Genomic DNA, 60,948 nt, shown 5'->3' on the forward strand with positions numbered 1-60,948 from the left:
CTTCCCTGGACCCCTGCACAGAGGTCCCGGTGCTGCTTCCTGTTTGTTCAAGGAGGGGTTCTTTCTGCTCCTCCCCTGCCTTTGGGCTCATTCTGTCCTCAGCCTTAACTCTCCTCGCCCATCCTCCACTTCTCTGAACAGGGAAGTGAAAAGCGGGTTCTCTCCCCTCCCCACTTCTGCAGGATATTACCCTCACCCCACCCCCTCCAGGCTGCCTTCTCACATCCCCTGTTCCTCGTGTCTTGCTGATCCCTCCATGTCAGCACCTGGACCCTGAATGAGTCTTCTGCCTTTTTGACTCCTCCATAGACCCAAGCACAGTTCTAGACACATAGGCATAACTACTAGCTAATTGCCAGATAAAAATATAACCATTTATGAAAAAAACAAAAGCAGGTTGAGAAGCGGGACTCCTGGCCTAGCAGGGAAGATCTACAGGGGAAAGGATTTGGTTAGACCTGGAAGAAGGTGGTGGTGCTCTGCTCAGCCGAATCTGACTCTTGTGACCCCATGGACTGTAGCCCATCAGGCTCCTCTGTCCATGGGATTTCCCAGCAAAAATACTGGAGCTGGTTGCCATTTCCTTCACCAGGCGATCTTCCTGACCCAGGGATCAAACCTGCGTCTCTTGTGTCTCCTGCATTGACAGGCATGTTCTTTACCACCAGGCCATCTGGGAAGGAGTCCAGACCAAACAGAAAAGCAGAGGGAGAGGGCATTGCAGGCTGCTATGATAGCATAACCAAAGATGTGGAAGCTGTGGTATGCAGGCAGGTCAGAATTCCAGACCTGGATAGGAGGTTGTCTCACAAGGGTTGTTTTCTGTTGTTGTTGTTTTAAGTTTCATTGGAATATAATTGCTTTACAATGTTGTGTTACTTTCTACTGTACAGCAAATGAATCAGCTATACACACACACACACACACACATATATATCCTTTCTTTTTTGGATTTCCTTCCCCTTGAGGTCCCCACAGAGCCCTGAGTAGAGTCCTCTGAGCTATGCAGTCAGTTCTCGTTAGTTATCTGTTATATGCATAGTATCAATAGTGTATATATGTCGATCCCAGTCTCCCAGTTCAGCCTGCCTCCCTTTCCCCGCTTGTCCATACATTTGTTCTCTACATCTCTGTCTCCACCTATACCATTTTTTTAGATTCCAAGTGTTTATATGACATTTGTTTTTCTCTTTCTGACTTACTTCACTTGGTATGACAGTCTCTAGGTCCATCCACATCTGCAAATGGCCCAATTTTGTTCCTTTTTATGACTGAGTAACACTCCATTGTACACCACATTTTCTTTATCCGCTCCTCTGTTGAGAGGCAAAAGTGCTCCCGTATTCTGGCGATTGTACCTAGTGCTGCAGTGACCACGGGTGCGTGTGTCTTTTTGAGTTATGGTTTTCTCTAGGTACATGCCCAGTGGTGGGGTTGCTGGGTCGTGTGGTGGTTCTGTTGTCAGTTTTTAAGGAACTTCCATACTGTTCTCCACAGTGGCTGTATCAATTTGCATTCCCACCAGCAGTACAAGAGGTTTCCCCTTTCTCCACACCCTCTCCAGCATTCATTGTCTAAGAAGGGTTTGCAGATTTCAGTTTGTGACCTATTCGTGGATGATTTAAAAGTATGTTTTTGGCTACAAATAGCATTTTAAATGGAGCAGGCAATGGCACCCCACTCCAGTACTCTTGCCTGGAAAATCCCATGGACGGAGGAGCCTGGTGGGCTGCAGTCCACGGGGTCGCTAAGAGTCAGACACGACTGAGCGACTTCACTTTCACTTTTCACTTTCATGCATTGGAGAAGGAAATGGCAACCCACTCCAGTGTTCTTGCCTGGAGAATCCCAGGGACGGGGGAGCCTGGTGGGCTGCTGTCTATGGGGTTGCACAGAGTCGGATACGACTGAAGCGACTTAGCAGCAGCAGCACTGCATTTTAAAAGTAAAACAGAGTAGATTCAAAGAGAATAAAGGAGATTATTACTGTTACATGAAATTGATATTGTAATTTTATATACACCATGTAAATATTATTATTTTTTGGATAGTTGGTTATTTAAATAATTAAATTACTATTTAAGTACAGTTTTTCTCTTTTACTAATGCTTGCTACAAAAGCTAATGGAAAACTTGGAATATCTCAAAGACAAATATCAAGTATCAAATTATCCAGTAAATGAAGTAATGATGTTTTGACCAGCAAACTCAATCGTGGGAAGGAAATATTAGGGATGGTGGTCACTTGGATCTGTGTATCACAAATTCAGAGAGGAGCACACTCTGCACATTCAACAACCTCACCTGATCTTGGCTTAGCCTCAGCTCCACGCAGCTCATAATTCACATGCTCTTCACCAGAGCAGGGCTCCTGGAAACAAAAGTCCTGAAGAGATGTCTGCCTCTGATTAGATCAGTTTAAGATGATCTTGAATCATTCACTTTATTTCCCTTGGAAAGACCCACAGAACTAAAGCATACTGGGGAGCGGGAGGAAGCTCAGCTGGGTCAATATGGTATTGTGTCCTGAATGCTAATCTTTGTTTGTTTTTAATTAATTTTCATCGCCCGTTGTTGTTGCTCAGCTGCCAAGTTGTGTCTGACTCTGCAACCCCATGGGCTGCAACATGGCAGGCTTCTCTGTCCTTCACTATCTCCTGGAGTTTGCTCACATTCATGTCCATTGAGTGGATGATGCCATCCAACCATTTCACCCTCCACCGCCCTCTTCTCTTTTTGCCTTCAATCTTTCCCAGCACCAGGGTCTTTTCAAAGGAGTCAGCTATTCACATCAGGTGGCCAAAGTATTGGAGCTTCAGCTTCAGCATCAGTCCTTCCAATGAATATTCAGGGTTGGTTTCTTTTAGGATTCACTGGTTTGATCTCCTTGCTGTCTAAGGGACTCTTAAGAGTCTTTTCCAGTACCACAATTTGAAAGCATCAATTCTTCAGCACTCAGCCTTCTTAATGGTCCAACTCTCACATCAGTACATGACTACTGGGAAAAACCACAGCTTTGAGTTTACAGCTCTTTGTCGGCAAAGTGATGTCTTTGCTTTTTAATATGCTGTCTAGGTTTGTCATAGTTTTCCTTCCAAGGATCAAGCATCTTTTAATTTCAAGGCTGCAGTCACTGTCTGCAGTGATTTTGGAGCCCGAGAAAATTAAATCTGCTTCCATTTTTTCCCCTTCTATTTGCCATGAAGTGAAGGGACCATATGCCATAATCTTAAGTTTTCTAAATGTTGAGTTTTAAGCCAGCTTTTTTACTCCCCTCTTTCACCCTTATCAAGAGGCTCTTTAGTTCCTCTTCACTTTCTGCCATTAGAATGGTATCATCTGCATATCTGAAGTTGTTGACATTTCTCCCAGCAATTTTGATTCCAGCTTGTGATTCATCCAACCTGGCATTTCACATGATGTCCTCTGCATAGAAGTTAAATAAGCAGGATGACAATGTACGGTCTTGTAGTACTTCTTTCCCAGTTTTGAACCAGTTGGTTATTTCATGTAAGGTTCTAACTGTTGCTTCTTGACCGGCATACAGGTTTGTCAGGAGGCAGGTAAGGGGGTCTGGTATTCCCATCTCTAAGAATTTTTCACAGTTTCCTATGATCCACACAGTCAAAGGTTTTAGCTTTGTCAATGAAGCAGAAGTAGATGTTTTCTGGAATTCTCTTGCTTTCTCTATGATCCAACAAATGTTGGCAATTTGATCTCTGGTTCCTCTGCCTTTTCTAAACCCAACTTGTACATCTGGAAGTTCTCAGTTCATGTACTGTTGAAGCCTACCTTGAAGGATTTTGACCATAACATTACTAGCATGTGAAATGAGCACAATTGTTCAGTAGTTTGAACATGCTTTGGCACTGCTCTTCTTTGGGATTGAAATGAAAACTGACCTTTTCCATTCCTGTGGTCATTGCTGAGTTTCCCAAATTTGCTAGCATATTGAGTGCGGCACTTTAACAGCATCATCTTTTAGCACTAAATAGCTCAGTTGGAATTCCATCACTTTCACTAGCTTTGTTTGTAGTAATAATTCCTAAGGCCCACTTGCCTTCACACTCCAGGGTGTCTGGCTATAGGTGAGTGACCACACTATTATGGTTATCCCAGTCATTAAGACCTCTTTTGTATAGTTCTGTGTATCCTTGCCACCTCTTCTTAATCTCTTCTGCTTCTATTAAATCCTTAATATTTCTGTCCTTTATCGTGCCCGTCCTTACATAAAATGTTCCCTTGATGCCCTCAATTTTCTTGAAGAGATCTCTAGTCTATCCCATTCTGTTGTTTTCCTCTACTTCTTTACATTGTTCACTTAAGAAGACTTTTATTTTTAAAATCTCTTCTTACTATTCTCTGGAACTCTGCTTTAGTTCTTTATATCTTTCTGTTTCTCCCTTGTTTTTGTCTTCTCTCCACCCTTTTTTAGATTTCTTTTCCCATATAGGTCATTACAGAGCATTGAGTAGAGTTCCCTGTGCTAAACAGTATGTCCTTATTAGCCATCTATTTTATATATAGCAGTGTGTATACGTTGATTCCAATCTCCCAATGTATCCTTCCATCCTGTCCCCACCTCCCATAAGCATAAGTTTCTTTTTTACATCTGTGACTCTATTTCCGTTCTGTAAATAGATTCATTTATAACCCTTTTTTTAGATCCCACATACAAATGATATCATATGACATTTGTTTTTCTCTGTCTTACTTCACTCAGTATGAGAGTCTTTAGGAGCATCCATGTTGCTGCAAATGACATTATTTCATTCTTTTTTATGGCTGAGTGAAAATGTTATAAGTGTACTGGGTCATAATGTAAACTGAATTTTTCATGGATTACAGTAAAAAAAAAAAAGTTAGCTAAAGAGCAGCCTGCTCATTTCACAGATGAGGGAACTGAGACTGCAACCCCAGGGACCAGACGCAAATCTCCCAACTCTCGGTGCTCCTTCTCCACAAACCACCCCACACCTGCGCTAAAGCAGCGGGTGGAACTCAGCTCTTAAACACTATGGCTCTCATTCTTTTCACCAGCCTGGGGACACTCCTTACTTATTCATTCAACACATACTTGAGGACTGGGCATTCATGCCAGGTACTGGGATAATGTGAAGTTTATAATAAGAATGTAGGATTTACTACCCAACGCTGGTTTCTCTTGAGTTAACTTTTACATTTTCTGTTCTGGTTGGGGAAATTGGAGAACAATGATTCTTGTTAAAACAGTGAGGAAGATTTAGCTCAGGAATATTGTGAGAGGAATGTTGCAGCAGAGGAGAGAGATGGGACTCACCTTCAAATACACTAAGTTCCCTACTTACGAACAAGGTCCATTCTGAGAGTATGTTCGTAAGTCCAATTTGTTCGTAAGTCCAACAGCTAACCCAATTAACACAAGCAGCTATATAGTGCTGTACAGTAATAGGTTTATAATACTTAGCACACAAATAGTGCATACATTAAAAAACACACAAAAATAAGGAAAACATTTTTAATCTTACAATACCTTGAAAGATTGAAGCTGAAAGTCCAATACTTTGGCCACCTGATGTGAAGAGCTGTCCTGATGCTGGGAAAGATTGAAGGCAGGAGGAGAAGGGGACGACAGAGGATGAGATGGTTGGATGGCATCACCGACTCAGTGGACATGAGTTTGAGTAAACTCTGGGAATTGGTGATGGACTGGGAGGCCTGGCATGCTATAGTCCCTGGGGTCGCAAAGAGTTGGACTCCACTGAGCAACTCAACTGAACTGATACTTGATAGGTTCAGTAGCACAGTACCACAGCTGGTATACAGGGACTGGCAGTGAGTGGACAGGGAAGAAAAGTTACTGACTGGATAAGGGAGAGGAGGTAGGAGATGGTAGAGATGAAGGATCGTCAGCAATAGGAGACGGAGGGCAAGCTGCAATTTCACTCATACCTGACGCTGACGGCACCAAATTCTGGTTCCTTGCTGGAAACAGATGCGTGTTTGCATCTTTGAAAGTTCACAGCTTGAAGGTTCATACATAGGGGATTCACTGTACAGCAAAGGCAGCTGGGGATTTAAAGCCAAGGACCAGGGAGGGGGTGCCCATGGATGGAAAATTACTAGGAAAAGTCTTTGAGGGCAGGGGGATTCTTGCTAAACTGATCTAATGGGATTCTTGCCAAAGGCCGGCCAAGGACTAAGACATCACAGTTGGGCGATGAGGAATTTGATTGGATATCAATGATGGGGATGATTTAGCCTGCTTGTTTGCTAGGACTGGGCTGGGCAGGCCTAAGGCAGGCTAGGGGCCAACATCAAGGCCAAGTTGAAAAGGGGACTCAGAGGAGACCATCTACAGTTTTGTGGGAGAGAGAGTCTTAGTGACAGCATCTGTATCTGCCTTATTTCTCTTGTGTTTGCACTTGTTCCTGATATGTATATATGGCTTTCCATTTTTTGCATACAGTTGATAGGTGGTATGAGCACAAGGGGAGGGCTTCCCTGGTGGCTCAGACAGTAAATCATCTGCCTACAATGCAGGAGTCCCGTGTTCCATCCTTGTGCCAGGAAGATCCCCTGAAGAAGGGCATGGCAACCCTCTCTGGTATTTTTGCCTGGAGAATTCCATAGACAGAGGAGTCTGGTGGGCTACAGTCCGTGGGGTTGCAAAGAGTCAGACACAACTGAGCGACTAACACACACACACACACATTAGTGTGAGCGAAAACTGAAGTTCGGGGAAATTCAGTAACTTGATCAAGGTCACACAGCTGTTCAGTGGCAGAATCAGGAACAGGTCCATCTGCTTCCAAGTCCAGAAGGAGTGGACTGCTTAGCCACCCTGATGCCCCTTGCTTCTCACTGCCAGAACCCAGCTGGAAAATGAAAATCCAGTCGTCTGCTACTGAAGATGCCAGCCACACACAGGTCCTGGTTGGGAGCCCAGATGTCATTTGCCTTTGTTTGCACTGCTGTCTGAGCCCAGTGGTAAGAGACGAACAGAGACTATTATTAAACTCTTTCTGGTTCCTGAGCCTGGCCGGCTCACATCTGCCCTCAGGCCCTGTCGACACTTATTTATAGAGCCGATTGTTTCTGCTAGAGCTGGGCTGAGAGCCGGTGGAAATACCCGTGTGCTTCACCTGGGCACTGGAGCTCAAAGTCTGGCCCCAAACTCAGGTTCTATTGACTGACTCTCTAATTCATCTCTTCAGCCACCCTCTATCTCTGTCCCCAAGGGCCCCCAGAGGCACACTGAGCCCCTAACACCTCTGGCCTGGATCTGTGGCGGGTGAGAGAAGAACACAAAAAAGCTAGCAAAACGGACTTCCCTGGTGGTCTGTGCTCTCAGTGCGGGGGCTGAGGTTCGATCCCTGATTGGGGAACTAGATCCCACATGCCACGCAGCTAAAGATCCTACATGCTGCAGCTCAGACCCAGCGCAGCCAAATAAATAAACAAACATAAATATTAAAAAAAAAGAAAGAAAAGTCTCCCTGGCTCCCTGCAGTGGGACCAGAAGGGGGCATTTTTGTCTTCTCCCTTATATATATTTTAAATTCCCAAAATGTCTGTGATGATCATTATTACTCTTTTAGGGAGGACTTTGGGGGAGTTGACTGTCTCGAGCAGCCCCTGGCAGTCTATGGCTCACCATTACCGCGCTCTCCTCCCAGGTAACTGATTGATTGACATATTGAATTTCTTTTATCCCCTTTCCTCCCACGCCTCCTTCTGCGCCAGCCCCCACCCCCCACCCCACCCATGACTACAGGTAACCTCTCTTATGTACTTCTTTATTTATATTCATTTATGGCTGTGCTGGGTCTTCGTTGCTGTGCTTAGGCTTTCTCTAGCTGCGGTGAGCAGGGGCTACTCTTGTGAGGGGAGAGTTTCCCCTTGCGGCGGCTTCTCCTGTTGTGGAGCATGGGTTCTAGAGTGCACAGGTCAATAGTTGTGGTGCTGACACATTGCCCATTGGCACGTGGAATATTCCAGAACCAGGGATGCAACCCATGTCCCCTGAATTGGCAGGCGATTCTCAACCACTGGACCTGGGAAGTCCTCTAGGGTACCTCTTTGGTCACCAAGTACCCTTGACTTTAAATGTATCCTTATAAATATGTTGTTGTGTGTGTAGGTGTTTTTTAATTTACAAAAATAGTAGGCATGCCACACATCTTATTCGGCTTCTCTCTTTTTTAAACTTTCACATAGGTGAACCTTGTCTGTGACGTCTGTTCACTTTCATAATCAGAAAAAAAAAAATGCCCAATAAATAGCCATGGTGGGGTCTGATGGATTTCAGGGATAACTGTGACTGGATGTGGAGTCACATGCCCCCTTCTTTTGAAATACAAATCCCTCGGAAAAGGGAAGAATAGTTACCCTCGGCGAGGGGATGTGCGTGTATTCATCTATGAGAAGTTACCAGCTATCCTCACTGGGACGGGCCAGAGAAGGAGAGGCTGGGACAACACGGAAATGCCAGAATCAGAAGGGTCCTCGGGCAGAAGTTGTCAACTGGAGGCGCACAGGATAGATCCTGCCAAAGACATGTTGTTTGTTTAAACATGTTTGATTAAAAAAAAAAAAAAAATGTAACAATTCCAGATTTGAGGGATCTCTCGAAAAATCCTACAGTTTGGCCACCCAGCTGAACTCACTCCTTCAGGGAACAATCAGCAGGACTTCCATGGTGGTCCAGGGGTTAAGAGTCCGCTTGGCAATCCAGGGGACACAGGTTCGATTCCTAGTCCAGGAACCAAGGTCCCACCTGCCTCGGGACATCTAAGCCCATGAGCCACAACTACTGAAACCTGCGTGCCTAGAGCCTGTGCTCTACAACAAGAGAGGCCGCTGCAGTGGGGAGCCCGGGCCCCGTCCAAGAGAGAAGCCCTCGCTCACCGCAACTAGAGAAAGGCAGTATACAGCAAGAAGACCCAGCGCAGCCAAAAGACAAAATCGCCAGAAAAACCCAGCAGAGCCGAGAGCTATAGCCTCCTTTCCGCATGGCAAGGGCCCTCAGCTGGCCACAGGCCTCCACTCTCTGACCTTACACCCAGTTCTCTGCCTGCCCCCATTGTGTTTTCACTACTTGCCTTGCATCCCATCAAATTCCTAAAGGGGCCATGACCCCCCCAAAGCTTAAGAACTATATTCCAAAGATGCCGACCAGCACTGCCCCTCTTACACCAGTGAAGCCTCACTAGTGGATCACGACACTTCTTCCTCCTGAGCTTAGATTCAGAATCCTTCTCAACATTATGCTCTAGGCAGCAATTACCAAAATACCGGACTTGGCCCTCAAGGTAAAATCTATTTGCCATTCCTGGAAACCCAATCATCTCATCCTCCGGAGGTGGAGACTTAAGGTCCAGAGACAGGAAGTAACTTCCCCAAGGTCTGCACAGCTTGAGGACAATGTTGCCTAAGGATCCATATTAAGCGCCACCCCACCCCCCCAACCCCTGCACAAAGTCCATCCTAAAGGAGATCAGTCCTGGGTGTTCATTGGAAGGACTGATGCTGAAGCTGAAACTCCAATACTTTGGCCACCTGATGCGAAGAACTGACTCCTTGGAAAAGACCCTGATCCTGGGAAAGATTGAAGGCGGGAGGAGAAGGGGACGACAGAGGATGAGATGGTTGGATGACATCATCGACTCAATGGACATGAGTTTGAACAAGCTTCAGGAGTTGGTGATGGACAGGGAGGCCTGCTGTGCTGCAGTCCATGGGGTCGCAAAGAGTTGGACACGACTGAGCAACTAAACTGACTGACTGACTTCTTCATCCATTCATCTGTCAATGGACATTTAGTTTGCTTCCATATCTTGGCTATTGTAAACAGTGCTGTTATGAACATAGAGGGTGCATGTATCTTTTTTAATTAGAGTTTTGTCTGGATATATGCCCAGGAATGGGATTACTGGATCATACGGTCACTCTAAGTTTTCTGAGGAACCTCCATATTATTTTCCATAGTGGTTGTACCAACTTGCATTCCCACCAAGAGTGTAGGAAGGTTCCCTTTTCCTTATCCTCTCCAGCATTTGTCATTTGTAGACTTTTAAATGATGGCCACTTTGACTGGTGTGAGATGGTACCTCATTGTAGTTTTAATTTGCATTTCCCTAATAATTAATGATGATAAGTACCATTTCATGTGCCTATGGGCTATCTGTACAGTGTGTCTGTACTTTAATAAGCTCTCCTGGAGATGCTGATGAAGATAAATTTTGAGAAACGTTGACTGGAACCAAGTTCCTCATTCCTGGTTGAAGAAACTGAGACCAGAGAAAGTGCTTTGACCAAGCAACATAGATTTGCCCCAAACCAGAATCTAAATCCAGGTGTAGTCCAATTCCAGAGCCTGCATTCAAACCACCCCACTATGTCAGAGAGTTTTACTTATTTTCAGCTTATACATGCTTATTAAGTGAGCTTATTAAGTGTACAAGAATGTCTGTCTCACAGCAGGCTTGCCAACATTGCTATCAAATTTTTGCCCAGTTTAATTAAGTGAGCCACTGTGTCTTAAGCATGCCCTATGCAACCACCTGGGCTTCACAGGTGGCGCTAGTGGTAAAGAATCTGCCTGCCAATGAAGGAAGAGATGCAGGTTTGATCCCTGGGTTGGGAAGATCCCCTGGAGGTCGGCATGGTGACCCACTCCAGTATTCTTGCCTGGAGAATCCCATGGACAGAGGGACATGGCAGGCTACAGTCCATTGGGTCACAGAGAGTCGGACTTGACTGAAGCAACTTAGCACTATAAGGGTGCTGATAGTAAAAATTTGTAAAGGTGCATTAATCCTTTTCCATTTAATAAATGAAGATAATTGTATGTCAGGATTTTCACGGAGAAGGCAATGGCACCCCACTCCAGTACTCTTGCCTGGAAAATCCCATGGATGGAGGAGCCTGGTAGGCTGCAGTCCGTGGGGTCGCTAAGAGTCAGACACGACTGAGTGACTTCACTTTCACTTTTCACTTTCATGCATTGGAGAAGGAAATGGCAACCCACTCCAGTGTTCTTGCCTGGAGAATCCCAGGGACGGGGGAGCCTGGTGGGCTGCTGTCTATGGGGTCGCACAGAGTCGGACACGACTGAAGCGACTTAGTAGCAGCAGTAGCAGCAGCAGCAGCAGCAGGATTTTCAAAGCAGAAAGCAGCAATGTTTGGAGATAGCATGTTATCCCACAGGCTTACCAGCGCATCTTGTCTTCATTTCCCAGGTTAACTCAGGTGTCCTGTGTATTGGGAACTGAGCCATCTAAAGGGGGCAGGCGGCCTAGACATTACCAAAGCTGCTTCTCTGATAGGAAGGAAAGACACCACCACCATCTGGTAGGAAAGACACCACCCAGGGAGGGTGCTGCGCTGTGCTAAGTCACCTCAGTCGTGTCCAACCCTTTGCAACTCCATGGACTGTAGCTCACCAGGCTCGTCTGTCTATGGGATTCTCCAGCCAAGAATACTGGAGGGAAGTTTCCTCTTTCAATCAGGCCCCAAACATGGCAGTGCTCTGGACCCGGCTATGGGCACATGCAACCAGTAGATGGCAGCGTCTCACAGAACAAGGGCTGGTGAAGCCGGCTGTTCACTGGGAACAGAAAACCAACTCTTGGAACCTCCCCGGCAGGTGCACTTTGCCCTCCCTGGGGAAAAGAGAATGGACTTCCTGTGTGGGCCCTCTCAGCTCTGCCCACGGTACCCAGAGGACTCGGAGATCCTGGACTGACTGAGCAGGAAGGGCCCTTACCCATGACACTGTTCGGTGCTGCCCAAGGTGTGGCCAAGGACCAACATCCCAAGCATCCCCTGGGACCAAACTCCCCTGGGAGTTTGTCAGGAATTCAGATTCTCAGCCTTCAGCCCAGGATACATAGTCAGAAACTTGGGGTGGGGTGGGCCAGCAGTGTGTTTTAACAAGCCCTTTAGGTGACTCTGAAAATTGTACAAGCACCTATCTTTTTTCATTTAGAATATAGTTGATTAACAATGTTGTGTTAGTTTCAGGTATATAGCAAAGTGATTCCATTACACACATACATATATCTATTCTTTTTCAAATTTTCCCATTTAGGTTATAACAGAGTATTCAGCACAGTAATGAAGAAAAAGAAACAATTTAGAGAAGAGCTCTAAAAATCTGCACAGAAGTCCCCGTGACTATTTTACCAAGTCCTCAGCCAACATGTGTGTTTTAAAACTAGCACTACCATATGATCCAGCAATCCCACTCCTGGGCATATATGCAGAGAAAATCATGGTTCAAAAGGATACACGCACTCCAATGTTCATAGCAGCATTATTTACATAGCCAAGACATGGAAGCCACCCAAATGTCCATTGACAGAAGGATGGATAGAGAAGATGTGGAATATACATACAAGAGAATATTATTCGGCATTAAAAAGAATGAAATAATGCCACTTGCAGCAACATGGACGGACCTGGGGGTTATCACCCCAAGTGAAGAAAGTCCAACAGAGAAGGACAGACACCGTATGATATCACTTACATGTGGAATCTAGAAAAAAATGGCACCTCTCATTTTAGAAGTGGGGAAATGGAGGCCAGGCAAAGGAAGTAACTTGTTACACAGCCAGGTAGCGGCAGAACCCGGATTCCCAGCATTGTTTCCACCTTAGCCTCAAAACTAGCTCCCTTCTTTTCTTCATTCACTATTCATTTCTCATAGACCTGCCTTCAGCATGCCTTTCCAATCTCTGGGCTGCAATGGGGAGCCAGGCTTCGGGGGGGAGGCCAACCTCCCCCTTCTTCTTGATGGGGTCTCCTCAAAGCCAGGGGTCCAGGAGTCAGTGTCGTGACAGCATCTCCTGGATCTTTCCTAGCTCATCCCTGGTGTTCCCCAATTCCTATGCAGACAGAAGTCTGACGTAGGCTGCAAGTGGCCCCCACGCCCCAGCTACATCCTGTCTCTTTTTCCTTCTTTCTTAATACCCCAGTATTTCTTCTCATCCTTACTGACAATTACTTGCTCCTAGGACTGCCCCCACACACACACAAGGGATAAGTTATCAAATGAAAGGCCTTCCAGAGTGGGGTTTGCTCAGAAGGGACCTGGGCTGGATCTAGAGCCATTTCTCAACTTCAGTGCTATTGACATGTTGAGTATGGATGTGAGAGTTGGACTATAAAGAAAGTGCCGAAAAATTGATGCTTTTGAACTGTGGTGTTGGAGAAGACTCTTGAGAGTCCCTTGGACTGCAAGGAGATCCAACCAGTCCATCCTAAAGGAGATCAGTCCTGAGTGTTCATTGGAAGGACTGATGTTGAAGCTGAAACTCCAGTACATTGACCACCTGATGCAAACAACTGACTCATTTGAAAAGACCCTGATGCTGGGCAAGATTGAGGACAGGAGGAGAAGGGGATGACAGAGGATGAGATGGTTGGATGGCATCACCAACTCAATGGACATGAGTTTGGGTAAACTCCGGGAGTTGGTGATGGACAGGGAGGCCTGGCGTGCTACGGTTCATGGGGTCACAAAGAGCTGGACACAACTGAGTGACTGAACTGAACTGAGGTGGATAATCCATGTCCCAAGCATGGTAGGCTGTGTGTGGCATTCTTGGCCTCCACCCACTAGGTGTCAGTAGGATCCCTGCCAAGTGTGACATCTTCAGATATTGCCAGATGTCCCCTCTGGGCAGAGTTGCCAGATAAAAGTATAGAACGGCCAGTCACATTTCAATTTCAGATAAGAAACAATAATTTTTCAGCACGTGCAGGTCTCAAATATCACCATCCTATAATTTTGCTCACTGAATCTATTAACTCCACCTCAGGGCCAAAATCTCCCTTCTTGAGAATTACTGGCCAAATCTAACCCTTCAGGCCTGGATTGTGAGGGGCAGTAGGTGAAAAGATCTAATGAGATCATCAAAGGCCATTACCCCAGAAAGGCAAGAACTGTATCATACTCATCTATGTATCCCTAGGGAGAAGTAGACTCTCATTAAATATTCTATCTGAGATAACAGGTATGAGGGACGTTTGAACTCTATCAGGTTCAGGACTGGGCGTTGAGTACACACTCCCTGCCCTCAGGGAGCCCATGGTCCAGCAGGCATAAACTGAAAATGGTGTTTGATCTGACCCACTTAGCACGTTCAGATTTGACTTTGTGGTCAACATTCTAAAAATGGAAGCCACTACATAAAAGTCACGATTTCTAGTGTCTCTTAAAAGATGTGGTACATCTTCCAAATGCTTGGAACATCTGGCAATTAGATTTGCACTCCCAGGTGGCAAGTCTTGCCTGGAGCTGAGAGATGGGTCCCTGTTTTCCCCACCGTCCCCACCACAGTCCCTCTTGCCCTGTTCCAGCACCCTGCACCCATTTATATCGGTTATCTGCCTGGTGCCTGAAGGCAGTTGGATTTCAAAGCTCGGGTCTGATGGGAAAGAAGTGTTAGCATAGAATGTCCTGTTAGGTGATCTGTGTAAGGCTGGTACTTGATCCCCATTTTACAGATGAAGAAACTAAGGTTTAGGGAGGTTAAGTGAATTGCTTGAGATCATGACAGCAAGGCTGGATTGGAACCCAAATCCCAGGACCCCTGGGCCTATGCCCTGGCCAGAGATCCCCCTGAGAAGCAATTCAACTGCAAGGGCAAGAACACCGTGGCACCGGGAACCCAGAGGGGAAGTGGTGACAGGCACGGAAGACCAGAGCTCCCCACACTCACTCATCTGTGAGAAACCAGATGAGCGAGGAAGCTGGTTTGAGGAGAGCAGCCCCAGGAGCTCTGCCTGGGACACAGGGCCGGACCTGAGACACGCGATCACCAGCACTCAAGGTCCAGCAAGGTCAGGGAGCTCAACCACCAGACAACCGTGAGTAGACTTTGTTGTTGTTTTATTTAGGGCTTCTTCCTCGTTCTAGAAAACCTGTGTTCTCACCGTACCCCTTCCCTCCAGGGTGGTAAGAAGCTGGGCGGACCTGCCTGGGGCCAGGGGACTGATGTTTCTGAGGACTCCTGCAGTTTTTCAGGACTAGCCCCTGGAAGGCTCATGGCCTGTGTGGTCCTCACCCTCTCAGCTAGGACAAGAATCAGCTCTCAGCTCTGTGTCCACCAGGGTCAGGACGCACAGTGGTGCTCGCAGCCTCAGAGAGCCTCGCTGTGTGCCAGGGACCGCTCTAAGGACCTTTCGTGGTTTAATTTTATTTAATCCTCACAGCGGTCTCCCACAGGTGCTGTTGTCATTCCCCACTTTACAGACGGGGCTCAGTGACTCACCCGAAGTCACATGGGCATTCAATGAGAGCGCTGGGCTTGAACTTGGGCATTCTGGCTCCCCGCACACTTCAGCCACTAGGCTCTCCTGCCTTACAAGGTGCAGGCTTAAATAGAAGATCATGGACCAGGGGAAAAAAAAAAACAAAGACTAGGGCCAGAAGAGATCTTGGAAATCATCTGGTGAGTCCTGGCCTCCATTGTACAGATGGGGAAACTGACAGAGAGACCCAGCTTGCCCAGTGGGCATCTCAGGAGTGTAGTGTGGTCTGGTCCACTCTAGACCCAGGAGGCCAGAGATCCACTTCGCTGGAGGGTCCACTCAGCAAACAGTAGGGCTAACAGTGTACCCCGGAGTCAATGCCTGAGTATGAACCCCAGCATTGCCTCTATTAACCCTGCTGCTGCTGCTGCTGCTAGGTCACTTCAGTTGTGTGGCCTCAGACAAATCATGCCACTTCTCCCCCACTCAGCTTCCTTTTCTGAGAAATTCAGACCCGAGACCATCACTCACAGGCTCGTGGGAGGGTTGATGAGATGATGCCAGCACTGCCGTGGGCACGTGTGCTGGGCTCAGGGAGTGGCTGAGGTGAAGATTCTGACCTTCACCGAATCCACCCTGGCCCTGGACTAGAGATGAGGACGAGTGAGGCTGTGGGGCTGCTTTCCCCTAGAATGGGTAGCACGTGGACACCTTCAGGGCATGAAGACCAGGACTGAGGTGGAGGAGGGGCTGCGGAGGAACTGGGAGAGACCCCGGGAGGTGGCACCCCGACAACACTGGCCCCAGGTCTGTAACTACCTTCTGGCTCGCCTAGAGATGGTCCCTGACCTGCCCTGAGCCCAAGCATCCGTTTCTATCAGTGACGCACGTCCTTTACCCTTTGGTGGGTTAAGGTCAGATTAAGGTGGGAAAGGGGCTTCCCTGGTGGCTCAGATGGTAAACAATCTGCCCTCAGTGCAGAAGACCCGGGTTCGACCCTTGGGTCAGGAAGATCCCCTGAGGAAGGGAATGGCAACCCACTCCAGCCTTCTTGCCTAGAAAGTTCCATGGACAGAGGAGTCAGACGTGACTGAGCACAGCACACACACAAGGTGGAAAATGACAGCCCGGTTCAGCTGAGCGAAGCCCTCGGGGCCAGTCTTTTCTCTTCCCTCCTCATCTTGTTGCGTCTCTTCACCTTTCTCCCTGATCTCAGATGTGCATAAAATGTTCTTTTATACATTCTTATTAAAGCACATTCAATAGGACTCCAAGCCCCCATCCTACTGAGCAAGTCAGAGAGTGGATCTCAGTGTGAACTGAGCTATCCCCTCCCCTACTCCTCACTCTTAGGGTCACTTACAGAGCACAGTGAGAGAAGCCACCCGGGCTCCTCCTATGATGAATGCCCCCTTGTCCAAAGGGGTTTGATCCCCTGAAGTCCAGCCCTCCTCCCTTCCGCTGTATGCCTGGAGCCCAGATTCTCTGCCAAGGCTGGAGTGCCCTGTGTCTTGGGTTCACCCTCCAGGGTATGCCACCCGGCAACTTCCCCCAGAGGTCCTGCCATCTCCCCAAGGCACTTGTAGGCCCCCAGCACTCACAGAACTCGTGACCTCGGGTGCTTTCCCTGCGTGGGGCCATCGCCTCTCTCCCTGGCCTTCGATTACAGGTGCAGGCTCCTCTCTCTCCACCCATGGGACACCAGCTTAACCTTCTCACTGAGCTTAGGTATTTTTTTAACAAAGGACAGGAAGAAGGGCTGTCTTCAAACAGCTTCTGCTTTCTGCCCCTGCCCCTGCAAAAAGTCCCTGAGCTGGGAGACACCAAGGGTACTCTTTGAACGGACACAGGCTGCCTTACCTTATAGAGAAGGAAAACCAAGCCTCAAGAGCAATGGGGAGTCACTCAGGCTCACATGGCCAAGGAGAAGAAGAGCCAGGGTCCAGTCCTGCGCTGTGGGCTCCAAAGCTTGTGCTGTCGATCACTGAACCTTGTGGAGGACCCAAGTCTCCCCGATTAGTCAGACGACCTTGGCTGAGTCACATCTCCTTTGCAAACCTCAATCTCTTCAACTCTAAAAATGAAGCTATGGTAGGATTACGTACCCATCTCAAAGGAGTGCTTGTGCGTTTTCTGAAGTCACCTGATGCGAAGAGCCAACTCATTGGAAAAGACCCTGATGCTGGGAAAGATTGAGGGCAGGAGAGGAAGGGGATGACAGAGGATGAGATGGTTGGATGGCATCACCGATTCAACAGACATGAGTCTGAGTAAACTCCAGGAGTTGGTGAAGGACAGGGAAGCCTGGTGTGCTGCAGTCCATAGGGTCACAAAGAGTCAGACAGGACTGAGCGACTGAACAACAGCAACATTTACTGAGCATTCTAGTACAACATGCTGGAGCTCTGCTAGACCTGCAGCCTTACCTTTTTCAATTCTCGCAGCAGCCTGTGGGGGAAATGCTATTGCTACCCACATTTGAGAGGTGAGAAACTGAAATTCACCCAGGCATAAAGCCTTGCCCAAGTTCACACGGCTGGTCACGTGGCAAAGCAAAGCCCTAAACCCAGGTCTATCCGAATCCAGAACTGTGGTACATTGTGGCGAGAATCAGACAGGAGAACAGACGTGGTAAGTGCCTCCTAAGCACTAAGGTGCAAGGCGGGCCCAGGGTCAGCCCTCCTCCAGCAGAAAAGGACAAGACCTTTATTCCGTTTTCCCATCATATTCTGGAGAGGTAGGGTCTGCAGGGTGTCCTGCCCCGCCCCCCCCCCACCGCCCTCAGGCAGCGAAAGCCCCCAAAGGAAAGAAAATGGCAGACCAGGGCAGATAGGTGGGGTGGGTCAGGTGGGGAGGAGCCTCCCCAGCGTCATCACACCCAGCATGGGAGAGAAAACTGTGAGTATTACATTCAAGCGGGTGACCGCATGGGTAGGTCGGGCATCCTGTGGGTTTTCCTGCTTCTCTTCTCCTCCCCCACCTGCTGATGCCCCCAGAGGGGAGGCCCCAGATCCGCTCACCCAGCGAGTCAGAGGCAGCCTCTCCCACCAAAGTCCCCCCGCCTTCCTCTCCTGGGGGGTTGGGGCCACCCCAAAGTTCCTCTTTGAGAATCACAGCTGCGTTCAGTGTTACCTCTGTCAGAACGCAACAAGTCCATCCTTTATGGGTCTCCAGGGATCTGTCTGGATCCTGGGGAATCTGAAGAAGCCAAAAGCAGGGACTGGGGCTCCGTGGACTGTCTCTGAGTCGTTGTATACAACACCCACTGTGCAGGTGAGGCTGCCAAGGCTCAGACGCAGCAGGTAAATGGCAGAGACAAGAGTCAAGCCCAGATCTGTCTTTCCACTGTTTTCCACCAGCTCATCCCAACAAGGAAGAAGCTATTCCAGAAGGTTCACATTATTAGAACATTTCCATTAAAAAAAAAAATTAGTGAATAATTGTTTTGCCATTTAAAAGACATTTTTCTCAGTGTGAGAACTTCTTAAGGTAAATGGAAGAATTGGGAATTCCAGTGGTTAGGACTCAGCACTCTCACTGCCAGGCACCTGGGTTTGATCCCTGGTTGGGGAACTAAGATCCCACAAGCCACATGGCACAGCCAAAAAAAATTTTTTTAATAAAATAAATGGAAGAATCAAAAGCAATAGTTAGTGGTGATCAAATAAATGATACTCTCATGACTTCCAACCAGGCGGTTCATCTTTTGACCACTGGCGTGGCTTTGGCTAATACATGGTTTTACACTGATCTTCATCTTATGTTGTTTAATTCATACCTCTAATGAACCAATGATTAAAGAAAGGAATCAGGGACTTCCCTGGTGGTCCAGTGCTGAAGAATCCACCTTGTAGTGCAGGGGACCTGGGGTTTGATCCCTAGTCGGTAAGCCAGCTTGCCACAGCTAGAGGGTCAGTGCACCTCAACAAAGACCCTGTGTACTGCAACTAAGACCCAATGCAGCCAAATAAATAAGTACATTAAAAACAAACAAACAAACAAACAAAGGACGCAAAGGGAACTCTGAGGCTGAATAAACAAGGAAGTAGAAGAAGGAAGATAATGACCTCACAGATTTGCCTCCAGATTTATCATTTGTATTTATCTGATCAAATTCCTTACATGGCTTACCAGGAAAATTCTGTTACGAAATGTCAAAGATGGTTAAAAAGAAAAAATAACATGTAGTTTTTATTTTCCTGTGTTGCACAGAAAAGTGATCTATACCTGCAAGGCATATGCAGAGAGGTGCTTATACATAGGGACCTGAGAGCTATTTTATCTTACCATACAACAGCATAACATTCTTTTTAAAAGCTACAATTCAGCTTTTTAAGCAATCAGATGCAAGAATGCAAAACCTCAACTCACATAAATGATCCCTCGAGGCTTTTGGGATCTCAGTTCTCGGACTAGGGGTTGAACCGGGGCCCCTGGCAGTAAGAGCGCCAAGTCATAACCACTGGACCACCAAGGAATTCCCCATGTCAGTCTATTTTAATGTCCATTTGGTGCCTCCATAAAACATCATTTTAAAATTTGTTCAGCCAGCATGCATTTTCTTCCGTCATGAATTTAAAGTAAATCAAGCACATGTGTCACTGTAAACCATGGAGAAGTAAACTTTGTTTTTATATATTAGGCGTATAAGTTAAATAAATGTTAAGGAAATTTTGGAAATAAGACACATTACAAATAGTACATTTGACTTAAAACACTTCCTTTTTCATGGACCATAGAAAATTATGACACAGTCCATATAATTCTCACTGGGGTTTGTAAAATTATATATTACTGTGAAATAGTTCCTGAGTCAGAAAAGCTGAAAGATGGTGTAATCCAATCACCTCATTCTGTTTTATTTCTCTCTTTGAAATTTTGGATATGATCCTTAAGTAACCTGGCAGAGAAAATGCACGCAAGAACGATAAACATTAATAGCTAATACTGAACTTCCCTGGTGGTCCAGTGGTTAGGAATCTGCCTGCCAGTGCAGGGGACATGGGTTCGATCCCTGGTCTGAGAAGATGCCACACGCCGCAGGACGACTAAGCCCGTGCACCACAACCACTGAGCCTGCACGCTGGAGCCTGTGCTCCGCAACAAGAGAAGCCACCGCAGCAAGAAGCCTTCCCACCGAAACTAGAGAAAGTCCGAATGCAGCAGTGAAGACCCAGCACAGCCAAAACAAAAGCTACCGTTTACGAGGATTTCTTAAGCGCCAGCCAGGCAACTTGCTACACATTTTGTATGTACACCACCACCCCGTTCAGTCTTCACCAGCATCCCTGGGGGGAGATAATTTCATTATCCCCATCTTACAGATAAGGACACTGAGGCTCAGGATGGTGAGGTAATTTGCCCAGGAGACCACAGATTTCTCAAAAGGCAGAATCAGAACTCACATCTGTGACTCAGGGCTGTCTCTTAAACCTCTACTGAAGTGAAGTGAAGTCGCTCAGTCGTGTCCGACTCTTTGCGACCCCACGGACTGTAGCCCACCAGGCTCCTCCGTCCATGGGATTCTCCAGGCAAGAATACTGGAGTGGGTTGCCATTTCCTTCTCCAGGGGAACCTTCCTGACCCAGGGATCGAACCCAGGTCTCCCGCATTGCAGGCACTGAGCCACTAGGGAAGCTTTTGAGTGGATTCTTACCTGCTTATCACCTCTCTTCACAGAAGCAGGAGATAGAAATCCAGGTTAACGCTCAAGTTACTGAAGGAATCAGTCTTGTTGGATCCGATCCCAGATCCCAGGCCAGAAATGCTAACGTGCTTTCCTCTTCACGGCCACAGAGGCCAGAAGCCAGACAGATTCCCCAAAGCACATGAACACAGGGTATCGTAGAGGGCTATCTTGGAGCGCCCGTAAGGGTTAACTCCCAGATCGCTGGCCTCTCCTCATCTCTCCGTGGCTTTGAGTACCCACACTGAGTTTAATTTATCACCAGCCCCTGTCCAGCCGCCCTGGTGACCCTCTAGCCACTCTGTCACCACTCACAGATCTTGGTGGCCTGAAGTCCTATGGACAACAGAGCCTCTTTGCTGGTGCCAGTTCCCTTAATTATAGGATGGAAGTCGTACCAGTTCCCTCACTGGCTTGTCCTGTAGAATGTATGTGTTAAGTGTAAAGTGTGTAGCTTGGGGTCTGGCCCACAGTATACAGTAAGCACTCACTCAGTGTTACTTTCTATCTTTGTCATGATCACTGGTATGTTTCAAGGGCTGAGCCTCCAGGGCTCTCTGCATCATCACCCCACCACTGCTGCCTCTGATCCAGGACCAGCCTCCCCTCCTGGGCTGCTGCAACCCTAGAAACAATCAGAATCAAGATTAGGGAGGGACCCCACCCTTTGGGATCTGAGCAAGCCAGAAAGAGGCAGAACAGCCTGCAAAGAAACCACAGGGGGATTCAGAATACTTACCACACGTGGTTAACCTTTTCCCACTCTCTGCTGTGCAGAGAAGCCACTGTAAAAAGCCCTCAGCTTATTTTAATGGCCTTTCTGCACCCCGGGGTTACAACACGTTGCTTGTCCTACAGAGAATACTTCACAGGTGGAAGGGGTAACCACCCTCTTCCAGGTGTAATTAACAGTTTTAAAATGCTCCTGAAGAAGGCAATGGCATCCACTCCAGTACTCTTGCCTGGAAAATCCCATGGACGGAGGAGCCTGGTGGGCTGCAGTCCATGGGGTCGCTAAGAGTCAGGCACGACTTAGCGACTTCACTTTCACTTTTCACTTTCATGCATTGGAGGAGGAAATGGCAACTCACTCCAGTGTTCTTGCCTGGGGAGTCCCAGGGACGGGGGAGCCTGGTGGGCTGCCGTCTCTGGGGTCGCAGAGTCGGACACGACTGAAGCGACTTAGCAGCAGCAGCAGCAGCAGCAACAATGCTCCCAAACCCATCCACTCACCTCACCAGGCTTCCCAGTGACTCCTGACCAAGCTTTCACCAGCAGCAAGTACCCTCAAGGGTAAGGGGAGCCATAGACTCTTACCAGGCATTTACACTGTAATGATTGGTGGTGGTGGTTTAGTCTCTAGGTCATGTCTGACTCTTTGCAACCCCATGGACTATAGCCCACCAGGCTCCTCTGTCCGTGGGATTCTCCAGGAAAGAAAACTGGAGTGGGTTGCCATTCCTTTCTCCAGGGGATCTTCCCAACCCAGGGATTGAACCTGGGTTTGATTGAACCTGAGTCTCCTGCAGTGCGAGTGGATTCCTTACCACCTGAGCCACCAGGGAAGCCCTAATGATTGAATTCCTAAAATTTTCTGTAGCGGGTTTTCTTTGAAAGAGAACAATAGAACTTTAGTCCTACTATAAAGATGAGGATAGAGACTTTCCCGGTGGTCCAGTGGTTAAGAATCTGCCTGTCATTGCAGGGGACACGGGTTCAATCCCTGGTCAGGGAAGATTCCACACGCCTTGGGGCAACTAAGCCTGTGCACCACAACTGTTGAGCCTATGCACAACCAGAGAGAGCCCGTGTACTGCGGTGAAGACCCAACGCAGCCAAAGATAAATGAATAAATGAATATGAAGACAAAAAGCACAGAATCAAAGTGATGCCCTGAATCACAGAGGTGCTCCCTGTAGGCCAGAACTAAGACACGTTTCAGACAGCCTGCCAAGGCGCCCTTCTTGAGTCTCCTGGGATCTGCTAAAGCAGGAAACAGGGAAGGCTATGTACTTACAGTATTTGAAGAACCGCCCCCCTCCCCTCCAAGGATGGAGGTCCCCAGGAGAAAGGTACAAGACCCCACTGAGCATGAGGCTGATGGACCTGGACCTGGGTTCCAGGTGGGCTCTGCTCTCTGTATGACCTCAGGAGAGTCACTTCATCTCCGTGTGCTTCTGTCTCCTTGTCTGTGAATGAGAGACAGGAGAATAGAACCACCCTGCCCACCTTATGGTGCGGAGTGACTGAGTTTACACGCAAAGCCCAGTGCTCGGTCCACCGCCGTTAAGGTACAGTCCCTCCACCCTGTGATTCCATTCTGCCAGGTACGTGCCAGGCAGGCAGGTCAGGCTCTGAAAGCTTTTACCCAAGTCTTTTTGCCACAGATCCTTAGCGAGGCACTTTTGAAATGTGAAGCCAGCCATGCCCTTCTTGCTGATATATCGTCCATTTTTTCCCCCTTAAAAGGATCGGTTGTATCGATGCGGGACATTTTTTTTTTTTTTAGCTTTTTCCTTATTTATTTATTTTTGGCTGTGCTGGGTCTTCATTGCTGTGCTCAGCTTCATTTCTCTAGTTGTGGTGTGTGGGCTTCTCTTTGCAGTGGCTTCCTTCGTTGCATGGCGGATCAAGGGCTCTAGGTACACGGGCTCAATAGTAGCAGCTCACAGACTTCATTGCTGACAACTTAAAATGATATTTAATCGACCTGTTACATGTGAAAGAGATAATGTGTTTTTCATGCCAATAATTTTGGGGGGCATATCTACCCCCCCTTGTGGGATCCTCCCACATGTGGAATCTTTCCGGACCAGGGATGGAACCCACGTCCCCTGCATTGGAAGGTGGTTTCTTAGCCACTGGATCCTCAGGGAAGTCCCTGCTCTGAGCATCTTGAAGAAGGGAACCCTCCTTGGGGATTTTCACAAGTGTCAGAGAACTCCTTCAACCAATTCATCTGACAAATGCTCCTTGAGCAGCTTCCACAAGCCGGGGAGTTCTAGGCCCCCAAGACACAGCAGGAAGCAAACTAGACGATGAGCCCCAGCCCTCTTGGAGCTGACTTTTGAGTGCCCTGGCCCTAACGGTGGTGTGAGAGGCTTTGGTTAGAGGAAGCAGTCCAAGGAGGGAAGGTAGAAAAGGACACCAGGGAAGAGACTGTTACCTGGAGTGTGAGAAAGACCTCCGCCCCTCTCCAGACAAGCCGGCCTGGTCTTCATGGACGGGTTCCAGCGCCAAGTGGAACATAGCATCTTGGCTTTGAGTTTTGACTCTGCCACTTACAAGCCGTCTGACCTTGGGCAAATTCCTCCAGCTGAACCTCACTTTCCTGATCTCTGCTGCTGCTGCTGCTAAGTCACTTCAGTCATGTCCGACTCTGTGCGACCCCATAAAGGGCAGCCCACCAGGCTCCCCCGTCCCTGGGATTCTCCAGGCAAGAACACTGGAGTGGGTTGCCATTTCCTTCTCCAGTGCATGAAAGTGAAAAGTGAAAGTGAAGTTGCTAAGTCGTGCCTGACTCTTAGCGACCCCATGGACTGCAGCCCACCAGGCTCCTCTGTCCATGGGATTTTCCAGGCAAGAGTACTGGAGTGGGGTGCCATTGCCTTCTCCTCCTGATCTCTAAGACAGTGAAAATAAGAACCTATCCGCAAGAGGAGTTGGCAGGATAAAGGAGAGAGGGTGTGTAGGTAAAAGGCCTCCACATAGTGCCTGCCACAAAGGAAGCTCCAGGGGACAGCAACAAACCCCCTTTCCTCATACACTTTAACCACAATGATATATCACAACAGACTGAATGCAGAAGCAGAGATGAGAGTCCAGCTGCTAGATAGCAAAGAGATCTGCCCCCCAAAATTATTGGCATTAAAAACATATTATCTCTTTCACACAGAACAGGTTAATTAAATATCATTTTTAAGTTGTCAGCTTTAGTTTCTAACCAGTCACTGTTTGAAAGACCTGTATCAAGGAAAGCCCTTGAGGATCTGGGCAACTTTCAAGATGGTAAAGGGGTGTTGAGCCCACAGAGTTTGAGAACTGTTGCTCGAGTCTTTCTCACTTGAGCTCTTTTGCAACCTGACAGATCCCCTCACCCACTCCCCGCCTCCACCCTGCCCTGCCCCAGCCCACAAGGTTAATTGCACAACTCACAAATTGAAAGGACCAAACGAGAAGGCTTTTGAGATCTTACCTGGTGCAGATGGACATTCTGAAAAGGGGACTGTTTTGCCTGAGGTGGCTACACAACAGTTCTACTCAAAATCTGGACTGGAATCCAGATTCCTGTCTCATTAGCCCAGAGCTCGCCCCATAATTGCAGGCTGATGGGTGCTGGCTGCTGCTGCTTCTTTTTTAAAAAAATATTTATTTGGCTGCGCAGGGTCTTCGTTGTGGCATACAAGATCTTCGATCTTCATTGCAGCGTGGAGTCTTAACCACTGGGCCACCAGGGAAGTCCCTATGCTGACTTCTCTGCCCCAGCCTGGTTAATAACCCACCAGGCTCCCAGGAACATTCTCAGCTTCCTGTTCACTCAGTTCCAAAAATTCGGAATGGAAATAGGATCTTCTCCCTCTGTTCTCTTAACATCGTCCCACCTCTGGTTCCTGTCTCCCAGGAACCAGGCCTCTGTACCCATACAGCCCAAGGGCATAGCAGACAAGGCAACTTGAGAAAGAGAGGAGAACGTTACAATACGTATACACCTTATAGGTATATGTAAAGCCTGCCATCGCTGGCAGGCGAACTCTGGGCCAGGCAATGTACTAAGCATGATGTTTCCCAGCTAGTTCTCTTGCTTCACTGTCACCGAAGAAATATATTCTATATGTTATTCCCATTTTACAGGTGAGGAAACTGAGGGAAAGAAGTGAACGAAGTAAGTGACTTTATCTGAGGGCGCAGAGCTAATAGTCGGCTGAGCCAGGGCTGGATCTCAGCCTGTCTGGCAGATCTGTTGGGGTGAAGAGATGAGACCGGGACTTCACCAGGCTGATGGGGACAGGACTACAATCTAGGCCAGAGAATGCTAGCAATGGAGGCATGACGGAGTGAAACTGATCAGAAGAGGAAAAAGACAAAAAGAAAAGAGATGTGATTTGCCCCTGGGATTAAAGGCAAAAGACTGCCAGTGTCTGGTGTCGCCTGGGCAGAGTCATGCACCAGATCCTGTCCCTTTATCAACTTGACTTTGTCAGAACATGAAGGCTCAAGTCCTGGCTTGGCCTGCCACTTGCTATAAACTGGGGGCAAAGGCCTTGCCCTTTCTGAACCCATTTACTCGAGGAATGCCACCTGCCTCATATAATGGCTATGAGCCCTCCCCTGCTGTGCAAACTGTCAAATAAAATATACTCTGAATGTGGGCCTGATGGGTCCATTCTTTGAAAGGGAAGTTGCTGGAGTGTAAGGTAGTTGAAGGCGGGAGGAGAAGGGGACGACAGAGAATGAGACTGTTGGATGGCATCACCGACTCAATGGACATGAGTTTGAGCAAGCTCCGGGAGTTGGTGATGGACAGGGAGGCCTGGCGTGCTGCAGTCCATAGGGTCGCAAAGAGTCGGACACGATCTGAACTGAACTGAAGGTAGTTGAAAAGAAGATATTGAAAAGACTCAACAAAATTGTCCTGTGGGTAGATTTCAGATTAGTTAATTTACTGTGTACTGGTTTGGAAGCTGTAAAGAATGTAAACAATAATATAGGACCCTGGGTCTTCAGAGGAATGAATAAAAGCACAGATTTCTGTACCCCCAGCCAGCCTCTTAGCATCCCTGGACCCCAATTTCTTTATCTATAAAATTCGGAAAATAAGATCAGGTTTAAATGAGATATCAAAGAGAGGGCAGTAGTACAATACAAAGGCCCATCACTACTATCCTTCGATCTTCTTTTCATACGGCAGTTCAGGGGCCACACAGAGTTAGTGACTTCTCCGCAGAACTAACCAGTCCCAAAGCCAGCTTCGGTAGCTCAGATGGTAACGAAAATGCCTGCAATGCAGGAGACCTGAGTTCAATTCCTGGGTCGGGAAGATCCCCTGGAGAAGGGCAAGGCAATCCAGTCCAGTATTCTTGTCTGGAGAATTCCATGGACAGAGGAGCCTGGTGGGCTACACTCCATGGGTTGCAAAGACTCGGACACAACTGAGCAACTAACATGTCCACTTTCAGTGCCAGGTTCAAACCCTGAGTACCTGCTTCCTAACTTGGAATCCTTTTCTTTCTACTACATCATACTCACAACTCTACCTTTCAGTTAGGCAGCCAAGCTATTGCTCGTTTTAAATAATTATCTCATGTGGACGTCAAGCATGCAGATATTACAGGGGAAACATTTTTGCAACTCAGCAATAAACTTGTGAACAGTTTTTAAAAAAGCATGCAGGTATTAATTTCCCCAGTTTCAGATGAAGAAACTGAGGCCCAGAGAGTTTGAGTAACTTGCCTTAAGGTCACACAGCCCATCAGTGGCAGAGCTGGGATTTGAATCCTACAATGATTCATTCCAAAGTCTTGACGTTTAACCTTCACTACAGTGGAAAGAGGCCTCAGGCTTCATGTAGCTCAGTTCCTCCTGGGAGGAGAGGCTGGAGATGATGCAGATGGATGAGGAAGGAAGATCGAGGGAGAATGAGTGTCCAGACAGCAGGAAGTAACTCCGCGGACCTCTGGGTGGGGATGTTGAATGGTGTATAGATAGCGGACTTGGGAGAGAATCCTTCAGCCCCACAAGGGAGACTCATAGGGACTGGGTTTCTTCCACAAGCAATAGGCATTTAGAAAGGAATTATCGAGGAGACCTCAATAATCTTTTGCCCCAATTCTGTAAATTACAAATTATTTCCTAAAAGGACTGGAGGTGGCCTGTGTTATGAATTAGAGCAGTGGAAATAGAAGCAAAGCACTAGAAACCCCTAAAAGGACCAAGAAGTAAATGAGGATCCAATCTTGAATGACCCAGCACTGCTGGCCTGCATTGCATTCAACTCGGAGCTTCCTGGCCGCTGAGGGGAAAGGAAAGATGAGAATCTGAAGAAACCCGCTTTTTTTCTAATAGACGTTCATTCATTCATTCAATAAGTTAACTTTAGGATACATAAGAGCCTACTTTTTACCAGGGCCCTGTGCTCAAGGGCTGGAAATCCAGGAGGAATATACTGGAGAAATCAGCTTGGAAAATAACCCCTTTGCAGCTCTTTGTATCTCTCCTCTTTAAAAAAAAAAAAAAAAGTATATATATATATATATATTTATTTACTTACTTACTTACTTACTTTTGGCTGCACTGGGTCTTCATTGCTCTGACGGGCTTTCTCTATTTGCGGCGTGTGGGGGCTGCTCTCTAATTCCAGTGCAGGGGTTGCTCGTTGCAGTGGCCTCTCTTGCTGCAGAGCGCAGGCTCACGCGGGCAAGGCTTTAGTAGCTGCAGCACTCAGGCCTCGGTAGTTGTGGCTTAGTTGTCCCAGGCCATGTGGAATCTTCCCGGACCAGGGATTGCACCCAGGTCCCCTGCATTGGCAGGCAGATTTTTAGACCTAGGGGAGTCCTAGGGCAGTTTCTATACTCTGACTCCCATCAACAACCTTCTCCTCTGATTCATATTGATGGAGAAATTGTAAGTTCCTTCCTCCACATGCCGTCCCACCTCCACGGCCAAATCCATTTTAGGAATGACTATCCTGGTGGTCTGTTTATAAGGTTAAAGAGCCTGGACATTTACCAACCTTCTAGTTAACTTTCTGCTTTTGACCTGTTGCTTGTGGTTCCCGCCTCTTTCCGGAAGTCTGGATCTGCGGGCCAGAAGCACTATGGTGAGAAGCTGAGAGTGAGGCTTGGGGCACAGGAAGACTGGGAGCAATGGGCAGTATCTGCTGTGGCTTTGGAACGTGGAGCAGTGGCTTGGGGGCCATCGAACTGCCTTGCTTATGTGGGCTGAGTTCCAGCTCCATAGGGCTGCTTTGCTTAGCTCAGGCCCTTCATGAGAAGATCTCCACCAAGAATCTACTGCAAACTCTTTTTGGTGTAAGGGGGAATAGAATACGAAGATGCTGCTGCTCCCTGACCCAGATTCTATTCTCAAAATTAGAAACTTACAGTCCAGGAAGCAATACAAGGAATAGGCACAAATAATGGAAGGTAGGCGGTGATCCCTGCAGTAGGACTCAATAAGTTTCATCCATGTGGAGCAGTAAGAAGAAACCAGAGAATGCTTCCTGGAGGAGGTGACTTTTGATATAGGGCCTGATAAAATAAATAAGATTTGGGCAAAGGAATATAGCCCACAGTCCAAAACTCCAGAGAAACTTGTGGCAATTGCAACCAAGTGCTATCAAGCACAGAGGGAAACTAGGAGAAGAAAGGGGTAAGGACGGCCTCAGGACTCTTCCTATGATTGAGTGTAGTGCCAAGAGCCCAGCCAGCTGGGAAGCAAGTGGAGAGCCTAACTCTGATCTATTAGTAATGGATTATTTATGCAGCTCAAACAAGGCTGGTTTGGGGGCTTTTTTTTCCAAAAAAAAAAAGTGTCCCCTAAGGATGAATGAAAAACTTTATTTTCTCTTTTAAATTTTATTTATTTATTTATTTTTGGCTGCACTTCGTTGCTGCTCGTGGGCTTTTTCTAGTTGCAGCGAGCAGGGGCTACTCTTTGTCGCAGGGCTCAGGGTTCTCATTGTGGTGACTTCTCTTTTTGCGGAGCATGGGCTCTAGAGCGTGGGCTCAGTAGTTGTGGCTCACGGGCTTAGCTGCCCCACAACATGTGGGATCTTCCTGGACTGGGGATTGAACCCGTGTCCCCTGCATTGGCAGGCAGATTCTTAGCCACTGAACCATCAGGGAAGTCCTGAAGAACTTTCTAGATGCCTAAGTTCTCAGACAAAAGTGGAACAAGCCCAGAATCCTGTAAGAATTCTATAAACTAACTCTATTATTTCCTGCCTTTCATTGGACACATACTGTAAGCCACCGTACATTTTGTAAATTTCTATTATTTGATTGCACGATGGTGTGACATGGGTAGTGTTTCTCCTAGTTTACAGGTGAATGAAGCAGAGGCTCAGGAAGGTGAAGTAACTTGCCCAGCATCACACAGCCCACAAGGTACAGAGCAGGAATTGAATCCAGGGCTGGCTGAATCCAGAGAGGTCTGGTTGCCAAGCCTGTGTGATACTGGGATCCAACATGGTGAGTTTCCCAGAGGAGACCGAAGAAGTGACCCAGCAATCTACTTGCTTTGAAGATGAGAAAAGACCCAGATAGGAGAAAGGACCTGCCCAAAGTCACTCAGTAGCAGAACAGGGACTGGAACCCAGGCCTCCCCATTCCCAGTCAGAGATAAAAAATTATGGTTCCTGGACTTCCCCAGTGGGCCAGTGGTTAAGTCTCTGCCTCCCAACGCAGGGAGTGTGGGTTCAATCCTTGGTCAAGGAACCAGGGTCCCACATGCCGTGGAGTATGGTCTGACACTAAAAAAAAAAAAAGATTGCTGCCAGTCTACAATCTCAGCTTCTCACTGCAGGGGTGGCAGCCACCATCAAAAGGCCAGGGCCGGCTCACTCACCTGTGACCCCAGTGCCTTTGGGCTTTCAGCACAGCAGTACAGAGGAGCTAGCTGGGACTGTGATGCTCTTTCACTTCACACTTTCAGTTCAGGTCAGAAAAAACCCCAGGTGATTCTTTTCTGAGCAGCTTCCTGGCTCTCAAGGCTTTTTTCCCAGACACTCGGCAGGAGTCAGAACTCCAGGTCCTGCACACCCACTGCAGAGTGGACATGCTCTCTGGGGAAAGAGAGTCATGTAGTTTGGGGGCTTTGGCATTTTTCTTTGGTGGGAAAAGCACTTGGTTGGTTGTTTCTCCCCCTCCCACCGAATTTTTTTTCCCCTTTATTATTTTTAATAGAAGGATAATTACAATATTATGTTGGTTTCTGCCATACATCAGGTGGTTTCTCTTTTAATATTACATGTGTACAAAGTCAGGTCACAAAATGGTTTTGAAAACCAAAACCTAATATTTGGAACTCCATTGACACAACTGATTAAAAAAAGAAGAAGAAGAAGAACCCTTTCCTCCCCCTAACAAACACACAGACGTGAAGCCTCTGCTAACTTTGAAAGGACTGGTACCCCATCATAGCCTCCCCATGGACACGGTTAAAAAGCCATGGGAGGGGTGGGGGTGGGGGAGCGGTGGTCAGCCAGTTTGGTTTTCCCAAGGAGAATGGGACAGGTTTTGTCATTGTCATTTCACAAATGAGAAGAGGGGCTCAGGAAGTTGAAGGGACTTGCCCAAAGTCACATGACCAGCCATGGCAGAGGTGGGACTGGAACAGTGGCCGGCGCAGCAAAGCACCGAGTGTCTCTCTCTGTTTGGGGCTTTCAGACCAGTCTTCGCCCTGGAGGAAGGCTTGTCTAGAAGCCAGAAGCTCTGACTCCAAAAGAGATTTCTATCTGCTCAGAGGGAAGGCAGACAGGGAACTGGGTTTCCTGTGGCTCTGTGCATCCTGTTGTCGGATGTTTTCTTGTTGGGTCCTCCATCTAGAAGTCTGCATTTCCTGCCCTTACTTAATTTGGACAATAACCATAGGTTGGTGGTCACGCCAAGCCTGAGTGAGGCACCGATGCTGGCCACCACCATCCAAGCATCCCCCTTCTAGGCTGGACTCTGCGTGGGGTAAGCCATTCTTTAATGGGGGCGAGGGGGATGTTTCCTAAGGGAAATAGGGGAAGAGAGTTGGAGGGAAATGGGACTGGAGCTGCAGGGGCGCAGGGAGGAAGCACCCAGCAGTGGCAGAACAGGGGTGTGGGAGCTGATAAAGGCTTACACGTGTCTTCACTCATTCAACCCAGGGCTGAGAACTCGGCTGGCACCATTTCCGGTCTCACTCAGGGGTGGCCTTGGCAACATTCAGCAAAGGGTGTCAGTCTCAGGGAAGCACTCCTCTCCAGCTTTTCCAGGTAGGGTCACTTCTACGTGCACAGCATGAGGGTTTTGATTGTGGCTTGGGGGATGCAGATATGCAGTCTAGATCCCATTTTGGTGCTGCCTTGTCTGACTTAGAAAACTATATCCCCAACCTTAGTTTCCTTGATGGTAAAACGATAGCGGTGTATTAAATGAGAGATTTTCTATCTGTTCCTTGGAGCCTGAGGGCTCCAAAGAGGAATCCAGGCTGCCTGGAAGAGCAGACATAGGTAACATGAATTCGGCTTTTACCTGACTTATGAATACAGGTTTCTTTGAGGGTAAAAAGCATTCTGCTCTCTAAAAAATTAAAAAAAAAAATAAACCAAACCCAAACACTGGATTACAAGAGCTGCCACTCATTAAGCTCTTACAATGCACCAGGCACATTATTCTTAACAAGTTCACCAAGCAGGTTGAATTATCCCATTTGAAGATAATAATAATAAGCACTTCCATATGTTTTATTAATTTACTTAAATCCTCACAAAACCCCATTTTACAGATGAGAAATGGGAAAACGGAGGCATTAGGACCTTGAATAAGATCACCGGGCTAGGATTAGAACCTACCCAACGTGATCCCCTTTCCCTTCACACCCTTACTGTTGTAGGAAAGGGGACTCTTCCAGGGCCTGAAACTGGGCTCTTGTCTAACACTCGGAAATGAATCGTCTGAGGAGACACATGTGCTGACAAAGCAAGAGATTTTATGGGGAAAGGGCACCCAGGAGGAGAGCAGGAGGGTAAGGGAACCCAGGAGAACTGCTCTGCCTCGTGGCTCACAGTCTCGGATTTTATGGTGATGGGATTAGTTTCCAGGTGGTCTTTGGCCAATCATTCTAATTCAGAGTCTTTCCTGGTGGCACACGCATTGCTCAGCCAAGACGGATGCTGGCGAGAGGGATTCTGGGAAGTGTATGGACACACGGTGTCTCCTTTCGACCTTTCCCGAACTCTTCCTGTTGGTGGTGGCTTATTAGCTCCATATTCCTTATCAGGATCTCCTGTCATAAAACAATTCATGCAAATGGTCACTGTGGTGCCTACCCAGGGTGGGCGGTTTCAATCAGTGTGCTTCCCCTAACATTACTTGGGATCTACTGCATTGGAGACAGCCGCTTTCCACCCAAATGGGTTGCATTCATTAAGAAGTTTTTGAAAAAAAAAAAAAGAAGTTTTTGAGCATTGACCATGTAGCAGGCATTGTGCAAGGCACCGAAGACCCAGAAATAATGAAGGCTCAGTCTCTGACCTTGACAAACTGTGTGTCCTCCTTCAAGTAACATCTCTGAGCCTCCATTATCTGTACAATAACAATAACCACAGTTCTTCTATCAGAGGTTGTATGGATTACCTTAGATGGTAGCTGAGAAAAAATATTTTGTAGAAGTTAAATTGCATAGCATGTTGGTTGGTGCAGTTATTAATATGGCTGCAGAAAAGACTAATCAGAGCAGGTTATAATATACACAGAGTAAGTCTGGGAAAGTGGTGTCTGACTGTGGTTCGAGGAAGACTGCACAAGATAAAAGATGAGTCCAGAAGGAAGATGAACCGGGAAAGGAACCTCTGGGGCAAAGGTGGGTAGAAAGCAGAACTAGGACTTCCCTGAAGGGCCAGAGATTAAGACTCCAAAGCATGGGGTGTGGGTTTGGAGCAGAACTATTTGAGGAATGGTTAGGCAAACAGTTGAGTCCAACTGGGGCTGCCAGTGGCGGCTGCAATTGAATACTTCTGACTCTGCTGTCACCAGAAGTACAGCACGCTGGGGCAGGCTAGCACTGTCCCATGAGCCACTTGTCATTTTAAATGTTCTAGTAGTCACAGGAAAAACTAAGTAAATAAAAAGAAACAGGCAAAGTAAATGTTTTTATTTAGCCCAATTTATCATCTCGGGTAATTAGTATTAAAAAATTACTAATGAGTTATGTTTCTGTCTTTCTTCCATACGGTCTTTGAAATCTGGTGTGTATTTTACACTCAAAGCACATCTCCATTCAGATTAACCACACTTAGGGTACCGGTGTAGACAGAGCTGGACTTGTACCACAGTTCTGACTCTTGGCGATCCCATGGACTGCAGTACGCCAGGCTTCCCTGTCCATCACTATCTCCTGGAGTCTGCTCAAACTCATGTTCATTGAGTCTGTGAACCCCAATTCTCACGCTTAAATAACTAGGTCATCCTGAGCAGGTTCTAAGTTAGGAACAGCTCAATAAAGTATAGAGATCTCTTCTATACTTCTTCTACTTCTAAGTATTTTTAAAAAAGATTTATTTACTAGCCTGCAGTGGGTCTTAGTTTCAGCACACAGGATCTTTCATTGCAGCACAGGTTTAGTTGCCCCTCGGCAGGAATCGAACCTGCATCCCCTGCATTGCAAGGCAGATTCTTAAGCACTGGGTCACAAGCTAAGTCCCCTATTTTATGTATTAATTCACTAAATCTTTATAATGAGGTTACCAACATTATTTGCATTTTATAAATAAGGAAATTGAGTCCAGGTTGCCCAAAGAGTTTATCATTCCTAAGTCTTCTTCCTCTACAAAGTGAGCATAAGCACACCTACCCTGGAGGTTATTGTGAGCGAAGATATGAAAATGCGGTTAAGGTCTTCCCACTCAGACACACCAGGAAACCACTGCTCAGAAAGCCACAGACATCTCTCGTCCCACCTCCCACCCCCTGAGAACCTCTAACAGGACCAGACGTAGGGTCTCACTTGGGGAACAAAATTTAAATGAGTGCCAGAAAACTATAATAAATCCTGTTTTGAATATTAAGTAAAATATTTAAACTTTATAAAATACTATTGTGTTTCAATGTAGCTATTTTTCCACTTTTCAATAGTAACTACTTTTTAGTGTTTTACTATTTAATGTTTCGAGACCGAAAAACAGCCAGTAAAGAATACACAAGACATCTACAGAGAGGAACAGCTTTCTCGCTTTGCCTCAGGCAAGGTATTGATTTCTAATCTAGTCTGGAAAAAATCTGCCCTCCCTCCTACTTCTCTAGTTCCTCTGCCATTATCTTCCAGCTCCCTTTATCTGCTTTATAAGACTTCTACATTCTCCTAAGGGATCGGTCTTCTGGCTCCACGTTGTGTTGGTAAGATTTACCCCTGTTGATGAGTTTAGTTCTAGTTCATTTTTTACTGCTTTATGTAGTTCTTTGTAGGCATGTACTATAACTTATCTATGCATTTTCCAGTTGGACTTTTGTGGTTGGTGGTGGTTTTTTGCTATTTCAAAAATGCTGAAACTAACATCCTTGAACATTTTCAGGCGCGGAACTGGTGCATTCCAGGGCAGTGGCTGTCTTTAGCTTCATTAGATTTGGGGAAACTGCTCACCAGTGTTTGTGCCAACTCACACCCCCATCACAGCACTGAACATTTGCCCTCCACACCTCTCCAATACGCAGGGTGTCAGGTTCATTTTTTGGCTGATCTGGTGGTAGTGAAACTTGCCTTTCTGTGGATGCTATTGAGGTTAAACATCTTTTCAAAGGATAATTGACTGTTTTCTTTCATGCCTGATATTTTTCTTATTTGGAGGCTCTCTTCTTTATCTTGAGGAATCTTACCTGAGGTCTGTCTGTTTTATGATGTTCTCAAAGAACTAGTTTCGGTCTTGGTCAGAGCATCTTATTTTCAGTTGTTTTACCATGTCATCAGTTTCTGCTCTTATTATTTTTGCCTTCTGCCTTCTCTGTATTTTTGCTGTTGCTCTTTGTCTAATTTCATGAGTTGGATGTTTAGCTTGTCGACTAAAAAAAAGATGTACAACTTGAGAGTTGCAAGTTAAGTTTTATTTGTGGGGAAATGAGGATTGCAGCCCAGGAGGCAGCATCTCAGATAGCTCTGAGAATCTGCTCCAAAGCAGCAGTGGGGGAAAGTCAATATATAAGGTTTCGGTGAAGGGGCAGCTGAATACCGTGACGTACTCATTCTACAAAAGGTTTTTTGTTAATCATGAGGATCTGCTGTCACTGTGAGGGAATTTAGTGCTTCTCTAGGTATGAGGAGATGCAAGGATGGAGATCATAAAACCCATTCCTGAAAACATCCAACTATCTGAAGACCTGTCCCACCCGATTCCCTGGAGCACAGAGTGCCTCATTCCACCCTGAACTCCCTTAGGGGGTGTTGAAGGTCAACTGCAGCAGCACGAAGTTCAATCTCCGTAGAGGAGGATAGCCAATGCCTTTGCTGTTCACTCGTTGGCAATGCCTTTGGTAAGTGCCAATTTGTAGTTCACCCCTTGTGGTCATAAATCCGACCATACTTTGGGGCCCATTTCATCAGCATTTTGTCCTGCTTGCTGGTGTCGACTAAAAAAAGATGTACAGCTTGAGAGTTGTGAGTTAAGTTTTACTGGGGGCAAAATGAGGACCGCAGCCCGGGAGGCAGCATCTCAGACAGCTCTGAGAGACTGCTCCAAAGCAGCAGTGGGGAGAAGTCAATATACAAGGTTTTGGTGAAGGGGGAGCTCAATACCATGAAGCACTCAATTTAGGTTGAGTGCTAACAAAGGTTTTTTGTTAGTCATGAGGATCTGATGTCACCATAAAGGGATTTAGTGCTTCTCTAGATATGAGGAGATACAAGGATTGATAAAATTAAGACCTGTCCCACCAGATTCCCTGGAGCAGAGTGCCTCATTCCACCCTGAACTCCCTCAGGGGTTGGTGAAGGTCAATAGCTATAGCAGCAGGGGGTTCAATCTCCATAGAAGCAGGTGGAAAATGCCTTTGTTGTCCATTCATTGGCAATGCTCTTGGTAAGTGACAATTTGTAGTTGACCTGGCCCCCTTGTGGTCATCAATCTGACAAAACTTTGGGGGGCATTTCATGACCATTTTGTCCCGTGTTGCTAGGAAGGCTTGTTCCCAGTTCTGAAGGTGTTTGTTGATAAGACACTCAATGTGCTGTTACTGGATTAAATCTTAATAGTCAAAGATCTCTGGACACCTTTCTTCTAGTTATGGTCCAGGAAACTATTTCCTCTCATTGCATCTTTTCATACCTAGAGTTACACTATCACCATCATTGATCATACATCGAACTATACATTTAATCAACTGCTTCAAGTCTAGTCATCATTTTCGTTGGAAGCTCAGTCATACACTTGGTAATACAAGAAATAATAATCTTGTGAAACAAGCAAAATATAAATGGTATAGTTAAAAACATTAGTGGAATTAAAAGTAAATATTTTAGCCATGAGCCTCCCACACCAAACCAGTTTCTTTTTTTTTTTAAGATCGTCAAGACTACGGAATGGGTCTTTTAAAGCAGAAGTCTGATTTTTCATTTGGGTCATCAAATGTGTTACATTAAAAGATTTATCAGGTATGAAAATACAGCATTCACTTTGAATTATAGCACAGACATTTCCCTGAGATGCTGTAAGACCTTGAAGTTGTGTAGCACTTCCTTTCTCATCATAGAGATCTCAGAATTCAATAGGCTAATAGCCCAATTACTATCATTTAAAGCTTATGCAAGTTGTTAAGGCTTAGATATGATCAATTACATCCTCCAACCCCATTGAAGGCACACACACATACACACACAAGCTGCTAAATGGTCATACTAGTAGAATACAGATCTTTGACCCACTGGGATCATACCAATGATACACTGGTTGGGGTCATTTCTTATTTGTTAACAAGTATGACCTTAAATTCATAGGAATCCCAGGCTACACCTTCATATCCATCCCTGTAGATGTCAAGGCCATAAATTAGTGCCACAAATCCACTGAGTTCCATACCAATCACTCTCTTTAAGGGTAATAACAGGCATAGTTCATAAAGTACCCAGCCTTGTCTCATAATTACCAGGTTGATCATTTTTAGTATGATTTAACCTTTCCCAACATAGAGGAGCCTTGAAACTTAAATGACCATAGCCTGGTGTTAACCATGTTCATCCTCCCCATAATTGTGGGAGTTTTCCTTTTAATGGATGAGAAATTAACTTTTTATTGAGACTTAGCTCATTACTCAATTGAGTTTAAATGACCCTAAGAGAAAACTTAAATCTATGGCCAGCATCAGAGCAGGTATTACTAATTGGCCAGGTGAGAGGATCCCATCTAGTAATATAATGAATAGATAGAACAGGACTGAACACTCATCTAAAATAATTTCCTAGGGGTATCCAATCAGAGCCCTAGAGAACAGAAATCCACCAAGGTAACCCAGAAGTACTAGGCACAGGTAACTGGCCACAAACCAACAATTGGATTGAGTTTTAAACTAGCATAGAATCACGTCCATGATAGAAAACATTTGATTGATAGGCATAAGTCCAAGGAATCAAGAAAACATTATAAATGATCACACAAGTCAAATCAGCATCTTGGGCAAGCTTTGTGCTTCTGACATCATCTTCTTCTCGTCCTAGGGTAGTGTAGTTTCCTCTGTTTGAGCATCATTTTAAGGTGAGTTTGAGGTCAGCAGGCCTCTCTATAGACCAGTCCAGCTCAGGGGCCTTTGGAAGTGGGAGTTAACCTGAGTCAATTTCCCTTCGATTTCATTGGGCATGAGCTAGTTAAGAGTACCATGGAGTTGAAAGGTCCTTCCATCCATGTTGGAGAGAGTTCCTTAAATTATATCTTCTTCCAGTCTTGGTTGCAGGTTACGTGTGAGGCATCTGATCTTCATCCAAAGACAGATTACTGAGATAAACTTCAAAACAACCCTAGAGTGTCCTTCAATAATTCAATTAAATTTTATATTAATATACCCTAACAGCAAAGACCTATCCAGGAAATGAGTCTTAGTAGATACAGACCTCCATTAACAAACTGGGATTTAACATTCATTGAAACATCTCTTTCTCCCTAAAGAAAGAAAGAAAGAAAATGAAGTCGCTCAGTCATGTCCGACTCTCTGTGATCCCATGGACTCTAGCCCCCCAGGCTCCTCTGTTCATGGAATTTTTCAGGCAAGAGTACTGGAGTGGGTTGCCATTTCCTTCTCCAGGGGATCTTCCCAACCCAGGGATCGAAGCTGGGTCTCCCACATTGCAGGCAGATGCTTTACCATCTGAGCCACCATGGAAGCCCCTTCTCCCTAAAATCACCATCATTTTTACCAAATATAACCTAATTAAGACCTGTTTGTAATATAGGTCTGGTCTCAATAAACTTGGCATGATTTATATAACCAAAATTGATCATAGACTTTTTTGCTTTGCTGAGACTTTTATAGTCTCAGACTTAACTTTTAAAATAAAATCTTTCAGGGCTAGGAAAGTCTTGCCAAAAGCTTATCACAGATTTTTAAAATAAAATCTTTCAGGGCTAGGAAAGTCATGCCAAAGACTTATCACAGATTTTGCCTAACAGATCTAAATAAATTCCTTCCTTCTCAAGGTCTCCAAAATTCCTTGAGATTTCTGTACCTGTTATTGAGATAACCTTCCTAACTTATCTGATAAAGTTACTGGAAACTAAGAGATTCCAATCTCTGGAGGGTTCAGAAGAGAGAAAAGATAAATGTTTCAATTTGTTTATAAAATATAATTTTACCAAACTACTGCCATAATTAGAGGGAAAGGTTTTTTTTTTTTTTCTTACACCTGGGAAACACAGATTCAAATCAGTAGTTTTTCAGATAGAAACCATAAAAGTTATAAGCATATTCACCAGTTCATTCAGTCCTTTTGTTAACCTTTGTGAAGTCATCAGGTTTTCTATTAGAATCCTTACTCAGTTCAGAAACTGGTATTTATTCAAAAGTTCTTTTTATAAATCTTCTTGAAGAGACAGAACTTGGTTAATGCTATGACAATATTGAGATAGTAACTAGAATTATGCCTGATAACATTTTACCCAAACATATCAGAATTTTAGGAACTCCATACAGTTTCTGTAAGTGTAAGTGAAGTCACTCAGTCGTGTCCAACTCTTTGCGACCCCATGAACTGTAGCCTACCAGGCTCCTCTGTCCATGCGATTTTCCAGGCAACAGTACTGGAGTGGATTACCATTTCCTTCTCCAGCGGATCTTCCTGACCCAGGGATCAAACCCAGGCCTCACGCATTGTAGACAGACGCTTTACCATCTGAGCCACCAGGGAAGTCCTATCATACAGTTTCTAGGATATCTATATTAGTAACATTTACCATACAATATAACCCGAGACTTATTACTCACTTGACAATATTCTCCATGTAATTCTGTATACAAAATCAGCCAAATTAGTGTAATATCTCTCTTTGGGGTGTTTCAGGGGCCCTCTGAAGAATCCAGAAGTTAGCTAGACATCTTCATTAGAAGGATTTAGGAAGTTTTGTCAACAAATATCAAAAAGGTTTAGAACTCAGTCAGATAGGATTATATGTCATTGTGAAACAATAGCTATTCACTTAGTCAAAGTAACAATAAAAGATTTTAGAACAGATCATTTAAGAGATAAAGAAAAACTTAGTCCTGACTATGTACAAAGCTCTTTCTTCACGGTTCGCGTTTCACAAACCTCATCGCTTTCTGTACCCATGACTGTGGTCTTCCATCCTAAAAAGCCACCTGTGAGGCAGGTTTACTTCCTTTTCCCTTCACAAAATGCAGTTCCATTCCTCATACCTTCTTTACCGAAAACACACTTCCTACTTCCCTTAAGCAACCAAGAACTGACTTTTATTTGAGCATTTTATAGATTGGTAAGCATAAATACCAGTGATAATTTCTAAACCCTTTGCTTTCTTAGAACATTTTAGGATGACCCCAAATACCATTCATTTTTAATCCCAGAAATCTTTAGTTTCTCTGTAAAAGGAAATTAGTGTTCAGTAGTAAATGTTTCAAAATCTTATTTTATTTGGAAATGACTTAGCTATTCAATACACTTCCAACACTTAATTTACCACAACCCTTAGAAGTTCAAGTTACCCCAATCTGGAGAGACTATTTTAGACAGATATTCCTAAAGAATAATTATTCTTAATATTTTTTAGAAGTTTCTTCACTCGAGGTAATTTCCTTGCTGACAAACTTGTAACAGATATAATAATAGTTAACTTATATTAAACCTAGGTACAATGAAGATATTCTGCTTAATTTCCAAACTCAGTTATGAATACTACTTGTAAAAAAAAAAAGCGGGGGGGGGGGGGGGGGTTAGAGTAAGATTTTAAAAGGCTTTGTTCCCTTTATTTTTTTTTTTTTTTCCTTTTGGTTTCAGGAATTAGAGATGGTCTAGAGTGATCCAGAGAGCTCTGGTCTAAAGGTATGAAAGAAAGTGAAGTTGCTCAGTCGTGTCTGACTCTTTGTGACCCCATGGACTGTAGCCTACTAGGCTCCTCCCTCGATGGGATTCTCCAGGCAAGATTATTGAGTGGTTTGCCGTTTCCTTCTCCAGGGGATCTTCCCGACCCAGGGATCGAACCCGGGTCTCCCGCATTCCAGGCGGAATTATTTCCTAACGGCAAGAATTCTTAAAAAGATAATTTTTTTCTTCAAGCTTTCTCTGGAGTCTAAAGAATATTGTGACCACATTGTCAAAAATAATATTTTTATGATAAAATTATGATCTGTGATCATAGTTTTATCGCCAGAATTTAGACCAGATAGTGCTCAACTCGGTCCTTATATCAAGGGCAGATTGGTCCCAGCAGTGATTGTCCCTCTAGGGAAGTGAGGGTCTTAGTTTGATCAGACCCCCAGGCTGTTAATTACAGAAGGAAGTCCTAGACATAAGGGAACTTTAGTCCATTTTCCTATCCTATTGTCAATAAAGATCTAATATTTTAGGCCGTTTCTCTTGTCATAGCTATAGATTGACCAGTCAAAAAAAAAAAAAAAAAATCTGTTTTTCCAAGGGGTTACCAGGTGGAGTGTGGAACCTTAGAATGAGCAATTCCCATATTAGCTCGAGTAGTATGTACCAGACGTCTGCACACTCAAACCAAACCAAACCAGAACTTCACCAGCCAGGAGTCACACTCTGAAACAAAAGGCAAAGAGATACCCAGAAATCAAAAGCCAAATGGTGTAAATGCCAAACGTGACTTCCCAGTTCCACTAGACCTGAGACCTGGCAGAGTCACTGCTAGCAGCCTTTTTTAGTTCTGGTACAGTTTCAAGCAATTTCTTGTTGGTTTCCTGTGAAGAAGTTACTCTATCATTTCCTCTTTTAGAAGCTTCTAGATACCAGTCAGAGTAAGCACAGCCGGCCTTTTCTGATTGTGCATGCAAAACTATCAATTTTGAAATATCAAAAGACCCCAACTTGGCCATTTTAGGTTGAGATCTCTTTTAGTACAATTTCTTCAATTAACTAGGTACTTGCGAGTATGAGCTCCATAGGTATTATACATGAATCTGGCTGGAGTGTTTGTCAGATGCTGGCTTTCTGACACTCCTTGATTTCTATTTTTGAGAGATTCCGTTTCCCATTTTAAGCTGAATTTGTCAGGGATAAAAATCACTAGTGAACTTGTGTAGTGGGCCCATCTGCTGCTTGTGAGCTTAATTCCTCTAGGAGTCATCCCAGAGTCATTTCAGCTCCTCTTGCGTGTCTCAGATTCTGCCTCCAGCAATCTAAGACCACCATGGCTGCTCAGGTGGCTGAACGGCCAATTCTTATGTGTGATCCCCAGATGAAAAAGTATTTTGATTAACTAGTGGGTTTCCCTATGGGACCACTGCACAGTATGAGGACTAGGCTTCCACCACTCCCGTAAATTCCTCAGTCACTTGAGAAAACCGAAACCAACCGGGAGGAGTCTTGCCCCTTTTCTTTGGAGCAAAGCTCTCATATATTCTCCTCACTTTTATACTGACAAATTCTATAATGGCAGTCGAATTGAGGAAAAGTGTCAGATCAGCCTCTTACCGCTTTGCTAAGACCATTCGGTCCCCTACAACGGAGCAACCTCAGCATCTTTAAGCTGAGCCTCGGGTATTCCTTAATTTTTTTCCTCAGTTGAGTCCCCCTACCCAGTACCTTTTCACTGGGTGGGTAATTCCCCTGGCATCTTTCAGCCAGCTCCCCACCCAGTATCTTTTGCCTGGGTGGGGATTTTTCAGTATCTTTCAACCAAGCCCCACTCAGTGTCTAGACCATGAGTGGGTATGCCCTGGATGTTTCACCTGGGCTCCTCACCAGTATCTTTCCTACTGGGAGGGGGCCAGAACCTCCTCCACCGCCAAATAAAACTCAGAATCTCAACCAATACAGCAGATTCGAGAACTAGGAGCTGCTAAGTCGCTTCAGTCGTGTCCAACTCTGTGCGACCCCATAGACGGCAGCCCACCAGGCTCCTCCGTCCCTGGGATTCTCCAGGCAAGAATACTGGAGTGGGTTGCCATTTCCTTCTCCAAAGAACTAGGAGAGATTTACCCAAATTCATCTGCACTCCCCAAGAATGGGCACAAGGGGCCGCTGCTGGTACCAAAGCTCCAGTTCCTCGTGGAGTCCAGTTGAAGGAAGGAAGTTCACTCTGGGTCCCTTCGTGGTCCCAATAACTGTTGACTAAAAAAGATGTACAACTTGAGAGTGGCGAGTTAAGTTTTATTTGGGACAAAACGAGGACTGCAGACCGGGAGGCAGCATCTCAGATAGCTCTGAGAGACTTCTCCAAAGTGGCCTTGGCGGAAAGTCAATATATAAGGTTCTGGAGAAGGCGGAGTTCGATACCACAAAGCACTCATTTTACAAAGGTTTTTTGTTAGTTATGAGGATCTGATGTCAACATGAAGGGATTTAGGGCTTCTGTACATATGAGGAGATGCAAGGATTGATATCATAAAATCCGTTCCTAAAAACATCCAACTATCTAAAGACCTGTCCCACCAGATTCCCTGGAGCACAGGGTGCCTCACTCCACCCTAAACTCCCTCAGGGGTTGTTGAAGGTCAACAGCTATAGCAGCAGGGTTCAATCTCCTGTAGAGGCAGATGGCAAATGCCTTTGTTGTTCATTCATTGGCAATGCTCTTGGTAAGTGCCAATTTTTAGTTGCCAGGATGATGCCTGATTTTTTTTTTAAGTTTATTGGGCCATTTTAAAAGTCTTTATTGAATTTGTTACAATGTTGCTTCTATTGTTTATGTCTGGCCTTTTGGCCCATGAAGCTTGTGGGATCTTAGCTTCCCAACAAGGGATCGAACCTGCACCCCTTCATTGGAAGGTGAAGTCTTAACCATTGAACCACCAGTGAAGTCCTGATGCCTGATTTTTAAAAGTCTAAATTAGATCATTTCCGTTTGTTATTGTTCAGTCACTCAGTTGTGTCCACCTCTTTGTGACCCCATGGACTGCAGCACTCCAGGCTTCTCTGTCATTTGCCATCCCCTGAAGCTTGCTCAAATTCATGTCCATTGAGTCAGTGATGCCATCCAACCATCTCGTCCTCTGTCGTCCCCTTCTCCTCCTGCCTTCAGTCTTTCCCAGCATCAGGATCTTTTCCAATGAGTTGGCTCTTTGCATCAGGTGGCCAAAGTATTAGAGCTTCAGCTTCAGTTCCAATCCTTATGATGAATATTCAGAATTGATTTCCTTTAGGATTGACTGGTTGGATCTCCTTGCAGTCCAACGTACTCTCCAGAGTCTTCTCCAGCACCACAGTTCAATACCGTTACTCACTTCCTAAATAAAGCTGCAGCTCTATTCCTCTCTCTCGGCTTATGTTACTGTCATTCACAATTTTACTTGCACTCTGTTTTTATCCCCTCCAAATCAGTCTCAGTCACTATTCAGTTCAGTTCAGTTCAGTTGCTCAGCGGTGTCCGACTCTTTGCGACCCCATGAATCGCAGCACGCCAGGCCTCCCTGTCCATCACCAACTCCTGGAGTTCACTCAAACTCATGTCCGTCGAGTTGGTGATGCCATCCAGCCATTTCATCCTCTGTCGTCCCCTTCTCCTCCTGCCCCCAATCCCTCCCAGCATCAGAGTCTTTTCCAATGAGTCAACTCTTCACATGAGGTGGCCAAAGTACTGAAGTTTCAGCTTTAGCATCAGTCCTTCCAAAGAAATCCCAGGGCTGATCTCCTTCAGAATGGACTGGTTGGATCTCCTTGCAGTCCAAGGGACTCTCAAGAGTCTTTTCCAACACCACAGTTCAAAAGCATCAATTCTTCAGCGCTCAGCCTTCTTCACAGTCCAACTCTCACATCCATACATGACCACAGGAAAAACTATAGCCTTGACTAGATGGACCTTTGTTGGCAAAGTAATGTCCCTGCTTTTGAACATGCTATCTAGGTTGGACATAACTTTCCTTCCAAGGAGTAAGCGTCTTTTAATTTCATGGCTGCAATCACCATCTGCAGTGATTTTGGAGCCCCCAAAAATAAAGTCTGACACTGTTTCCACTGTTTCCCCATCTATTTCCCAAGAAGTGATGGGACCAGATGCCATGATCTTCGTTTTCTGAATGTTGAGCTTTAAGCCAACTTTTTCACTCTCCACTTTCACTTTCATCAAGAGGCTTTTTAGTTCCTCTTCACTTTCTGCCATAAGGGTGGTGTCATCTGCATATCTGAGGTTATTGATATTTCTCCCAGCAATCTTGATACCAGCTTGTGCTTCTTCTATTATTGCTTTATACAGACATGTTTTTATTTACTCATACATTTATTCACTTATTTGTTCACAATTCCTTCTTGCCTTTCTATCCTTCCCTCTACGGAGAATTCCTTCTTCTGATGGCACCTCCTTTAGATTTTCTTCAGTGAAGGTCTGTTAGTGAATAATTCTATTTGTATTATTTTGAGTGACAGCTAGCTTTTTGCCATCTATCTTCTGGCTATTATTATTGCTCTTGGCCAATCTGCTTTTAAATTTCATTGTGATTCCTTTGCAGGTATTGTGTTTTTTTAATCTCTGATTGTTTTTAATTTTTTCTCTTTGTCTTTGGCATTCTGAAGTTTTATTACAATATATGTGAATGCGGAATTCATTGTTTTAAAAATTCTGCTCAACACATGATTATATGTAAAATGGATAAACAAGGTCCTACTGTGTAGCACAGGGAACTATATTCAATCTCCTGTAATACCTTACAATGGAAAAGAAACTGAAAAGGTATGTATATATAAATATAATATTATTTTTATAAAACACTATTGACTTTTATTTATTTATTTCCTGGAGAAGGGCATGGCAACCCAGTCCAGAATTCTTGCCTGGAGAATTCCAGAGAATTCCAGGAGAATTCCTCCTGACAGAGGAACCTAGCAGGCTACCGTCCAGGGATCACAAAGAATCAGGACAGGACTGAGCAACTAGCACTTTTTTTTTCTTTTTTCATTGTATAGCATAGGTAGCTATATTCAATATCCTATAATAACCTATAATGGAAAAGAATCTGGAAAAAAAATATATATATATATACTGAACCATGTTGTTGTACACCTGGGACTAACACAACATTGTAAATCAACTACAGTTAATTAAAAAAAAAAAAAAAACCTGCTTGAAGTTCACTGTGATTTCTGAATCAGAGGAATCACATCCAGGAGAATTCTGGGCACTTCTCCACTAGCATCTCTTTGAATATGACCTCCCCAATGCCCACCACCAATTTCTATTCTTCTCTTCTGAAATTCCAGTTGGATATATTTTAAACCTTTTCTGTTGATCCTTCCTGTCTCTTAACCGTTCTTCCGTATTTCCCATCTATCTCCTGGTGCAGCCTTTTGAGAAGTTTCCTCAGATCCACTTTCCAGATCAGAGCTTTTGGCTGCCTAGTCTCTTCTGCTCTTTCACCTCCTCTTAAGGCTTTCCGTTTTCAGTGACTTCATTTTTCACTTCCAGAAATTCTACTTGATTCTTCTTCAAATCTGCCTCGCCTCTCACTAAGTAATCATGGTTTTGATTCCTCATTGTTTAATCATATTAAACGTATTCAGATTTCCCTGGCAGTCCAGTGGTTAAGATTCCGTGCTTCCAGTGCAGGAGGCATGGGTTCAACCCCTGAACTAAGAACTAAGATTTCGTGCTGCAAGAAAAAGAAAAAGCCTATATACATATTCTATAACATAAACCCAAGAATTATATGAAGTTCTTGGAAGTCTAATTCTACCGTATGACATTTCTGCTAACTCTTCTTCATGTTTACTTGTGCATTTTGTAATTCTGCATCATGAGCTCAAATTCCCTGGGCCTTTATATGTGGAAATCTTGTGTGACCTGGATAAGAGAGTATATCCCTCTAGAGAAATTCGAAGTTTGCTTTCTAATAATGTCCCTTACAATATTCGGGTGCCCTGCTTGTTTTTCTCAATACTTAGGACATACTTATACTAAAGATGATTCATTATCTGACATTCAAATTTATCGGGACTCCTATATTTTATCTAGCATTTCTACTGCTGTGAAACCCAAGTCTTGTCTAACCATCCCTAAAAAGTTGTTAAACCTTCAGCATCTTACTTACCAAAACTGGCAAACAAAATAAAACACAAATGCAAAAAACTCTCCACCTTATCACTCTGCATTCCATTTTTTTCTTGGTTTTGATTGCCTTTCAGTTTTTTAAATATAACTTTATTTATTTATTTTTGGCTCTTCTGGGCCTTCATTGCTCTGCAGGCTTTTCTCTAGTTGTGGAGAAAGGGGCTACTCTCTAGCTGCAGTGCATGGGCTTCTCATTGTGGCGGCTTCTCTTGTTGCTGAGCATGGGCTCTAGGGCGTGCAGGCTTCAGCAGTTGTAACTCTCAGGCTCTAGAGCACAGGCTCTAGTTGTGGCCTGTGGGCTTAGCTGCTCCCCAGCATGTGGGATCTTCCCAGACCAGGGACTGAATCTGCGTCTCCGGCATTGGCAGGCGGGTTCTTTACCACTGAGCCACCAGGGAAGCCCTCCTTTCAGTTTCTGACCCTTCAGTTCAGTTCAGTTCAGTTGCTCAGTCGTGTCTGACTGACCCCAGTCAGAGCGACCCCATGTCCATACTTTCAAAATGAGCGACCCCATGTCCATACTTTCAAAATGAAGCCTTTAGTGTAGTTTTTTGCTTAAACCCAAAAAGCTTGCAAGTCACTTTTATTTCTTATTTTACTTTATTGAGGTATAATTCACATGTGACATAATACTATTTCCAGGTGTATAACATGATGATTTCATATTTGTACGTATTGGGAAATGATCACCGTAATAAGTCATTGAAAAGTGAAAGTGAAGTCGCTCAGTCGTGTCCGACTCCTTGAGACCCCATGGACTGTAGCCCACCAGGCTCCTCCATCCATGGAATTTTCTAGGCAAGAGTACTGCAGTGGGTTGCCATTTCCTTATTATTACACAGTTGCAGTTTTTTTCTTATGATGAGGAATTTCAAGATCTATTCTTTTAGCAACTTTCAAATATAGTATTAGTAGCTATCCCCAAGACTTTTTTATAATTGAAAGCTTGTACTTTTATAATTGAAAGGCATTTCATCCACACCACCCTCCCACCAATCCCTGCTTCTGGCAACCACCAAGCTAGTGTCTGTATCTTTGAATTAATTTGGGGTTTTTTTTTAGTTCCACATATATGTGAGATCATATAGTTTGCAGGCCACCTTGGCTTCTTGATGTACTTCCCTGGTGGCTCAGATGGTAAAGCATCTGCCTGCAGTGCAGCAGATCTGGGTTTGATCCCTGGGTGGGGAAGATCCCCTGGAGAAGGCAATGGCAACCTTGCCTGGAATACTCTTGCCTGGAAAACCCCATGGACAGGGGTCAGTCCACGGGGTCGCAAAAAGTCAGACACGACTGAACGACTTCACTTTTTTCACTTTTTCAGCTTCTTGAATTCCCACATGCCTCTCCTAAGGCAACCAGCACAGACCTAGTACATCCTCACTAGGATGGAGAAAGGGTAAAATAGAGGGAAAGTGACAAAGTGAAGGTGTGAGCCACAAAGTCGTGTCCAACTCTTTGCCACCCCGTGGACTGTAGCCCACCAGGTGCCTCTGTCCATGGGATTCTCCAGGCAAGAATACTGGAGTGAGTTGCCTTGCTCTTCTCCGGGGGATCTTCCCCACCCAGGGATGGAACCTAGGTCTCCTGCATCGCAGGCAGATTCTTTATGGTCTGAGACACTAGGGACACCGCAGAGAGCAACAAATATGATCCATCTGCTCGGGTGAAGAGTTTGGCTACAGTTAGAGTCGGACACGACTGAAGTGACTTGGCAGTGATTGTGCGAGGTCATTGCACTGATTGAAAAAGACTCATCTCTTCTTCTTGTGCTACAGCAAAGACTTCTTGGCAAGCCCAGCAGAAGCCCAGGGACCCACCCCATGGAGATATGCCTGAAGATAGAGGCAGCCAATGGCTCCAGCGATGGCTTGAATTTCAACCCCATGAAGGAGTACATGATCCTGAGCGGTCCCCAGAAGATCGCGATCGCGGTACTGTGCACCCTCCTGGGCCTGCTGAGTGCCCTGGAGAACTTGGTTGTTCTCTACCTCATCGGGTCCTCACACCGGCTCCGCAAGAAGCCCTCCTACCTGTTCATTGGCAGCTTGGCTGGGGCCGACTTTCTGGCCAGTGTGGTCTTTGCCTCCAGCTTTGTACATTTCCACGTCTTCGATGGCGTGGATTCCAAAGCTGTCTTCCTGCTGAAGATCGGCAGCGTGACTCTGACCTTCACAGCCTCCCTAGGCAGCCTGCTGCTGACTGCCATCGACCGCTACCTCTGTCTGCGCTACCCGCCAACCTACAAAGCTCTACTCACCCGCAGGAGGGCACTGGTGACCCTGGGCATCATGTGGGTGCTCGCCGCATTGGTGTCCTACCTGCCCCTCATGGGATGGACCTGCTGCCCCAGGCCCTGCTCTGAGCTTTTCCCCCTGATCCCCAATGACTATCTGCTGGGCTGGCTCCTGTTTATCGCCGCCCTCTTCGCCGGCATCATCTACACCTACGCGCATGTCCTCTGGAAGGCCCATCAGCACGTAGCCAGCTTGGCTGAGCACCGGGACAGACACCTGTCTGGAATAGCCCGGATGCGGCTAGATGTGCGGTTGGCTAAGACCCTGGGGATGCTCCTGGCTGTGCTCTTCATATTCTGGTTCCCGGTACTGGCCCTCATGGTCTACAGCCTGGGTGCCAGGCTAAGCGACCAGGTCAAGAAGGTCTTTGCCTTCTGCTCCTTGCTCTGCCTTGTCAACTCCATGGTCAACCCCATTATCTATGCCCTGCGGAGCGGGGAGATCCGGTCCTCTGCCCATCACCGCCTCGCCCGCTGGAAGAAGTGCGTGAGGGGCCTTGGGCCAGAAGGAAAAGGAGAGATCCCCAGGTCCTCAGTCACTGAGACAGAGGCTGATGTGAAAACCACCCCCGGGCTAGATTCCAGAGAGCTATCCTGGCCTGATGAGCTCTGATCACTGATGTGATCACTTTCACATTATGAAATCAGCCAAGTCAGAAGTCATTTCACTCCCCGAAGGAGGAAGAGTGGCCTTGGTCCTCTCATCTGACTTGAACCAGCCCCAGAGGCCTGGACACTTAGCCCTTTCCACTGAGTGTTGGTACTGACCCCTGGAAGGTAGCCTGGTCATGCCTGTCTGCATGACCTGATCACAGTCTATTGGGTAGTCAGGCCCTGTGAGGGGCGGCAAGGTGGGCAGGAGGCAGGCGGCTTGGGACAGGCTCAGTGCAGGTCAGAACAACCTTCCCAATAAAACAGATTAGTGCCTGAATTCTCCAGAGACCCCAGGAGCCAGGTGGAGCTTTCACGCTCAGCAATGAGGGACCTGGAGGAGATCTGGGAAGAATGAATCATTCTCCTGGGATCTCAGGATATCAGATGGGATGGCTGGACAGCCCTTCTTCCTGTTTAACTGTTAGGGGCCTCCTTGGTTCTAGAGCTATGAAAGGCCCTACCTGAAGGTCACCCTTCCCACAGAGGGCCAAGAACTAAAATTCGATGAGGATCAAGGATGTCGATCCCCCTCTTGCAAAGGTAACTGACAAGTCTCCAGTTCAGAGCATCTTATTATTAGGGCAGTGGCCCTCTCTGACACCCTGATAATCCCCATCCACAATCACAGTGTCTCCTAGGGACCTGGGGAATACAGAGGAGGCTGGGATCACTTGGCATGCAGAATCTTCAGAGAATTCTGTTGGTCTTGCTAAGTCCTTTTTGGTGGTACCACTGGAAGCAGGCAGTGTGCCAGTCTAATCCAACTCCAAGAAAAAGGAAGATATACACAAAGGTTTTATAAATCCCCGAATTGTTCCCAGCCATCCCTCAATTCAGCCCCTTTGTCTCCTCTTCCACCTGAACCCTATAATAAATAATAAACAGAGCAAGTGGGAGGAAGGGGAAATTCCCTTACCATGTGCCAAGCATAGGGCTCATGTCCCACAGTCCATCAGCTCCAGCAAGGATTCAGCCCCATGCTTTTGAAGATCCCAGGATACCCATGTTTTACATTATCAGGGAGGCTGGATTCCTACCAAAGGGGCTTAAAGCAGTAGGCAGGAGAAATTGTTGATGGTGAGGAGGATGCATAAGAATTCTGATGCAATTATTTGGGACTACAGATGGAATAAAAGGAAATGTATTGATTAAACGTGTCTTCATTTAATATTTACAAGACCAGGTGTTTGCCATTCATTCATTCATCCAACCATCACACCAATACACACTAGGCTCTGTGCTAGATCCTGGATGTCCAGCCATAAATGAGACTCTGCCCCTGTCTAATGGGGCTCACATTCTACATTCTGCTGGGAATAGACCCAATGAAGAAAGAAAGTTGATGGTGGTACAAAGAAAGAAATCATCAAGGCCGTGGAAGAGAGATTATTTGAGGCAACTTTAGTAGAGTAGACCTACTATGTGCTTTGGTCATGAGTTGACTGGCATTTATTGAGATGTTACTGTGTGCCAGGCACTGGGCTAAGTGCTTTTATGTATTTTAAATTATTTGGCTGTGGTGCGTCTTAGTTGAGACACACAGGATCTTCCAGCTCCACTGTGGCACTGGGGATCCCTTAGTTTCGGCATGTGGAATCTAATTCCCTGACCAGGGATTGAATCCCGGACCCCTGCGTTGGGTGTGCAGAATCTTAGCCACTGGACCGCTAGGGAAGTTCCTGGGCTAAGTGTTTTTAAATGGGGAATCTCAGTCTCACAATAATCTGATGAAGAGAGTTTGGTGGCCGCAATTTACCGATGAGGACAATGTCTAAAAGGCAAAAATCACTTGACTGAGATCACACTACTGATATGTACCCAAAGCTGGGGTTTTCAACTCAGTTCTGTTTGACTGCTAAGCCTACCCTCTTTACCACTAACTTCTTGGCCCAGTTCAGTCAAATTCTGCTTGATTCGGATAGTAATAATAAACAAGCCTACAGATAATAATCAGACTTCAATAATAATAAGTCTAATAGTGACAAATATGTATAAAGTATAAGTGGTAATATGACTTAATAAATCTAATAATAATATTAAATTTTCATAACAGCAAATTCGGAGAAGGCAATGGCATCCCACTCCAGTACTCTTGCCTGGAAAATCCCATGGACGCAGGAGCCTGGTAGGCTGCAGTCCATGGAGTGGCTAAGAGTCAGACACGACTGAGCCACTTCACTTTCACTCTTCACTTTCATGCATTGGAGAAGGAAATGGGAACGCACTCCAGTGTTCTTGCCTTGAGAATCCCAGGGACAGGGGAGCCTGGTGGGCTGCTGCCTATGGGGTCGCACAGAGTCGGACACAACTGAAGCGACTTAGCAGCAACAGCAAATTGCTGCAACCTTATCATTATGTCTCAACATACTTCATTTTGTGCCCTATATTAACTTCCTGCAGCAACTTTCCACAAACCGAGTGGCTTATAACAATAGAAATTTATTCTTTCATAGTTCTGGACTCTAGAAACTAATCAAGCGTCAACAGGGCCATGCTGTCTCCAAAGTTTCACGGGAAGGATGCTGTTGTTTAGTCGCTAAGTTGTGTCCAACTCTTTTGCCATCCCCATGGACTGTAGCCCGCCAGGCTCCTCTGTCCATGGGATTTCCCAGACAATAATACTGGAGTGGGTTGCCATTTCCTTTTCCGGGGGATCTTCCTGACCCAGGGTTCAAACCTGCGTCTCTTGTATTGGCAGGCGGGTTCTTTAGCCCTGAGCCACCTGGGACGCTCCCAGTAGGTGGACACTTCCTCGCTTTTTCCAACTTCTGGCAGCTCCTGGTGTCCCTTGGCTTGTGGCAGCATAACTCCTACCTCTGCCTCTATCTTCACATGGCCTTTCCCCATTCTTTATTTCTGAGTGTCTTTTTTTTTTTCATTTGCAGTATAGCTTATTTCCAATGTTATTACTACATTAGTTTCAGGTATAAAACAATGAGTCAACATTTTTCTAGACAAAAAAAAATTCCATTAATTTATTATAAATATTGGCTATATTCCCTGTGTTGTACAATATATCTTTGTAGCTTATTTATTTTATACATGGTAGTTTGTACCTTTTAACCCCAACTCCTCTTGTCCCTCCCTGCTTCTGTCTCCCCACCAGTAATTACTAGTTTGTTCTCTATGACTGTGAGTCTGTTTTTGTTTTGTTATGTTCATTTTTGTTTGTTTGTTTTTTTAGATTCCACACATAAGTAAGAACATATGCACTATTCATGTTTCTCTGTCTGGCTTATTCCCTTAGCATAATAGCCTCCAGGTCTATTCATGTTGTTGCACCTGCCAGGAATTTATTCTTTTTCATGACTCGGTGGTGTTCCATTCCACAGCCTCTTTATCCATTCATCTGTTGATGGGCATTTAGGTTGCTTCCAGTTACTGTAAATAATGCTGCTATGAACATTGGGGCTCATGTATTTTTTTGGATTAGCGGAGAGGAATTGCTGAATCATGTGAGAGCTCTATTTTAGTTTTTTGAGGAATCTCTATTCTATTTTCCACAGTGGTTGCACAAATTTATGTTACTACCATCAGTATGTGGTCCACTGGAGAAGGGAATGGCAAACCACTTCAGTATTCTTGCCTTGAGAACCCCATGAACAGTATGAAAAGGCAAAATGATAGGATACTGAAAGAGGAACTCCCCAGGTCAGTAGGTGCCCAATATGCTACTGGAGATCAGTGGAGAAATAACTCCAGAAAGAATGAAGGGATGGAGCCAAAGCAAAAACAATACCCAGTTGTGGATGTGACTGGTGATAGAAGCAAGGTCTGACGCTGTAAAGAGCAATATTGCATAGGAACCTAGAATGTTAGGTCCATGAATCAAGGCAAATTGGAAGTGGTCAAACAGGAGATGACAAGAGTGAACGTCGACATTCTAGGAATCAGCGAACTAAAATGGACTGGAATGGGTGAATTTAACTCAGATGACCATTATATCTACTACTGTGGGCAGGAATCCCTCAGAAGAAATGGAGTAGCCATCATGGTCAACAAAAGAGTCCGAAATGCAGTACTTGGATGCAATCTCAAAAACGACAGAATGATCTCTGTTCGTTTCCAAGGCAACCCATTCAATATCACAGTAATCCAAGTCTATGCCCCAACCAGTAACGCTGAAGGAGCTGAAGTTGAATGGTTCTATGAAGACCTTCAAGACCTTTTAGAACTCACACCCAAAAAAAGATATCCTTTTCATTATAGGGGACTGGAATGCAAAAGTAGGAAGTCAAGAAACACCTGGAGTACTCACACACTAATAAAGTAATGCTCAAAATTCTCCAAGCCAGGCTTCAGCAATATGTGAACCATGAACTTCCAGATGTTCAAGCTGGTTTTAGAAAAGGCAGAGGAACCAGAGACCAAATTGCCAACATCTGCTGGATCATGGAAAAAGCAAGAGAGTTCCAGAAAAACATCTATTTCTGCTTTATTGACTATGCCAAAGCCTTTGACAGTGTGGATCACAATAAACTGTGGAAAATTCTGAAAGAGATAGGAATACCAGACCACCTGACCTGCCTCTTGAGAAATTTGTACACAGGTCAGGAAGCAACAGTTAGAACTGGACATGGAACAACAGACTGGTTCCAAATAGGAAAAGAAGTACGTCAAAGCTGTATATTGTCACCCTGCTTATTTAACTTCTATGCAGAGTACATCATGAGAAACGCTGGGCTGGAAGAAGCACAAGCTGGAATCAAGATTGCCAGGAGAAATATCAATAACCTCAGATATGCAGATGACACCACTCTTATGGCAGAAAGTGAAGAGGAACTAAAAAGCCTCTTGATGAAAGTGAAAGAGGAGAGTGAAAAAATCGGCTTAAAGCTCAACATTCAGAAAACGAAGATCATGGCATCTGGTCCCATCACTTCATGGGAAATAGATGGGGAAACAATGTCGGACTTTATTTTTTGGGGTTCCAAAATCACTACAGATGATGACTGCAGCCATGAAATTAAAAGATGCTTACTCCTTGGAAGAAAAGTTATGACCAACCTAGACAGCATATTGAAAAGCAGAGACATTACTTTGCCAACAAAGGTCCGTCTAGTCAAGGCTATGGTTTTTCCAGTGGTCATGTATGGATGTGAGAGTTGGACTGTGAAGAAAGTGAGAGTCATTTCCTAGGCAGGTTGATAAGGGGTCTGCTGCTGCTGCTAAGTTGCTTCAGTCGTGTCCGACTCTGTGCAACCCCATAGACGGCAGCCCACCAGGCTCCCCCGTCCCTGGGATTCTCCAGGCAAGAGCACTGGAGTGGGCTGCCATTTCCCTCTCCAATACATGAGAGTGAAAAGTGAAAGTGAAGTCGCTCAGTTGTGTCCGACTCCCAGTGACCCCATGGACTGCAGCCTACCAGGCTCCTCCATCCATGGGATTTTCCAGGCAAGAGTACTGGAGTGGGGTGCCATTGCCTTCTCTGGGATAAGAAGTCTAGGGGTCCCCAAGGAGAGAGGGGTCTGGAATTCTCAAGGAGAAAGAAGGACAAACTTTTTTTCCTTCTCTACATTCCTTAGGATTATATAACAATAATGTATCCTGCCTGAGGACAGTCTCTGGATTAAGGACAGTCTCTGGATTAAACCTTCTGGCTAATTCTGATATCCTAAAATGTAAATTATGGGAGTAGACCTGGTCTTTACAAGGATTATATAACAATAATGTATCCTGCCTGAGGACAGTCACTGGATTAAGCCTTCTGGCTAATTCTGTTATCTTAAAATGTAAATTATGGGAGTAGGTCTGGTGAGGTCTTTACAACCTCCAGACATTCTTTGGATTCATTGGAGAGTATATAACTTCATTGCTAACACTAGCAAGTGGGTACTCTTTCTGCCCTCTTCTGATGCCTATGTCAGAAGCTTTCTCTATCTCCTTTATACTTTAATAAAACTTTGTTACACAAAAGCTCTGAGAGATCATGTTACACAAAAGCTCTGAGAGATCAAGCCTTGTCTCTGGCCCCGGATTGAATTCTTCTCCTCCGGGGGCCAAGAATCCCGGTGTCTTCATGTGATTCAACAACAACCTTTCATCTTGAGGGCTCGTCCAGGATCCTTCAGGACAAGGTAAGGATGCTTGGAGCTCTAGTTCTTTGTTCTCTTAGTGAACACGTTTTCTGCCATGCTTTATTAACTCTACGGTGTGCTTGTGTGGATGAATGACATGCCCTGCGTGAAGCAAGTAAGGAGCCCTGCTCTGCGGTTCCACGGTGATCTCATACGGCTTATGGCAGAAACCTGTAGGGGGTTTATACCAACCAGCCAATGCCAAGAGGCACCCAATGTCTCCTTCGGGAACCGACCAGAAATGGGCAAAGTGTGTGGACCAAACTCTCCTTTCTTGGTCAAATTTTCGGTCTCTTTGACCATTTCATAACTCCTTGGGAATTAGAAGTACTAACCTAATCTATCGGATCATAGACTTTCAATGGATGTGTGATCTATACTGTTACTGTGTACTGTGGCTTAGGTCCCAAACTTGGATTGGTAGTCAAGAAAGCGCCTAGCCTCGCTAGGAATCAAAAGTTCAGAAGCTAGATGGAGCTCTAGCTCCAAGAACATCTCTGAGGTTAAAGGTTACTCAGATTGGGACTGCAATGGGTTTTTTCCTTTGGTAATGCTGGCTCTTAGTGGATCAGAGGAGGCTCTTATACTGGTGTGGTGATGCTTGGAAAGAACATATCAGTTTTATGTTTGTGTCGGTCTTATTGTGGTCAGGAAATACTCAGGGTAGTGCACAGGCACTCAGGTGACAAATGTTTTCCCCAGTGGTCTTAGCTTGGGAGGCATTCCGGAAGGTTACTCTGATTGCACCCCAGGTGGCTTCAGAGGCAAGCAAGGTTAAGGGTGAAGAGCTGGACGTCAAGTAGGGATGCTATCAGGTCTACCCCTGGTACATCCCCACCCCATCTCGGTGGTAGAACCAGGAGGGACGAGTACAGCGCCTGCATCGGTAAGGGGCAGACTAAGTCCGACCAGGAAGGAAAAGCTTTTGGTGTAAAGTCTGTCTACACCCCCATCTAGAGCAGGGAGGGACGCCTCCGGTAGAAAAATGGCGCTGGTCGCTTTTTTTCTTTTTTATAGATGGGAGCTAACAATTCCAGCCTCACTCCTTTGAACTGTATCCTGAAAAACTGGGATAGATGTGACCCTCAGGGCTTAAAGAAGACACACCTGGTCGTCCTATGTGATACTGCATGGCCACGGTATCCATTGGAGGACGGCGAACGGTGGCCAGTTGGAGGGTATAATACTGTTCTACAATTAGACCGGTTCTGTAAGGAACAAGGGAAATGGTTAGAAGTAGTGTATGTATTGCCCTTTTTCCCTCTGCGAAATATGCCAGACTTATGTCCTAAGGGTATAGATTTGGGCGTGAAACCTTCAGCTCCCTCCTGTCCTCCTACTTTGCCCCCGTACCTGGGGCTCCAAGCTGAGAAAACTGAAAGCCAGAGAACCCCCCTCAGAAGGGTTGCCTTGGTCTCAGTGGAAATCCAAACTGAGATTCAAACTGCCCACATGGAGGTCCAAACAACTCCTATCTCAGTACAACCTCAGACTACTCTGGTTTCAGTAGAAACTCAGACCATTGAAGTAAGAGATGAGATGGAGGACAGGAGACAAAGAGAAGAAGAAAAACTGGTTTCTCAAATCTATCCCTGGGATCATATGTGCAAAGCAGCCAGAGAGACTGAGAAACAGCCACACAAGCTGTTGCCTCTTTATGAAACACCCACCGGGAGAAACAATCAGTCTGTGAGAGTTAATAAGCCTTTTTCTTATCAAGAAATACAAAGAATCAAGGAGGATCTGGGAGACGATTTAGAGGACCCAGAAAAATATATTAGAGCTTTTAAAGGTGTTACTCTGCTTTATGACCTCACTTGGAAGGATGTGATGTATATCTTGGGGACAAACGCTGACTTCCGAGTCAAAGACTCAAGTTTTGGGAAAAGCGGTTGCTTATGGAGATGAGTGGCTTGGTAACGAATCAGTAGGGAAGAGGGAGAACGAGATAGGGGCCCTCCCCACTGGGAATCAGGTGGTCCCAACTATAGAACCAGACTGGGACTACAACACAGCTAAAGGAAGATGGGATCAGTCATTTTGTTAGATGTATTCTTGAAGGACTTTGGCAGGTGCGTTCTAAGCCTTTAAACTATGGCAAATTAGCAGACATAGAACAGGAGGAGAAGGAAGCTCCTGGTAAACTCCTAGACAGACTAAGAGAAGGCCTTCGCAGATTCACTGAGATTGATCCTGAAAGTGAAGAGGGAAAAGTGATCTTAAAGGATAGATTTCTCACTCAGTTGGCTCCAGATATCCGCCATAAGCTATTAAAATGGGAATATGGACCAAATCAGTCTTTAGATACTCTGTTACAACTGGCTCAGTCTATTATGGTAGGGAATATGAGGAAAAGAAAGAAAGGCAAAAAAAGACGAAGGAAAAGGTGGAAGCCTTTGCCATGGCTATGAAAAACGTTCTTAAACATCCTGAGAAAAATGCCCAGAGGAACCCAGGTGAAAAGGGATGGGCTTGCTACTACTGTGGAAAGGAGGGGCACCTCAAGCGGGATTGCCCTCAGGCATCTAAGCCGCCCCCGGCTCCATGTCCAGTCCGCAAAGGACCACACTGGAAGAGAGACTGTCCCCAGAGGTGTAGGTCTCCGGGGTCAGACTCTCAAGACAATCAGGACTGAAGGTGCCCGGGGGTCCCCACACAAGCTCCCGTCCTAATTACACCTGAGGAACCCTGGGTATTAATAATTGTGGGGGGCCAACCCATCGATTTCCTTTTAGATACTGTGCTTACTACTGAAGCCCCTGGCCCACTTTCTTCCCGAATTGCTTCCATAATAGGACTGTCTGGACGAGCCAAAAGGTATTATTTCAGTTATTCTTTATCTTGCAACTAGGATTCTGTGCTGTTTTCACACGAGTTTCTGATCGTGCCAGAATTTCCCTCACCCCTTTTGGGAAGGGATATACTGAGCAAGGTCCATGCCTCTGTTTTCATGAATATGGAGCCCTCCCTTTCTCTCCCTTTAGTTGAACAAAATGTAAATCCTAGGGTATGAGCTGATGGAAAATCTGTGGGCCGAGCACAAAATGCTATTCCTGTAGTTGTTAAGCTCAAAGACCCGCACGTATTCCCACATAAGAAGCAGTATCCACTGAAACCTGAGGTTAAGGAAGGGTTAAAACTCATCATCGAAATTTTAAAGGAGCAGGGACTATTAATTCCCTGTAACAGTCCTTGCAACACTCCTATTTGGGGTATAAAGAAATCAAATGGTAAATGGAGACTAGTTCAAGATTTACAAATAATAACTGAGGCTGTAGTTCCTTTACACTCCGTGGTGCCTAATCCTTATACTCTATTGTCTGAAATTCCTGAACGAGCCAAATATTTTTCAATAGTCGATTTGAAAGATGCCTTCTATTCGGTGTCTTTGGCAGAAGAAAGTCAATTTCTATTTGCCTTTGAAGACCCTACGCAGGAAGCTTCTCAGTTAACCTGGACAGTTTTGCCTCAGGGATTTCGTGACAGTCCTCACTTATTTGGACAGTTTGTCACGGGATCTACAAAACTTTAATAGCTCTGAAGCGGTGGTGTTACAATATGTAGATGATATTTTGCTCTGTGCTGAGACAGAGGAAGCTTGTTCGCGAGCCTCAGAAGATTTCTTAAACTTTCTGGCAGGCTGTGGTTACAAGGCATCAAGAGAAAAGGCTCAGCTGTGTCAACAATCGGTTAGATATCTGGGCCTAATCATATCAGAAGGAACTAGGGCCATAGGCCCTGAGAGAATTAAACCTATACTAAACCATCCCCTACCTATTGAGAGGATTTTTGGGAATCACAGGTTACTGTCGCATTTGGATTCCGGGTTATGGGGAACTTGCCCAGCCTTTATATAAACTTATAGCTGAAACTCAGCAGGCCCAAACCGACAAACTGGTTTGGTCTCCAGAAAGTCAAAAGGCTTTAAGATTCCTCAGACTGCTCTCCTGCAAGCTCCAGCTCTGAGCTTGCCCACAGGGTCAGAATTTAGTTTGTCACTGAAAGAAAAGGTGTGGCAATGGGAGTTTTGACACAACCCCGAGGACCTCACCAGCAACCTATTGCTTATCTAAGCAGAGAATTAGATGTAATTTCACGTGGGTGGCCCCACTGCCTAAGAGTAATTGGGGCAGCGGCTTTATTAGCATCTGAAGCTTTAAAAATAATTAATAGACGAAAACTTACTTTACTGACTTCTCATGTGAGTGGAATCTTAAATTCTAAGGTTACTATTTGGATGACAGACAGTAGGCTTCTTAAATATCAGTCGTTGTTAGAAGGACCAGTAACTAAGCTTAAAGTTTGTGGAAATTTAAATCCTGCCACTTTCCGTCCTGAGAAGGAAAATGAAACACCTGGTCATGATTGTTCTCAATTCCTAACTTTAAACTATGCAGCTCAGGAGGATCTAAAGGATACCCCATTAGACAATCTTGACATGGAAATATTTACAGATGGCAGTTCTTTTGTTCGGGATGGAAAGTGTAAAGCAGGTTACGCCGTGGTGACTGCTGAACAGGTTTTGGAAGCAAAATCTCTTCCCCAGGGAACCAGTGCTCAGTTAGTGGAGCTCGTGGCCCTGACCCGAGCTCTAGAGTTAAGCAAA

The 60,948-nt window shown here is 45.6% G+C and overlaps 1 protein-coding gene across 3 annotated transcripts; it reads left to right on the forward strand.

The window, feature by feature from the left end:
* Window positions 1-14,712: 14,712 nt before the first annotated feature.
* Window positions 14,713-52,355, forward strand: CNR2 (cannabinoid receptor 2). Of its 3 annotated transcripts, XM_005203221.5 has the most exons (3): window positions 14,725-14,856; window positions 31,779-31,886; window positions 49,094-52,355. In XM_005203221.5, exon 3 carries the CDS (start codon window positions 49,139-49,141, stop codon window positions 50,222-50,224), a length of 1,086 nt encoding a protein of 361 aa, XP_005203278.1. In that variant the 5' UTR covers window positions 14,725-14,856; window positions 31,779-31,886; window positions 49,094-49,138; the 3' UTR covers window positions 50,225-52,355. The 3 variants fall into 3 exon arrangements, with proteins under 3 accessions (NP_001179232.1, XP_005203278.1, XP_059732033.1); NM_001192303.1 differs by lacking the exon at window positions 31,779-31,886 and having other exon boundaries at window positions 14,713-14,856; window positions 49,094-51,438; XM_059876050.1 differs by lacking the exons at window positions 14,725-14,856; window positions 31,779-31,886 and adding an exon at window positions 41,037-41,140.
* The last annotated feature ends 8,593 nt before the right edge of the window (window positions 52,356-60,948 follow it).

Source organism: Bos taurus, chromosome 2 (genome assembly GCF_002263795.3).
Source record: "Bos taurus isolate L1 Dominette 01449 registration number 42190680 breed Hereford chromosome 2, ARS-UCD2.0, whole genome shotgun sequence".
NCBI lineage: Eukaryota > Metazoa > Chordata > Mammalia > Artiodactyla > Bovidae > Bos > Bos taurus.

Coding starts and splice junctions, on each gene's coding strand:
- CNR2 (NM_001192303.1), top strand. CDS start 49,139: ATGGAGATATGCCTGAAGATAGAGGCAGCCAATGGCTCCAGCGATGGC.